Source organism: Astatotilapia calliptera, chromosome 3, assembly GCF_964374335.1.
Source record: "Astatotilapia calliptera chromosome 3, fAstCal68.1, whole genome shotgun sequence".
Lineage (NCBI taxonomy): Eukaryota > Metazoa > Chordata > Actinopteri > Cichliformes > Cichlidae > Astatotilapia > Astatotilapia calliptera.
Genome location: NC_137424.1, coordinates 15,161,195 through 15,233,283, shown reverse-complemented (window position 1 = coordinate 15,233,283; position 72,089 = coordinate 15,161,195). Strand labels below are relative to the sequence as shown.

Here is a 72,089-nt window from a genome sequence, read left to right as displayed (position 1 = left end):
TAGTGGAGAAGTGAAGGTGGTTTATTGAACACAAAAATAAATATGGACAAACAGCAAATGGAGCACAAACTAAACTAGACTGGAAACAACTAAACTACAGAGCACAAACCTGGACAAGAACGAGCAGAGGAGATGGACAGCAGGGAGACCACACGGGTGAGACATGGTGGATACACAGACGGACCAGCAACTACAATGACAGAGGACACGACTTAAATACACAGAGAAACACAGGGGAATTACACACAGGTGGTGGACACAGCTGGGAATAATCACCAAGACGAGACAGAGGTCAAACTGAACACACTCACATGAGACGCAGACCTTCACAATAAAACAGGAACAAGAAACCATCACACTAAGACGCAGACTCGACATAGAGAGAGAGACAGAAAATGACACATGGAACTAAAATAAACCTGCAAAAACATGACAACTCAAAATACTGGGTCAAACTGACCCAGAACCGTGACAGACTTTCTATAATGTTTTGCTTGAGCATGTCCTGCTTTTCTGTAATGTTATTTCTACAGCCTCTTATTTCTAACCTCTTGTGTACCTCTTTTCAACCACTGGGAGGCGCTACAGCTTCATTCCTTTCACACTAAGGCAGCGGTAGGGAACTCCAGGCCTCGAGGGCCGGTGTCCCTGCAGGTTTTAGACGTTCCCTACCCCTGCACTAAGGCCTTTGAAATCTTCATTAACACTGAGCTTGAAATTTCTATCAGTCGAATGCAAAGGAGTCCTGTGGTTGTAGGACAGAGGTAGGGAACGTTAATCTGCCATCATTTAGATTATATGACAACAACCTTCAAATCTGAAGTCTCAGAAATCTGCTTCATGTACAAGTTCCTCCAATAATCAGGGCTAATATCACCAAATTGTACATAAACAGACTTTTACATGTTAAATATTTCTCAAATATGGGGAAAAAAACAATATAAAATACTATATTATTAACAAAATATCTTAAGATACAGCTACAAATTGCTTGAAACATTTGCAATGAAATATATAAAACAGCTTTATTGTCAGTGAGGACAAAGTTATAGTGATGCTGTGCTGGAGTGTTCAAAAGAAGACAGAGACATGAAGTATAAATATTGTATAATATTAAATATAAGAAAGAACAAAGTTATAAAAACATTAATAATTGAAATCTGCAACAATATTCACATAAAGTGTAAAATACAGAGTTAACTGTTTAATAGGTAAAGTTTAGGTCTTGCAGTCGAACAATGATCCCAAACACAGCAGCAAATCTACAGCAGAATAGCTGAAAAGCAAAGTGCAGACCTCAACCTGGGACATTCAGAGAGCTGTGCTTAAATAAATGCCCACAAAGCTCAAAGAACTGAAGCAACGTTGTAATGAAGAGTGGGCCAACATTCCTCCACAACAATATGAGAGACTGATAAAGTCAAGCAGAAAACAATTAGCTCACATTTGTGCTGCTAGAAGTGTTTCTAGTTATTCACAGGACTGTAGTTTGAATTTAAAGAAATGTGAAAGTGCACTGAAATTAACATAAAGTTATTGCAATTTAAAAAAAAAATCAAGAAATCTAAGAGGAAGAAACAAGGTAAACCACACAATTGTTTTCCTTATATTCTCCACACGGCAATGCACATAACAGACATAAAATATTTGCATTTATCAATAGAAAATATACAATTTTTCCATAGTCATAGCCAGGCCCGATTACTGCCAAACCTGTGCTGAATCAATCACTTAAACAGGACCTGTCTGACAAAGTAGAGTAGACCAAAAGATCCTCAAAAACTACACATCATGGCGCAATCCAAGGAAATTCAGAAGCGAATAAGAAACAAAGTAATTGAGATCTCTCAGTCTGGAGATGCAACGTCAAGATGAACAGAATCCAGTTTCTGGGATCCTGAAGGAGAATGTCTGGCCATCTGTTCACGACCACAAGCTGAAGTGCACTTGATCCAAAGCACACCAACAAGTCCACCTCTAAGCAGCTTAAGTAAAACAAAAGAAAGACTTTGGAATGGCTTAGCCAAAGTTCATACGTGAATCTGATTGAGGTGCTGTGACCTTGGAAAGGTGGTTCATACTCAAAAACCCTCCAGTGTGGCTGAATTACAACAATTTTGCAAAGATGAGTGGGCAGAAATTCTTCCAGCACCTCGTAAAGGACTCATTGCCAGTTATCCCAAACGCTTTATTGCAGATGTTTCTACTCAGGGTGGCCCAACCAGTTATTAGGTTTAGGGGGCAATCACTTTTTCCACACAGGGCCATAATAATGGCCGCCTTAATAATAAATGCCTTGATTTAGGAACTACTTTTAATGTTTACTTGTGCTATTTTGCAAAAAATAAAATCTCTGCAAAAACATCAAAACTGCTGACCATCTGACCTCAATATGAAATTATTAATCTTTTGACCAAAAACATTTAGATTTGTAAAAATAAAGAAACCATAGAGGAACAAACAATGTTGTTTGCTACGTTCTAACATGGCAATCTAAATAACAGTAATGCAAACATATATATTTATCAATAAAAACAGATCGCCTTTTCACTGTTACAAAAGTCAAGTACATCAATGTTTGTTCAGCTTTCATAAATGTAAGTTTATAAGTACATAGTACATTTTTTGGTCCAACTTCTTTTAATACATGCAACACATTTCAGAACATTTGGGACAGAGACAACAAAAGACTGGAAATACTTCGTAAAAATCTGGTGAAACACTTTAAAGCCAGTGGGATTAAATGGGAAACATAAAATTTAATACTAGACAAAGACCGATTGAATCATGAAGCAAAGAATTAATAACTAAATCACAAGTAGAAAATGTTATGCAGATATTATTGGATAGATTTTGGTGTAGAAAAAAATGACAAGAAATGAAAAATGAAAGTTATCTGGTCTTTTTCTTTAAAGAGTAGCCTACTGCAGAGCAGCAACACTGACAAAGACCATCATCACCAATACTGCAGCTAATACAATGATCCAGGAGGAAACTTGAAAAAGCAGGAAAAATGTGACACTGATCAAAATGAATACATCAATTATTGATCAAAGAGAAAATGCATACTAGCACAATGCATTGTTATTGCATCTCAGTTTCTCACCATCACTGATAATCTGACGTCTGCTGGACCTCAGGAATCGTCTCCATCACCTCTCTGTGAGGAGCAGAGAGCACTCGTGCTGCACATCCCACCTGTGTGCTGTGTTTACGTGAACCTGAGAGCACAGCTGTAGTGGTGACAGTGAATGTAGCGTTGGTGTTGGACACACTGACAGTGTTGTACTGTGAGAAGCTGAGGTGTTGTTGTGAGAGTGTTACAGTGGGAGCAGGTCGACCAGTGGCTGAACAGGAAACAACCCACTCTTCAGCAGAGTTTGACTCTCTGACATCAACAACAGGTTCATGCAGCTCTGTGAAGGATCAGGAGATATTGCAAGGAATATGTTGTTGAAAGGAAATCAGTTTCTAGCACATTTAAACACATTAATGCAAAAGTTCTTACCATAGACTTGGAAGCAGGTTCTACCAGTGAAGGAGCCTTCAGGATAAGTGTTAAACAGACAGTGATAGCATCCTTCATCCTGCTCCGTCACATTCCTGATGACTATGGAGCAGTTCTGTAGTCCAGTGTATTTAAACTTGACTTTATCGTTAAAGCCATCATTCACTCTCTGACCATAGTACTTGCTGTAGGTGGCAACATTTGTCTCCACATCACGTGAGATTTTCTGCCATGTGACCTGAAGGACGTCTTTAGTGTCCAAGAGCTGACAGCTGAATTCAGCATCTTCTCCCACTGCTGCCAGCACAGTCTGCTGTGTTTGGACCACTGCTGTTAGAGCTGCATGGAGAATAACATGAGTTAGAGATGTGGAACTGAGAGGTATTGATGGGAAGGATTAAACAATCATTCGGGTCATGGAGTAGTCTGTGTTTTAGGCTCAAACAAATTGACATATGGGTACCACTTAAATGTGATGTAGACTATAAATATAAACCTGACACTCATTGTTTCATACTGTATGTTTCAGGGACATTTTCTTTCATCTATAAAAAAAAAGTAAGACAATTCAGTTAGCTACCAACTAAACAAAGAAAGTCAGATAGATGTACAGATCGTGTCTATATTGGTTCTGTTGGTCCATGACCAATTCTGGAGGTCTGTACTGCATTTGAACTTTTCCAACAATTTGGAGGTCCAACCATGATTTAAGCTGGACATCAATATGGCGTTCAACATTAGAACCTTGGACTTGATGTATATTTGTTGGACATCATGTAGATATCTATGACAAGTGCAGGGAATTTAAAGGTTTAATTGAGGTCATATTTTTTATTTACAAAATATCAATATTGGGGTTACAAAACAATCCCTTCAGTGGACCAAAAATAAATTATAAAACCCATCACTTCAACATAACCAATACCAGGACTGGTAACTCGTGCTACTGTAGAAATTCCCATTGATTTTCTACATTTTCCCAGAGGCCTCCCCTTCTGTGGATTACTAGTATGTCATTTATTAATTTGTGCCTCAATTATTTCAGATCAGTTATTTCACTGGGGAAGCCCTATATTGCCCACTTCCTAATTTCAGCACAGTTTGATCTTTCTCTTTAGCATGTATGTAACTTTGGTTTGTTGAGATTTTGGCATTACTTCTGTCATAAACATTCTCTCTCAGACATAACTGACTAAGATTTCTGTGGTTACCCAGAACATTTTAATAGACTTTTTGTAATCAATCAGGTCTTCAACCCCTTCTTTTTAAAATAGTGTATAAACCGTATGTATGTGTGAAAGACTGTTAATGTTTTGATAAATTGTTTATTTTAGAACAATTGGTGAGTGTGTTTAGCCACTTCACACTACTACACTTTGCTCTAAACTACATTCCTTCTCTGAACAGTATATATGTGAATGGACTGATGGATCTTTTCATTTCAAATGTTAAATAATTGTCAGTAAACTACTTATGACCTTAATGTCATAGAAAGACTGAAAGACATCCATTGAAAACAGGGTGCATAAATTTAAGGTGCCAGGCCAATATCCACCACCCTGGAAGTCCTTAACTGAGGGGGACCACATTAGGTCACAGCTGGTGCAGCTCACCACTGGCAGTGTAAGGTTATAACGGCCTTTAGGAAGGATTAGGATAAATCCAGTCATGGCTCAACAAAGACATTCATTTGTTTCATGTTGTTTTCAAAGCGGTCTGGTAAATCCAAATGACCTTTGACAGGTGCCCACATATACTGCGGGCCGAGGGTAATTCAAAACAATGTAGCAATGTACAATTTGCACTAAAACACATATATTGTGTATGTAGTGTGTGACAAAAGAGCAGCTTACCATTTATGGTTACTGAAAGAAATCTCCGTCTGTGGATCGGGTTTCCTTCGAGGCGTGAGCACCTATCAGCAGAGATTGTCCATAACCTATAGAACTCAAAGAAATATTCTCAAGTAACAGTCAAATATGCCATTCAGCGTGTTAGTTACGACGTCGGGAGCAGCTGGGAGAACAAAACGACACAGAGACTGTACAGGTTGCTTTCCCAAAACCAACTCAAAGGTTTATTCATCAGACAACAGTATATATAGAGGAAAAAGGTTCGTCTGTCAACAGATTCTCAGTTCAAACCGGTACAGACCAAATAAGGGAACGTCTTCCTGCCTTGTGAGCAAAGAAGTATCCTTTGTATAGTTTATCAGTTCAGCTACAATTTATGATCATCCCAGCAAAATACACTCCTAGACACAGAATACAGAGTTCTTTCATTAGTGAATTCTGAAACGAACCACCTGGCCTTTAACAAGCTCCTTTCTAAGAGATAAGGAAGGGAGGATGGGAGTAAGGAAGTGATCTCTGTGGTGTTTTCAACCTTGAGGTACCAGCCTGTGATTCTTACACATTAATTCTTAGGTTACAGAGAAAGAGAAAAACAACTAGTAAATGGGCCTTATTGAGTAACAGTTTTCCTGTATAATATCACTATAAAACAATATCCTGTAAATGCTACCATGGTATCAAAATATCACAACAGTTACAAGAGCCATAATTGCACCGGGTGAAACCTCAACGTTACAGAGGTTTCACTCTGGGGCCTTGAAAGCTGGAGGTTGAACCCATACCCCCTCACCCTTGAAGAACGTTTATCATGGTTTAACCCTTTACAGCCGATCGGAGCGGGCACGCTCTGTTTTGCATAACTATTTTTAAATCCCGGTAGCTCTGCAACCACTTAAGCTAGCACAATAATTTTTTTTGCATATGAAACTGGAGGAGTTGTACTTACATCTTATGCCATCAGCTTGTCCTAGGTCACGGTTTCCTTCCACATATAGCTTTGCAAAAACTGCATAAAAATCACTTGCAGCAACAAAAACATGATATTCCAGAAACACGCTTCGCCGATCCATCAGCTGTTTGTAACACTTCCTACGTCCATCAGCGCGAACTATCACATGACCGCATGACCTGCCCGAAACCGGAAGTGACGTCATTTTGCGGAAATGTAGTTTTTTACGATCGGGCCCTTATGAGCTTGTGTTTTACTTGTTATGTGTTTTAAAAAGTTATGTTTGAGTTTATGACTTTCTGTGTCGTTTCTGGGATGCTTAGGACTCATATTGCACTGCTGGAAATAGTTTATTTTGATGCATATGCTGTTATTTTGCAAATTTGCACTATAATATTTATTTTCGTTTTTCCTGCAGTATATAAAAATTGGTGTATTTCAAAAATAAAACTATGAAGACACTCAAAATAAATTTCCTGTGGTGGGAAACTAGTTTGTGTAACTTTTTTGTATTTACAGTTTTGAGGGATAAGCCTCTTAAATTTCTCTAACTAGAAATATATGTTAAAAAAACAAAAACGATTTTCAATTTTTTTGTAGTTTATTGCACTTTTTTGCAATTTATGTAATTACTATGCACCTAATGCAGACATATTATTAAAGTTTGGGCTATAATGGTTGTATTGATGTATAGCAACTTGAAATGCTCCCAAAAATGGCTCCACAGCATGTAAAAATATAATATAAGCTCTGGCGAACTTGGTTCTATGGTAGGTCTTAAAGGGTTAAGGATTTGTTTTTTATTCAGTGGTCAGACTGGAGAGCACTGCAGCGGGTGTTTAATGAGGTCGATAAGACTATCAAGAGAGACAAGGTCAACTCTTCTTATGAGAATATTAGGAAGCGTCTTGTATATGATCAGCTCGCACATGGCCCGAAGATTGGTTTACCTTCTGCCATGTTCAGGCCAAAAATCATCAAAAACCTTGAGGACAGAAAAAAAAAACAAAAAACAAAAGGTAGGTTGTCTCTGTGTGAGAGACGTTGGCATTAAACCCGATATTTAAAAAAAAAATGCAATGCGTGGATTTCTTTTACAGACAACATCTGCCATATTGTGGACCGCTCAGAGTCTCCCCCTCCAGCACTGCTAATCCAGACCCCACCGACTCCGCCCCCCTCTCCAGGATGCTCACAGGACTCTGCAGGATCACACCCGTCTGAGGAAACGGAACTCAACATTAAACTCGCAACCTTCCACCTGCTGCCGATGGCACTGAATGAGTATGTGCAGGAGATATGTTATGGATGCCAATCCGGTCACCCCAGCCAGTTACAACACAGTTGCCTGTTTGAGCTGCCTGTGTTTTTCTTCGAGACCTGCTATGATGAGGTGATGGAAAAGCTCCGGATGCCCCGATTCATCCCGGCCATCCGTCTGTTTGTTTGCTCATACAGTGTCAGTGAGGCTGAAGCACAAATCATCAGCACTGCAGAGCGTCTTCTGTGTGAACTGAGATCAGTGCCGCACATTGTTTGCACCACTGATGAGAATGTCGGATACCTGCTAAATACCAATCATCACACCCGCGGAGTTAAATCAGCGCTGCTCCACATGATTGGAAACTACTGGTCTGGGAGACACAAGATTTAATGCACATCTGTTATAAAAACCTTACTGTGCACTACACAGAAAATGAAATAAAAACGTATGCTAACACTTTTTTCTGGTCATTTGTATTTGTGTTTGGTCAAAGTGATTATGGAAAACACGCTGAGAAAAATATATCCCAACCCTGCACACCCAGGGGGTTTAGGAAGTGTAAAGAAGCTCCGTATCGCTGTCAGTGAGGCAACAGGCTTAAAGCCGTCATTACCTGACGTGGAGCGTTTTTAAAAGGAGATGACACATATACTCTTCATAAACCTGCAAGGATAGAGGACACAGAAATGCAAGGATACAGAAATGCAAGGATACAGAAATAGAGTTTTGGTTAACGGGACTGACAAACAGTTTCAAGCTGATTTGGTTGACATGCGTGAATATTCTGCGGATGATGATAATGTTAGGTACTTATTGACATGCATAGATGTGTTTTCTAAGTATGCATGGGTTAGGTGCCTTGAAACCAAGACAGGACAGGCTGTTGCTGAGGCTTTTGGTGATATTCTGAGAGAGGGCCGTGTGCCTGAAAAACTCCAAACAGATTTAGGGAAGGAATTTTATAATAAACATTTAAAAAACTAATGGAGCAGCATAACATCACACATTTTTCAACCTTTAGTGAAATGAAATCATGTGTGGTAGAGCGTTTTAACCGCACCTTAAAGGGGAAAATGTGGAAATACTTAACATCAGTTAACTGGCCAAGATATGTTAATGTGATCCAAGATCTTGTACAGTCCTATAACCTGTCTTATCACAGCTCTATCAAAATGACCCCACCGAGGTGTGCAAAGATAATGAGAAAGCAGTCTTTAACACCCTGTACAAAATGAAACCCCAAAAACCGGTGACTTTTAAATTTAATGTGGGCGATACAGAGAGAATATCTAAACTACGAGGCATATTCTGAAAGGGTTACCATCAGACCTACACAGACGAGTACTTTACCATAAAGGAGCGTTTAGGAAGAGACCCTCCCGTATACAAACTGGAGGATCTCACAGGAGCTGCAGTGAAAGGTGTAATTTATGAATACACAGCAGGTGACTATTGACAAAAACAAAAGGTTTCAAATAGAGAAAATACTTGGCAGAAAAAAAGAGGCACTTGGCACTTGAGTTTCCGAGCATTTTTATCCTGAGGTTATAACACCTATTGTTTTAAATGAACCGTATGAGGTCGGTGTTATAGAATTTCAATACCCAAGACTATGGTTGTCTTTTCCACAATCAGATTCGCGAGTGGAAATTTATGATCCAGTCACAAATGGAGCATTGTCCATAACCGTGATTGAGCTGTCTGTGGGGCATTATGCATCTGTGGCGCAGATAATAAAACATTAAAACATAACACCGACATTAAAACACAATACAGTGAAGTTAGTAACCATGTTAGTGTTATGGGCCCTATAGGGGCACAGTTCTCACATTTAGAGGGAGACTGGCAGGAATCTTAGGATTCAAATCAGAAGACCCGTTTGTACTTCATTATAAAAACACATACGCATCACATCCTGCAGACGTATACGGCGGAAAATAGAACATTTTTATTTATGCAGATATCGTTGATTACCAGCTTGTGGGTGACGCCCATGCGCGGCTATTAAGAGCAATAAATATAACAGACGATGACCGTCGGGGAGCCATTCTTCAATTTGACAGCCCACACTGCACACAGGTCTCGAAATCCTTAATCCATGACATAGAAATTGATTTGATAGACGACCAAAATCAACACATACCGTTTTTCAGGCTGGTGGTGAATTGAATGGTTATATTGGGACCAGCACGCAATGTGGCGCAGGTCTGGGAGGTTTGTTCAGCAGCCTGTTTAGAATTGCTGTACCGTTGTTTAAAAAAGGAGTCAGCATAGTCAAACCCCACCTAAAAACAGCAGCATCAGGCATAGTGTCTGATGTGATATCCAACATAACCAAGCCAACATCTACTAAGCAGGATGGCAACGGCTTGTATGTGTATAAACCCAATCCTTCTAAGACCCCTCCCACTGCACTTCTTTTTTAGCTGTCTGTACTGTTGATCAGTCATTTTGATCAGTCAGTCTTTACTGAAGAAGTGTTTTAGAATATTTTCCCTAACAGTACTGTTGATCAGCCAGCGGGATAACACCTTTCAAAACATTGAGCGATATCTCACACAGAGCATTAATAAAATCCATGCTTGCATTACAAATAATATTCCTCCGTACGCTGGGTGGGGATTTATACAACAACTCCAACAGTGCAATGTTTCTCTGCATCCGTGAATACGACATCCTTTTTACCGCTTTAGCCGTTTTTTGGGGATATAAACAACTTGACGATCTGACAACAAATTGGTTCTGAGTCTTAAATAGTCAGGCGTCTTAGATTTATAATCGATTAGAAGATACCCGTATGGGGTGGATGTGGCATCATTAAAAGCTTCTAAGAAGTATTTTGTATTACCTGGAAACATCTGTCTACCTAAAACTGAAATTTGATATTTATCTCTGGGGTTGTTAAACAGAGTTAAATAATTAGTGTTCAACGAAATTGTTGCATAAACAAATTCTGAACTAAATACATGCAGCTCAAGTTCCTATGATGAACGTATTGTGTGAACACATTTTGAACTTCTATGCTGTCAGACGCAGTATTCATCACATCGTTCTTATCCGGAGGTAAAAGGACATCGTCACTCAGAGACTCCGGTATACCATTCACAAAGGTGATTTTTCTTATATATATATATATATATATATATATATATATATATATATATATATTTATATATATATGTATATGTGCGCAGGACCCTCAAGCTCCCAGGCCTCTGGTAGAGGACCCGAGCTTGAAGGATAAACCGCCCGCAGGGGCGTGCTGGGTTTTTTATATATATATATATATATATATATATATATATATATATATATGTATATATATATATATATATATGTATATATATATATATATATATATATATATATATATATATATATATAACTGATTGTATCTGCAGTTTACAGTGAGCACTGAGGGAAGTCAGAAGTGGGTTTAAATTGGGATTCTGGGTAAAAAAGGGGGTGTAGGAAGTAGATTTAGGACATTTCACATTTCACAGGTGCTGTCTTAGAGCTTTATTTATTTGTTGTGGATAGAAGTAATTATGACAAAATAATAATGAAACATTGAAAACATAAAACCCGTTGAGGGGACAGATAGGGTTGGGCAATTGAAAGGTTTCATTTTGTTTAGCATAATCTCTTTTGTTATATTTTAGCCTTTTAACATGCAGGTAAACTTAATGGGATAAATTAGGAATTATGTCGTGTTTCTTAGGAAACACGAAAAGGGAAGAACTGTCATGTAATTAATATATTCTTAGTGCTTATTTTCTGATTATATAGTTTTATGTACTTTAATAATGAAGGTTTGTAAAGCAAGGCCACTTTTGACTCACAAACTAAGTGCTCAGCCAGACTGAAAAACAGGAAGTTAGTGTAGAAATACACAAGCATATTAATAAATACAGGAAGCCAGATAGAAAAAACAAACTTGTACCATATAAGGAGTTGTTGAAACTGTGTGACGTGTAAAGTACCAAAATAACACCTATATGAGACACATTTTTAGCTTCTAATGTTAGAGATCCTACAACTGCCATTGGGCCCATCTGATCTCTTCCGGAAGATGATTGAATAAAGAATTATAAATGTTTTGACCACTATGAGTCGGGTTTTCTCTGTTCTATCATGGGGATCAAAGAATCGGGTTTTAATACCAGTCCACTGCTGCCACCTGTGGCCAAGTGCCATAGCCTACTACTAGATGAACTTGTGACACACATCTGCAGTAGAGGCTGAGTGGCTGCTCTCACACCTGGAGCATCCAAATTGACCCACAAACACGCTGAAAGATGCAATGCCATCAATGTGGATTGTCCAGACTGAGAGACCTCTTCCCTCTGACCCCTCCCCAAACCCTCCTACCCACCTCGACATACAAACTCTGTGTGGCTTCACGTGTTTTGTTGATGTTTACATGATCGAAATAACTTGAACACAAACACAAACAAACAAAGAGGAAGACCACACCGGAAGGAAACAACTACAAGTCCCAGCATCCTCTGTGTTTAGGGAGCAGCAGTGAAAGTGAAAGTATTGAGCCTCCGTTCAGAGCAGCAGGAGGAGGAAGGTGGAGCTGAGGCAGGTGAGTGTTAACATGAATATGTTTCTTCTTATGACATAAAATAATTCCACGCTGTACACTGACTTCATTTACTGAGGTTATATTTATCGAGTTTTTATTTCCTGATGTTCGTATGTGTCATACGTATTCCAGTCGCCAATTCTGAATTATAACTAACATTAAAAACACATTTAAGGAGGAGAGAGAGCAAAAAATTTCGATTAAGATCTGATGTTTGGGTTGTAGTTATTACAAATATGGTCGCAGCTGTGGTTCAGGTTAGAGTGAGTGTCCATGGAATAAATGCAAGTCAGTGAACTGGAAACATGACTGTGTTCAAACTTTGTTTCCTTTTTATAATGAGTCTAATCAAAGGTGGACAGAAGTATCTCCACTGTGACTTTTCTGTGTCACCATCAGAGCTTCTGCACAGTGTTTCTGGGGCAGATAACATTGCAGCATTATGGAGACATTATGGAGACAAAAAGAAAAGCGTCTGGATTTCTTTAAGTTAAACTTAAAGAAATCCAGACGCTTTTCTTGGACTGTTGGTTTCAGTGTTTAGTCTCATTCACACACTCCCTCAGACTCTTCACATACACTGATTTGCTGACATAAACACACTCCTGTGTGCTTCACACACACACTGAGGACCATCTACAGACTGTGAGCTCCGTCTTCTTTGTCTTTGGAGCTGAACTCTGACAAAGTTAGGAACAAAACTTTCTCCAGCGTGTGAACTTTCCTCCTAGACTCAGTCTGAGCAGTCAGACCACATATTTCTAAAGCAGCACATGAAGGTGTGGCTCACACACACACAGGTGAAGGAAACAGCTGCAGTATTAAAAGCTGCTTCACTGTCTACAAATATATGAACTGAATGTTTCTTTCAGGCTGTAAAAACCTTATTTATCCTCCATTACAGTCCTGCATTCAGAGCATTACTTCTGTTATATTAGTACATGTATTTTATTCTGATGAACACATGAAACTCTGAGCTGGATTGAATCCATTGAATCAGAGTCCAGGACTCAGACTAAACACACTGAATGTGTCCTGAGCTCGGCCGCTGTTCCACAGTAACTGCTGTCAGAGTCACTGTTACTGAGTTAGCTTAGCTAGCAGAGCAGCTAGCAGTTAGAGTATGAACTCTGTAAGCAGTCAGCTCGGTCCTGGACGTTGTTACTGACATAAAGCTGCTCTCTGCAGCCATGTTTGACCTTTGTAGGACTACAGTAATGGAGGATTTGGAGGCTGAACTCGGCTCTTTGACACTTTTTGTAGTGAACTGATGAAAGCTGCGTCTCAGATGGATGTTAGTCCAACACATCAGACACGACCTCTGCAGCTCTCAGTTGATGTGCACATGAATGATTTGTGTTTCCTCTGCAGGTGAAGGTAGAAAGTGTGTGTGAGCTGATGTGAATTGAGCAGCATGGATCAGTGTGAGGACAGAGAGGAGGGAGTCCCTCCCTCTAAAAGCACTCGGTGTGGGGAACATGAGAGCCAGACCAAAGCTCAGAGGTGAGATGACCATCTCTAACTGTCCATGACTCTTCTCCATGTCACAGCTCAGCACTCACATCACTGCTGCATCATTATTCACAGGAACCCGCCTGGACCTCCACCCAGCTCTGTGTCCTCTAAGAGCAAACGGGTGAAGCATTTCTTTCGTAATTTAGGGCAAAAAAAGTCATCTGACAAAAAGTAAGTTCATGTCAGTATTAAAATGTTTGAAATTTTAATCAGCTTTTTACTATTTAACGATTTAAATAATATACTATTTACATAGTTTATACTTTTTATGTAATGTATTGGTCACATTGGATGTGACACATGTTCACATATTTTTAGCGTCAATGAGAAACCATCCAGCTCTGTGTCCTTAAAGAGTGACCGGTCCAATCATCGATTCATTGGTTTTAAATCCCAGCCTGTGTCTGCTGCAGAGAGGTGAGCTGTTAGTAACAAGAACTCTCTGATTTAAATGATTCTGATGTTTCCTGGTTTCTAAAATGCATCTCTGTAGCAGAGCAGTGTCTCCAAGGACACACAGGCTCAGCTGTAACTGTCAGTTTATCTGGTTTAAGACACATTTGGACTCAATTGGCTGTTTTTAACTATGTATTTTAATCAGAGGTGTAAATCTAGACCTCACACATCTGGATCCTAAACTATGATAGAAACAGCTGCTAGCAGTGGGTAGTTTGACTTTGATACGCTGCTCTAGAAAGCAAACAAAGGTTTGTGCAGCTCCTCTTCAGAAAAGTGTTCAGAGAGCAGCTGCTGTATTAGACAAAGGCTCGTCGTGTGAGCCCAGATGTGTGTAACAGCTGGATGAAGGAGAACCATCACAGTCGCGTCTCCATCCCGCCTTTATTAATGAACTTCCTGTTGCTTGCAGATGACAGGAACACAAAGTGTTTGTGCCACGTGATGCTGCAGGATTTGTTAACGTGTCCATGATGGTAACATCTCCTCGTCTAACTGCAAACACATGAGCGCTCCTAACGGCAGCTATCACAGCCACACAGGCAGACTGTGTCTCACTGTTGCATTCAGGGACATTTGTTTTCCTGTAAAAAGCTGAACTCTAATCTAAGAGGACTGTTACTGACAGGAAACAGCTGCATTATCTGCAGTCTGTGTGATCACAGCTGCTTCAATCACTTTATCAGAGAATTGATCATTGAATAAAACATGTTTGTGTCTGCAGAGGTCAGAGGTCACAGTCTGCAGGATCCAGCTGTCCGTCTGTGAGGAGTGATGGGTCCAAAGGTCACCCTCCAAACTTCAGTGCTGAACCTGGACCAATGAGGTCAGAGACCTGTGATGACTCCTTTACATGTTTGTGTTTTCCTGGATAAATATGACCAAAGATTCATTAAAAAGATAAAAATATTAGACTTTGTCCTGTAGTGCTGTGTGACAGGCAGGATTGGACCCAAACACAACAGGATGAAGTCAAAGAGGCAGCTTTATTTCAGCTGTGAACATGCAAACAGCAGAAATAAGAAAACATAACTGTAGGTTTGCAGTGAATGAAGCCTCAGCTCGACGCTCCACTTTGTCCCTCTTTTCCTTCTCCAAACAGCCACATCAGGAGTCTCTGATGGAGTTTTAAAATATTTAATTACAAATGTCCAAAGATGGGTTCAGGATACCTGAATCCACAGTTATTAAAGCTAAAATAGTTCACAGGGTTTGGACTTTGTTAGGTGACGAGAGAACATCAAAGTGTTTTTTATCTTCAAACAGTATTTTTATCACTTCAGTTGCTCTCACAGCCCTGTTTGTTATTTTAGTAAGTAAGTAAGTAAAGTTTATTTATTAAGCGCTTTTCATAGACAGGTAGTCACAAAGTGCTGCACACAGAGATTAAAATAAACAGTACGATAAATAGCAAAATGCACAATATACACAATATAGAGTTTAAATGTGAATTAAAAATATAACAATGTAAACAGCATTGGTCAACAGAAAGCTTGTTTAAACAGTAAAGTTTTTAACTGTTTTTTAAAGGATCCCACAGAGTCAACCAAACGTAGTTGTAGAGGTCGACTGTTCCACAGTCTTGGTGCCACAGACTGAAAGGCTCCGCCCCCTTTCGTCTTCAGACGTGTTCTGGGAGCAACCAACAAACTCTGAGTCTGTGAGCAGAGACAGCGAGCAGCAGTGTATTTAGTGAGAAGCTTGGATAAATAATCTGGGGCCATTTAGTGCTCTGTACGTTAAAACAATCATTTAAGACGAATTCTAAAATCTATTGGGAGCCAATGTAAAGAACATAAAATAGGAGTGATGTGAGCTCGCTGGGTAGAGCGAGTTAGTAGTCTGGCTGCTGCGTTTTGTACAGCTTGGAGGCGAGAAAGAGATGATTTATCCAAGCTGGTAAACAGGGAATTACAATAATCTAAACGCAATGACACAAATCCATGGACAATTTTTTCCAGTTCAGCTAAGGAGACCATATGTCGCAGTTTAGAAATATCCCTTAAATGAAAGAAACAGGAACGAGACAGAGACTTTACATGTGAGTCAAGGCCCAAAGAAGAGTCAAATATTATTCCAAGATTTCGAATATTTGGCTCAGCAGAAGAACAACTTGACTGATTTTAGAATATAGATCAGGAGGAGCTATGATCATGGTCTCTGTCTTGTTCTAACAAGGTAATTGTTAGAAAGCCAGTCAGAGATTTGAGTTAAAGCCTGGACTAGGGTGGACAGCCTATCCAGCTGATGAGGCTTAACCAGAGCTCTTATGTTTCACTCAGTGCTCCCACCAAACACCTTGGAGGACACATTAGTGTGATTTAGATTTCATTGGTGTAAACACCAGTCACACAAGCTAACCCATGGAGGCAGCAGCAGGCTTTGTGTTTGGTAAAGTCTGTTGGCTTAAACTAAGAGAGTTTAGTTTGTTAGCACAAAGAGCTGTCAGCTAAAGCCCCAAATGCACTTTGAATACAGACGAACTGAGAAAAACACTTTAAATACAGCAAACAGTCAAACTGACAACATGTTTTTCTGCTGATCATCCACAGCAGTACGTTTAGCATTCATGCTAGCAGCAGGCTATGACTGTTAGGGTTGCCAACCGTCCCTTAAAAAACTGAATCGTTTTTTTGTAGAAACAAAAGCACACGTCCCGTATTGAGCTAATAAGGGACGTACTTTGTCCCGTAATACAGTGAGAATCAAAAGTGGTCTATAAATGTTTATGGAATTAACGCTTTGTTTGAAAACATAATTCCCAGCCCCTCTCCTGCTTTGTGACCAATGAGCTGACAGCACACTTATGACAATTCAGATTACCGCTCATCTCATTGGTCGAGGAAAGGTCGCTTGCGGAGAAAATACCGGAAGACAACAGATGACCACAACAAGAAGCATGGCCAACAGGGAAACAAACGCCGACACTGCGGTGCAAGTCTCGGACGACAGTACACCTAAAGCTGGGCAGACACTGTGCGATTTTTTTCAGTCACGTTATTCAGCTCCTGCTCAAACTGCACGATTGACTCGCAGTTGGTAGGTCACGATGCAGGTCTCACACTATACCGCCCGATGCTCTGATGCGACCTGAGTGCTCACACTGTGCCTCCATAACATGAAGGTTATAACAGAAAATCTTTCGCTCTCTCTGTCTTTCACTCACACAGACACACAAACCACCACCATCAACTTTGCTAAATTGCTAATGAAAAACATTGATCAGGCAGCTGTGATTGAGCAGCATGTAAATCCAACTATTTTCACGGTTGTTGTGGTCGTGATAATTTTGTGGGGCCACATCGAAAAGGCTCTGATGAGCTTTCCAAAGTTCTACAGTTGTGCCTCCATCGCTTGTGTCCAGATCACACGCTGCACAGCCGAGCTGCGCCGTCTTTTTCACCGACGTTTACGTGTTTGCGCGTGAGCAGTGTGAACGGCTGTGGTGACACGCTCACGAGCGATTGATGATCGGGAGCTGGTCGTGAGGTGTTAATCGCTTCTCGTTACCCCACGTATACTACACGACGCACGATGAAGGCCAAAATTGGGCCGATCGCCAAATCGGTCGCACGACTCAAAAATCATCTCAAAATGGGCCAAAAATCGCACAGTGTGAGCCCAGCATCAGAGCAGCAATGTTTGTTCGCTCAGAGAAAGAAAAAAAGGCTGCAAAAGTACAGGGAGGAATGGGAAAAGGAAAACACCTGGCTGGAAAAGTGCACGATAACACATATAAAGCGCACTGCACTGTGTGCCGGCGCACTTTTTCCATAGGCATGCTTCTAATGGTGGGCACATGAAGAACATGAGGGGCGTGAAAGCTCGGGGAACCCTTAACCAATTTGTTGTCCACCAGGCCACGGCAGAAGCAGATATGGTATGTAGACACTGGTTTGTTTTTTAAACCCTCTGGTTAAGGTTAATATGGGCATGTGCAGTGAATATCAGCGCTATGTGGCCAGAAGTGTGATAATATAATTTATTTTGTGTAATAAACAACTGCAAGGATAGATGATTACAACAAATAGATGACTAATACATAAAAGTAATACATAGATGAATAATGATGATGAGTTAAGATGCGTAATCATGGGAACAAGATGGTTTACAAACAGGAGCAGCTGATTAGCATTAGAAAAGCTGAAATAATACCTCAGCTGAAGCCAATTGCACTAAATGCACTATATGTGCACTGTTACAAGAATATTTTTCGTTCTATTGCTTTCTATTAATTTATATAATTTTAAGTTAAGCAGGACAGAGTTCTTTTAAAGAAAGATTTACTTTTATTCTCAAAAGTTAAGCATGACAGGCTTCTGTTTAAGAAAGAGACCTGTTTTACTGTGTTAATGTTGTCATTTTGAGCTAAAAATAAATGGCTAAAGGATCATTTGTTTCCCATATGGTCATATCACAAAGAATAGAATATGCATCTGCTTAAATCAAATTCAAGTCAAATGGTTAAAAAATAATTTCACACAAAAAAGAGCTACCACACTGGGAAGGGTGAAGACAACTAGGTTGCCCGGCCCTGGCCACGAGGTGTCCCTTATTTATTTTTCAGGGAGTTGGCAACCCTAATGACTGTCCACTGAGCACCAACACAGGTAGGAGTGAACAGTGATGAAGCAGGACTGTGGGCAAGTTTGAGCTACAATCCTATTGGCTTCTCAGTTTCTCCAAAGAAAAGGGGAAAAATTCTTGGTGTTGTGAAGATGTGAGTTGGTCTTGTTGTCGTGGGGCTGGAAGGATGCTGGCAGTGAGAGGCTTTTCATACAGTGTTCAGTAACAGAATGAGAAGAAAGCCACTGCACATGAAACAAGGTGCTCGTAGTGTTTGTTTACTGTGTTTGTGCCACAATGTCAGATCAGTTGTAGATTCACATGCAGACTTGTCCAGTGAAACCAGTGCAAGTACTGCAGTACAGAGCAAAGACTAAGCAAGCCAGGAGAGCTCTCCAACTTTCTGAAAGTATCAGGATATTTGAGTGATAAGAAAAAGTGGATCATGCAACAATGTCCCTCAGCACACAAAACAATCAAAGCAGAATAAATATAATGTTTTAGATCAAACACTTACAGGGACCTGAAGAGAGAGAACCAACAAAATGTCATGGCTAACAGAGGAACTCAAGCACAGACTGAGTTCTGACAAACAAAAAGGTGACAGTTTATTTACCAAAGGGGTGAACCACAGTGCTCTATATATGTACAGTGAGTTGGGGAGGGGGTCCAGGGCTCCAGGGAAAAGAGGGAAGGGAGTCCACACTCACTCCTCTTCAGTCACTCTTGTCCTGCTCTCCACTCACACAGCCACACACAGGAATCACAGGTAAGCGTCTGTAACCAGGTCCGGGGAAATATTTACTCAAAGTATACACAAAGTTAACCCAACTGGTGAATTAAAAGAGAGATTTCTCTTTTAATTTCAGCCAGAGAGACACAGAGTTTATACTAGAAGAGAAACCTGCTCATCTTCATCATGTTTGTTTAAATAGAGAAAATCAGAAGTCTCTGTGTGTCAGACCACGGCTCTACACAGACACTTCTAAGCTGCTTCAGAGTGAACTGACCCAGATAATCTGCACACAGCGGCTGTAAAACAGTGAAAGTCATAACTGTCTCTCTGATGGAAAGCTTTTATTGTGAAGTCAGGAAGTCTGCAGGAAGTGTTGAGTTTGTATTCATCACTCAGTGTTTAATGAGACAGGCAGACAGGAAGAGCAGCTCATTAGTGTTGATGAAATCAAAGGAACTGTGAGGAACTGCAGTTTGGTCACATCTGGATGTTTTTCACTGACAGTAAATGTTTTAGTGATAAAGAAATGTGTTCACAGAGAGAGGAAGAGGAGTGGTGTTTGTGATGAGGAGCAGCTGTCCTGCTGTGCTTTGTGTCAGGACGTCCTGAAGGATCCAGTCTCTACCAGCTGTGGACACTGGTTCTGCAGACAGTGCATCTCCTCATACTGGGACCAGTCTGCTTCATCGGGAGACTCCTCCTGTCCCCAGTGTGGAGAAAGATCCAGAAGCAGAGCTGGACTGCAGACAGCCAGTCAGAGCAGCTGTGTACAAAGTAAGACTGAACATCTGTCTGCTGATGGACTCATTTCTGAAAACTGGACTTCTTGTGTTGTTCAGACATTGAAGAGTTTTCTTTCTCTTTAGTCTCATTGTTTTTCTTTCTTTCAGCAGATGTTGGTCTGCAGGAGGTTTTAGATGAACATAAGATCAGTCTGAGGAGGAGATGTGAACGTGTGACTGAAGGAAGTGATGAAACAGGAAGTAGAACCCTCCTCAACAGGATCTACACTGAGCTCTACATCACAGAGGGACAGAGTGAAGAAGTTCATACCCAACATGAGGTGAGGCAGCTGGAGACAGCTTCCAAGATGGACGCCCTCCATGACGCTCCAATCAGGTGCCAGGACATCTTTAAAGCCTTACCTGACCAACAGAGACCCATCAGAGTGGTTCTGACCAACGGCGTGGCTGGTGTTGGAAAAACCTTCTCAGTGCAGAAGTTCACTCTGGACTGGGCAGAGGGCTTGGAGAACCAACATGTCAGTGTGGTGGTTCTGCTTTCATTCAGGGAGCTGAACCTGATCAGAGATGAGCAGTACAGTCTTCTGGAGCTGCTCCATGTTTTCCATCCAACATTACAGAAGGTCACAGCAGAGAAGCTGGCTGTCTCTCAGCTTTTGTTCATCTTTGACGGCCTGGATGAAAGCAGACTTTCATTGGATTTCACCAACAGGAAGCTGCTGTCTGATGTCACACAGAAGTCATCAGTCAGCCAGCTGCTGACAAACCTCATCCAGGGGAATCTGCTTCCCTCGGCTCTCGTCTGGATAACTTCCCGACCCGCAGCAGCCAATCAGATCCCTCCTACATGTGTTGACAGGCTAACAGAAGTACGAGGCTTCACTGACGCCCAGAAGGAGGAGTACTTCAGGAGGAGATTCAGTGATGAAGAGGTGTCCAGCAGAATCATCTCCCACATGAAGACATCCAGGAGCCTCCACATCATGTGTAGTATCCCAGTCTTCTGCTGGATCACTGCTACAGTTCTGGAGCACATGTTGACTACAGAGCAGAGAGGAGAGCTGCCCAAGACCCTGACTGACATGTACTCACACTTCCTGCTGGTTCAGACAAAGAGGAAGAAGAACAAGTACCATGAGGGACGTGAGACGAGTCCACAGGAGCTGACGAAGGCTGATAGGAAAGTTCTTCTGAAGCTGGGGAGGCTGGCGTTTGAACATCTGGAGAAAGGAAACATCATGTTCTACCAAGAAGACCTGGAGCAGTGTGGTCTGGATGTGACAGAGGCCTCGGTGTACTCAGGAGTTTGTACAGAGATCTTCAAAAGAGAGTGTGTGATCTTCCAGAAACCAGTCTACTGCTTTGTTCACCTGAGCATTCAGGAGTTTCTGGCTGCTGTCTACAAGTTCCACTGTCACACCAACAGGAAGACAAAGGTGCTGAAGAACTTTTTGGGAAAAAAATACAACAAGTCCTCTCTGGATGATTTCCTGAGCAGAGCCATGTATAAATCCCTCCAGAGTGAAAATGGCCACCTGGACCTGTTTGTTCGCTTCCTTCATGGCCTCTGTCTGGAGTCCAACCAGAGACTCTTAGTAGGTCTGCTGGGTCAGACAGAGATCAGTCCAGGAACCATCCAGAGAGTCATCAACAACCTGAAGGAGATGAACAGTGATGAAATCTCTCCTGACAGAAGCATCAACATCTTCCACTGTCTGATGGAGATGAACGACCTCTCAGTACATCAGGAGATCCAAGAGTTCCTGAAGTCAGAGAACAGATCAAAGAAGGAACTCTCTGAGATCCAGTGCTCAGCTCTGGCCTTCATGCTGCAGATGTCAGAGGAGGTTCTGGATGAGTTGGACCTGCAGAAGTACAACACATCAGAGCAGGGACGACAGAGACTGATTCCAGCTGTGAGGAACTGCAGAAAGGCTGGGTGAGTCCAGATGTGATCATTAACATCATTGATCAGTGTAGGTTAGTAGTTTAATGTTGAAAATAAAATCAGATTGTAACCACAAAGTGTTTGTGTCCGTACGCTGCAACCTTCCACACCATTCCTTTATTGTACAGACTCAGCAGCAGCTCCATGGATCCCAAATCCAAGAGTGGAGAACAGATTTGAAGTGTGTCACATCCATGCAGTCACAGCTGTTTCCACCATGTTTCCACTGATATTAATCCTGTTCAATGACACGTTTCATATCAGTGAATATGTTCTTTAGGACGTCCACTGACATGTTTAAGTGTCCTGCTGGAAATCACTCAAATCATCCATGAAATCCATGAAAAAGCCAAAAGCAGATTAAAGCCAAGCAAAGATTCTCATTAAAAGTCTGCAGGTCTGAGAGAGACTCAATCGTTGTGTCATGTCAAACACAGTAAGAGGAGCTGAAGCACAGATGTGAAGAGCAGATTCATCAGATTATGACCTCACTCTGTTTTGTCTTCATATACATTCAGTCTGTGTTTATAATGCAGATTTTCTGCTTTTATAATAACACATTTTATATTTTCTATTATCACAGACTGACTCGGTGTGGACTCTCAGAGTCTCACTGTGAAGTTGTGGCCTCAGCTCTGAAGTCCAACCCCTCCCATCTGACAGAGCTGGACATGAGTGGAAATAAAGACCTCCAGGATTCAGCAGTGAAGCTTCTGTGTGCTGGACTGGAGAGTCCAAACTGTCGACTGGAGACTCTGAGGTGAGTTCACTGACTGCGGCTGTTGTAGTTGTTTTTCTATATTTCAGGTCTTTGATGGATGTTTGAAACTTTCTTCAGTTCCTAAATGTTCAGGATGTGTCTGAAGACAAATGTGAAGAAGTTTGAGTGCTTTCAGAAATGTTGTCTTTCCAAACGACTGAACAAGAGTTTTTCCTTTTGGCTCCAAACAGAAGTGACAGACTTGAGCAGGGTTCATTTAAAGGCTGACAGAAGTGGAGTGGTGACGGGGAGATGTTTGACAGGACAGTGTTTCAGCCTCCACAGGTTCATGTTGTGCTCCATCAGTCAGTGAAGATGAAGTCAGTGCTGATGAGGCTGTAGAGTGTGTGAGGGATGTGAATGAGGATGATGAAGATCTGATGATAGCAGATAAAAACAGGCTGCAGAGACTTTGAGCCATACAGGGCACACAGTGTGTGTACAGAACAGCTGAAATCATTATGGAGGCCTCACTGGGATATGGAAGCATCACAGTACAGCTTCAGTGAAGCTTTAAAGTCTCTGATATGAGATGAGAAATGAAGCAGCCAGAGCTTTTTCATGAGTGGAAACCCACTGTGACTGTGAGCTGCTGCTACAGCCTCCAGATTAGCCAGCAGCTCATCCTGCTCAACATTTCCTCACCAACTTTAATGGAAGTGTGATGTTTTCAGCTGGAGTGATGGTCAGGGTGGCCTCCCTCTCCTCTTCTTCTCCTCTTCCTCTTTCATTTGTAAAGCCACTTCTCCTGCTTTCATTCATTTGGAAGTCCTGTAGCTGAGTTTGGGAGAGACTAACAGCCTCGGCAGCAGAGGGGAGAAAGGCTGTAACACCACCACTTTACTCTGTTCTACCTGTCACATCATTTTATCAGGAAACAAATGTGCTCATGTTTTTACTATGTTTGTCTTGAAGATGTAAGAAGATCACATGGTGCTTTTTATTATTGTGTTGGTTTGTTTCCTGTCTCTTGGATGGAGCCCAGCTGTGCGTGGCCCCTGGGCCTGTGGTCAGAGTGTGTGCTGGATAATCCGGCCCAGGATGAGGCCAAACTGACATGGGATGAAATGTCTGTCACATAATTGAGCTTTGTGAGAAATGTACGACTTTAATGTGAAACATTCAGAGTTTTTTCTCTTGTTGTGTTTGTTTGAAGCTGCTTCCTGTTGGCTTCAGCTGTTTGGAGTTTCCATTTTCTAAACTTCTACATTCTGAACCTTCTTCAGCTCTGAACAGATGATGAAACACTGAATGATTTCAAGCTCACACTTTGTCTAATAAACTTACATCTTTCATTCTTTATACAGATTGAGGGACTGTGGTTTGTCAGAGATCAGCTGTGATTATCTGGCAGCAGCACTGAAGTCCAACCCCTCCCATCTGAGAGAGCTGAACCTGTGGGGAAACAACCTGAAGGATTCAGGAGTGAAGCATCTGTGTGGTTTCCTGGAGAGTCCAGGATGTGGACTTGAAACTCTGAGGTCAGTCAGCATGTTTTAGTTGTGCTGAGATGAATATGATGTGAAAGTTGTGCTGACACTAAACTGCAGACATCAGGCTGATATTATACTGATCCACACTGAGGATCTTCATGGTAAAGTCTGTTTTCTTCTTCTCTGGTTTAGTCCATTGACTGCAGCAGAACAATGTTCACATTTCAAACAGTGAGACTCAACGTATGGCCCGCGGCCCACACGTGGCCTGCCCACCTTTCCTGATTCAGAGAGAGGGGACCCTGATTAACTGTGTAGTGTTCTTCCTCACAGTTCTAAGTATCAGACACAACAATGAATAATCCACAGCTGACTGTCTTTAGCAGGTCAAAGGTCACGGCACACAGCAGACAGTGGGAAATATTATAACTCTGATCATTTATCAGCACATATCCATATGTATAAAAACAAAGCTGACACTGTGAGACTTGATCAGAGGTGTGATCATCACAGCAGAGGCCTTTGTGTCAAAGTCACTGAGGATCAAACAGAAACACATGAAGCAGATTTTCCTGTTCTGGCTTTTTATAGCAGATAACCTTCAAAATATTCTGCAGTCCATCAAAAACTGAAGCAAACCATGAATCAACATGTGAACATGAGCTGATGCTGCTGAAGGGAAGCAAAGTTACAGAGGTTTGATTACAGACACAGCTGAGAGTTTGTAATCTGTCATCATTTTAAAAGGTTTACATTTCTTCAGTATTGAACAGCAGAAATGAGGCTTTGTTTTGGGAGGCCGACAGCAGTGAACACAACAGCAGACTGGTGCGTAATAAGCAGTGAATAATGCAGGAAACAGATTTTTGAAGGTAAACTGTTCTTGAAGTACACTGAGAGAGAGAGAGCTGTGCAGGAAGTAAACGTCAAAGTCAGAGAGAATTCATGACGATGTTCATCAAACGTAAAGCGTAGTTTAGATCTTCTTCTGCTGCTGGTTCACTCAGTTTTGGTTGGAGACAGATTGTTATGGCCCGTCTAGGCGAGGCCAAACCACAACATAAAGGGTGATCCATCCCCGTCCAACCCCAAGCAGCACGTCACACACTTAATACTTTGTAACAGTGATTCATTTACAATGAGTGCAGTTAAACAAAGGAAGGGAGCACATTGTAACTTCAGGGTGAACCTAAGGCCAAAACAACAGACATAAGGTAGCCTATCTCAGGAATAAATACAACTTACCTACGCAAAAGAACTAACTCAAACGACAATCACTTTCCTCCCTGCCTAACAAAAACAGGAGAAAACTGATCAAACAAAAAGGCGGTCCACCCCTACATGCTCTTACATTAACCAACATAGTGACACAGTTAACGGTCTGCCGGTTGGGTTGGGCCAAGGATGAATGACATGGCAGTCCCTGGCGGTATCTTCTTATCTGCTGCCAGCCATCCACCCTGGATGCACCAATCATGGAGGAGCACCTGCACACTCAAATTTACATATAATTACGACAACAGTCGTAACACTGATGAAACCTGAAGCTTCAGGATCTGTGAACTGTCCACTTTCAGCCCCGACGGCGTGTCCGTGTCCGTGTCGTCGAGTGAACGATCCACGCTCTGTGTTTCCATCTTTGTGTGTTTAGCTGCTCTCATTTACTGTTTTATCCTCTAATGCTGGGTAATGTCAGCTGGTCCATGTGCAGCTGGCTGTGAGGCTCAGGGAGCGTCTACAAAGTGCAACACTGAAAGAACATCATCCATAAATATTGAGTAATAACTGGACTCTCATACAGCGAGACTCAAATGCCTTTAAACATCAGCTTATCCTGCTGATCCAAGTCCAACACTGAGTTTGTAAAAACATCTTTGTCAATCATTTTGTTTGGTTTCTGAGGAAAATGATTCAATAACTTGCTGCTAATACACAACATTTCATCATATTTCCTCATAACCCTCTTTTGTCTGACCATTTGATCCCATTTGAATTTGCAATAAAGGATCCACAGAGTTTGGTGACAATAATGACAGTAGATGTTTGTGTGAAAGTGCTGGAAGCAAATGAGTGTGTGATGTTCTTTCAGTGTTGCACTTTGTAGACGCTCCCTGAGCACTGGTCTCACAGCCAGCTGCACATAGAGACCAGTGTTGTTAGTCCAGGTCAGAAGATGACTTGTTGGAATGAAAATGAGCTTGTAGTTTGTCTGCTTTAATAATGTGACTGGAAAAAGGTGTTGGACTTCAAATATGTCCATTTCTTTCACACTTCACCTTTAAAAGTGAAGCCTTGTGGTTCCTGGAAGGAAAAACATGACTTTTTCAAGTCTTTGTCCTGTTTTTATGATAAATGTACGACTTTAATGTGAAACATTCAGAGTTTTTTCTCTTGTTGTGTTTGTTTGAAGCTGCTTCCTGTTGGCTTCAGCTGTTTGGAGTTTCCATTTTCTAAACTTCTACATTCTGAACCTTCTTCAGCTCTGAACAGATGATGAAACACTGAATGATTTCAAGCTCACACTTTGTCTAATAAACTTACATCTTTCATTCTTTATACAGATTGAGGGGCTGTGGTTTGTCAGAGATCAGCTGTGATTATCTGGCAGCAGCACTGAAGTCCAACCCCTCCCATCTGAGAGAGCTGGACCTGAGCTCCAACAACAAGCTGCAGGATTCAGGAGTGAAGCATCTGTGTGGTTTCCTGGAGAGTCCAGGATGTGGACTTGAAACTCTGAGGTCAGTCAGCATGTTTTAGTTGTGCTGAGATGAATATGATGTGAAAGTTGTGCTGACACTAAACTGCAGACATCAGGCTGATATTATACTGATCCACACTGAGGATCTTCATGGTAAAGTCTGTTTTCTTCTTCTCTGGTTTAGTCCATTGACTGCAGCAGAACAATGTTCACATTTCAAACCTTCAAAGAAGAAGAAAAATCCTCCACTGGATAATTCACTGTGAAACTCTCCAACTCTTCATTCCACCTTAAAGTCTGTCTGACACTGAAATCCAAAGCAAAATGTGCGTTTGCTTTACAGACAGCAGTCCAACACAAACATACACACATCATCCAAAACACAGTCCAACATCCAAATCTCCTCCACTGCCAGCATGAATGATGGGAAAGAGAAGGAGGAACACTCTGACATTCAGGGTTAGAATGAGTTTCATGAAGCAGACTGTGAAGATCAAAGCTGCATTAGAAAGCTTACATGAATGAATGAGTGGACAGAAGTGGACAGAGATCATCTGAAGCACTTCAAAGGCTTTAAATCAGCACATTTCTCTTTATTCTTTATCAACTCTGTTAGTTTCTCTCAGTTTTCTGTGGAATGAAGCTAACAGCAGGCTAATAAGATGCTGACCAATAGGTTTCTATTAAAGGTTGTAATTTGTATATGAAAAAGTGCTTTGGCTCAGCAGGGATCAGCTTACAGGTAGAATACAGCTGCTGGATGGGATTAGCATGTCATAGCTATCTACCGAACTGCTAACTGGGGGATTTCAGGCCATCTATGGATCATTTTTGCTAACTGTTTATTCAGCTTAGGCTCACAGGGCTGCAGCCTGTGCCCTAGCTGTCATAGGGAAAGAGGCGTGGTCCACCTGCACAGGTGAGCAGTCCATCACAGGGCCAACAGAGAGAGACAGAGAAGCACTCTCTCACATCCACACCTACAGCCAATTTAGAAGCACCAATGAACCTAAGCAGCATTTCATTGGACTGTGGGAGAACATCCAACCTCCACAGAAAGGCCAACAAGCTTCAACCTACAACCTTCTTGCTTTAAGGCACTAGTGCGAACCACTTTTCCCCATTTCAGCCCAAATCCTGCATCTTCCTGTTTCTGACTCCAGGCCAGCTCCACTAACACTTTCTCATCAGACACTGCCACCTAGTGGAGGAAGTCTTAGTTCCATTTGAAGCTTCAGATGACAGTTAGTTCCTTTACAAAGAGGTGGAGGTGGTGGGGCCACAGCACCATCATCACTGAGTGCCATAGGACACTTAACCTTTGTTTCCATATGCTGGGAACTTCCTGTTGTTCCAAGGAGGACTGGAAAATGTGTGAAAATCTCCCAGTCAGTTCCTCACAGCACACTTCAATCATTTCCCTCCCACAGCATCAGGACCAGGGCTTTTTCTCTCTTTGGTCCCACTAAGAGATTTCCACACAAACACCTCATCAGTGGGACTCTCAGAGCTACCAGCCCTTTGCTACAATCACAAAGCTCTTCATTGAAATCAATGATATCAAAGCTGGAATCAAATGAGTCCAAGTCTTCTGCTGATTCAGCATCACATTCATCTTTGCTCCTTGTTCTGCATCCCCACCATGGACTTCATTCCTTTCCAAGCCAGCCTTGAGTGTCCTTTATTCAGCTCATCCTCTGCTTTACTTTTACACCTGATTTTAGCTGCTTTATCTCTCTTTCAACAAGTTTCTGTGCCTCAATCTTTTTCTTCTCTCCCTCATAACAAGACAGCTTCTTCTGCCTGAGAACATGTTGGAGTGATTTACTAATCCAGGGCTGCTTACTGGGGAAAATACTTCCTGTTTTCAAAGTAATCCCCATTTTTCCCAGAAAGAAATGTAAGTAGAAATCGATGATCTAAGTGAGAACATGAGCCTTTAAAAAGTCCCAGTGGGAGCAGTCAAAGCAGTCCCTCAGTCCCAGTATAGAGTCTTTGGTCCAGACTGGAACAACTGTGTGCCCAGTTTGAGCTCTCTTCAGTCCTGTGACCTGACAGACCCAGAGGGGCCATCACATCACATTTAGAAGCTCCCCTAATGGAGCCACAACACATGTCCAATACTTAGTCTGTCTTGTTGGACCAACTGGAAGAAATGATTCAAGGACTTAGTCACAGAACAGAGATTCAAATCTCCAAAATCCAACTGGCTGCATCAGGACATATAGTCTGAAACTCTGCACAGTTTCCTGTTTGAAGCTGCTTCCTGTTGGCTTCAGCTGTTTGGAGTTTCCATTTTCTAAACTTCTACATTCTGAACCTTCTTCAGCTCTGAACAGATGATGAAACACTGAATGATTTCAAGCTCACACTTTGTCTAATAAACTTACATCTTTCATTCTTTATACAGATTGAGGGACTGTGGTTTGTCAAAGATCAGCTGTGATTATCTGGCAGCAGCACTGAAGTCCAACCCCTCCCATCTGAGAGAGCTGGACCTGTGGGGAAACAACCTGAAGCATCCAGATGTGAAGCAGCTGTCTGATCTTCAGCAGAGTCCAGACTACAGACTGGAGACTCTGAGGTCAGTAGAGTGATGGAGTGATTGGGTGGTGCTGTCAGCAGTATTGTACTAAACACAGTCAGTATGAAACAAAGATCCAGTGTTTCCTGTAAAGCTGCAGCTTCTCAGTGAAGCTGTGAGAGGAGAATGGTGACAGGCTTCAGGATTGGACACAAACACTTCCTGTTTCTGACCTTTATGGTCACCATGGTAACGGCTGACACGCTCTGATCAAACACTGTCAACAGCCAATCAGCTCTCTGAACAAAGCAGCACGCAGACCAATGACTGCATTCATTTCCAAGTTTAAAGCAGTGAAGAACACAGTCTGTAGGTGAGGAAGAATTTAGTGAGAGCAGATGTTTGGATGGAATTCCTCCAGTTAACAGCTGGAACCGTCCATCTGGATTGTTGGGCTTGTTGTTGGGGTTCCTACAGAGCTCAGAGTGGACACACCAAGGTTCTTCTAATGAATGAAAGTCCAAACTCAAACTAGGAGGGAAAAACATTTTCATCAACTTCAATAAAAATCCAAAGATTAGAAAAAGTGAAGCAACAATGAGTCCTAGTACAGTCCCAGCACTGAAGTCCCTGCTGCTCTTTATACTGGATGTGCTGCATCACTGACTGACAGCTGATGAAGAGTCTCTGGAAACACTCGTTTATCTCCTCTGCTCTTCCTTCTTCTCTCTGCAGGTGGAGGTGGTGATGGTAAACAGGACGGTGTGTGTGCTGAGAGAGGAGGAGCTGTGTCCTGATGATCCAGAGAGGTTGAAGCAGCAGCAGCTTGTGTGTAGAGACGCTCTGACTGGGCCATGTTACTGGGAGGTGGAGAGGAGAGCTTCATCCAGCAGTGACTGACAGAGGAATGAGAAGAAGTGCAGATGACTGTCAGTGCTGCAGAGTGAACTGCTCTGAGAACAGCTCCACTGTCAGACACAATGTAGAGTCCAGCATCATCCCTGTGTGTCCCTCTGGATCTGACAGAGGATCATCAGTGTATCTGGACTGCTCTGCTGCTGCTCTGTCCTTCTACAGTCTCTGCACAGTCTCTGTCTGACTCTGGCTTCAGACCCTCCTGGATCAAACTCACCTGGAAAGACTTTCAAACATCACTCAATAGATTTGGATACAGAATATATTTGATATATACTGTACATGTACTGTAGAGTTGCAGTTTGTCACTTGTAAATACAGTCTGTGAGCAGCTGTGAGCTGAAAGATCTTTCTAGAAACACGAAATGTTTTCACTCTTCTGTTGCTTTTTCATATATTTCCACAACATTAATATTGATCCCACCTGTCTCACCTGTTTCATGCTTTTATACATAATAACAGGACACGTGTGATCTGAGCGCTGCTGTGGTTGCTGTGCTGCACGTCTTCATTTAGATAACAGAGACATCTAGTGGTTCAGAGGGAGAACTGCAGGAGGTGGAGCTGTGTTTCAGCATGGAAAACTTTTTATCTTTTAGGCGCAGATACAAATATGACAAGTATTAGTGTGAGATACAAAAGGTCACATCAGTCAGCAGAGGGAACAGTGATCACACAGCAATGTAAGAATAGAAACATAACAGTGAATCTGGACATGTATACAGATGGAAGCAAACAAACAGGATATAACACTACATTAAAGCCACAAATGGGAAGAAAACAAAGCCAAAGGAAAATAAATTTGATCTCAGGGCCCTATTTCAGGAAGCCGGTTTAGTGCAAACTCTGAGTAAGTATACCCTGAGTTAACGAAAACTCTGGGTTTTCGGTTTCACAAAGCGAGTTCAGATGAAGCCTCAGTGAGTCACTATGACGACACACTCCGTGAAGCTAACCTGCCCCCTAGCAGGTTTACTACAACTAACCCTGACTGTCTCCGCCCCTTTGTCGGAAACCTGACAGTAGGAAGTGTCGGACATGGCGTGCCCCGTCCTTGAAGAGCCAGTAGATCGTGAAGCCCAAATTCTCCGCAGAGCTCTCCGCCGGGAGAGAGTGATCAGATCGCGTTTGGACATTTTATCATTTCCTGATGATTTTCTGTGTGAACGTTACCGTTTCTCAGCACAATCTATAATTTATTTGAATAACATCCTCAGGCCATATATTGCTCATGTGACACATCGCGGACATCCTCTCAGTTCTGTACATATTATTTGTATCGCACTTCGGTTTTTTGCAAACGGGAGCTTTCTGTATAATATTGGTGACGCTGAGCACGTTTCCAAGGCTACCATCTGTCGGGCAGTCAGGAATGTTACAGTTGCACTGAAACGTCTCCTGTACACGTTTGTGGTGTTCCCCGGTCATAGACCCACAAGATTCATCAAAGAGGGATTCCACAAAATTGCAGGTATCAGGATGACCAAAACTTAATTTATGATGTGGTGATACTTGGACTACTACTTAAATTTCACATTTATTTTCAGGGTTCCCAGGCGTGTATAGATGGCACTCACATTCCAATCATTGCTCCTTCAGTAAATGAAGGAGACTATGTGAACAGGAAGTCTTTCCACAGCATTAATGTACAGGTACATAGTTCCCTGTAGCATTTCAAACTAACAAATTATTTCATTATAGTAATGGATGCTAATTTGTGTTCTCTGCACTGTGAAGATCATATATGATGCTGCCAACATTATCACAAATGTGGAAGCCAAGCGGCCAGGCTCTGTTCATGACTCACAAATATTCCGTGAATGAGCACAAAATTTGGACATGGTGAGTTGAGAATACTTTAAAATATATAAAGACCAATTGCTTCAGGGACATTTGAACTGAAGTGTATCCTTCTGTCTTAGGAGAGTTCACTGGCTACTTGCTTGGTGATAGGGGGTATCCATGTTTACCCTATTTGCTTACCCCTTACCCTGACCCTGAACCGGGCCCACAGCAGCGATATAATCTGGCTAATTGCAGGACAAGAGCCAGAGTTGAAATGACTATCGGAATGCTTAAGGCCCGGTTCCAGTGCCTGCAAAGACTCAGGGTCACCCCAGAAAGGGCATGTGACATTATTGTGGCATGTGTGATTCTTCACAACATTGCCACAATTAGAGGAGAACACTGTCCTTCTGAACCAAACATCAGCAGTGATCCAAACCATGAACATCCTGACCCTCCCACGGACATACAAGATGGAAGAGCAGTCAGAGACACCATATGTCACAATCATTTCTTTTGACCCATCACCTCAACATGTTGAAAGAAGGATAAACAGATTTTTTGTTCAACTGGCTTTATTGGTCGCCTGTATTTCCTGTACACAAAGTATTAAAAGATGTAAACCTCATAAAGTGTCTCTGTTGCTTCCTCCTCTGTAACAGCTGTCAATGTTTCTTCATTATTTTCCTGTAGTAAAGAAATAAACAACATTGCTGTTCTACTGTAAACTCATATAATCTGTGGAGTATTACTCACAACTGCATGTTGGTCTGGCTCAACAGGAGGCTGCACCAGATGCAGTACACCACCACCATCAACTGATAGAATATGAGGTTTATACAGGTCACTTATAACTTACAAGGGACCAAATGGCAATTAACAAACATATAGCACTCAGCTTACACTTCATTGTCATTATGCTCTCAAAGACAACCAAGACTGAGGGAAGGCAAAATCAGTAGGAAAATAACTTCACTACAAAATAATCCATTATGGTAAAGAGTTTATCAGATGAATGAGTAGCACTGCAAAGGTGACTGTGAAGAAAGGATGTATGCACATCATGTATTATTTTGAATTTACCCCCTATGTAGGCACTTGTGTCTTGCGGGGTTATTGACTCAGAGGATGTCCCCGCAGAGATGCCTTCGGCCACAGGGCGCCCACTGTTTTGGCTGAGGGCCAACTGCTCAGCCTCTGTGAGTGGTGGTGGTGGAGGACCCCCACCTGTTTTTCGGGCCTCCGCTTTTTTTCTGTTGGCTATAACGGGTCACATTTGAGCATACAGAGTAAGCAAATATGTACTTGTAATGTGCTCAGATAATTTCAATAAGTGCTTACAGACAGAAAATTAATGTAGCCTCTAACTGCAATTGATTTACATCAGACAAACAGACCAAGCACTATGGCTCATAATACAATTACACCTTACCTGTTTGGACTATATTTTTATATTTCATTTTTACTTGCTGCCAGGAACGTTTGGGGCCTGTTGGGTTGCACCTGCGCTCACATCACATCACAACATAAAATGTATAAAATAACAAATAAAATAACATATGATAAAATAACGTGTTAAATTCAACATTATGCACTCCACACTGTATATAAATGCCACTTGTTTTGCACATATTCAACTCTGTATATTTTATATATTTTATTATTATTATTATTATTATTCTTTTTTTTTTTTTTTTTTCTATTTAATTTGTAAAAATGTGTATACACACACACACACACACACACACACACACACACGTAGGAAAATATTTAGTATACACATCCAGAAATGCATACACTATTATATATTGTACATATATTTATTAGTTTCAGGTTGGCCATTCTTGTATTTTGCTCGTTTGTGTTGTTGTGTTTGCACATCTCTGTTGCTTGTGGGGCTCGCACACAAGAATTTCACTCGCATGTGCTGTGCCAGTGTGCCTGCACATGTGATGTGACAATAAAAGTGATTTGATTTGATTTGATTTGATTTGATTTAAATGGGTGGAAATCCCTAGATCAATGTTTAAATTAACACTCACGCATTGACTCTGTCGGCTATGTTTTGCCATGCATGCTCCCTTTATTTTGCAGCTGAGGCTGTGTTACTTTTTTTCTGCAAAATTTGCATGTTATCGGCATATGCTGCCATCAGAATTTCGGCCTCAAGCGCTGTAAAATACATTGACCGCGCCTTCTTTCCCTCCGTCTCCATGGTGACTCGCTTAATCTGTGCTCCACTAATCAGGGCTTTATGTATCCTCGTGCGCGCGCTTAACTTGGGGTTAAAGCAACTCCGCGTTGATTGAATTACTTGTTATCAGCCTTTCTGAAACCGAATATTCCGAGTTGGACAGTTCGGGGTTACTCAACCCTGAGTATCGTTTTTCACTCTGAGTTTTCTAAACCGGCTTCCTGAAACAGGGCCCTGCAGTCTATCTGGGTCAGATAGGCCGTCGCATATAGGTGGACGTTCAGATAGCCAAATCACTTCAAAACTTTGTGTTATGTTGCTAGGACATTAATAACATGCTTCCTGCTTGGATTTATATAGGTAACATGTTCAGATGGCCAAATCACACTATTAAAACATGCTTCCTCCATACAATCATCTAATGTTGACAAAGAATACAAACACACATGGAGGGGAAAAGACAGCTGTTTTTATTTGAAGTTGTTATGTGTTTTCCGTACATTTTTGGCATTTATATTCTTGGTTGCTCTCTTTATATTTTTCACATTCAAAATGTGCCCATCTTTGGCAAGATTCACACTGCACCTGGAAAGGAAAAATAAATGGCTCATATTCTGTTTGGTGAATACTATTACTCAACATTTTAATCATGATTGGCAAGTAATGATACTAAGACTTATGTGTTTCTTTTGTTTTGTTTTACCATTTCAATCATGCTGCGGTCAGCGTTAGCATCTAACATGGAGCAAACAATGCAGTAGTCCTCAGCGTTCCCTGAAACACAATCATAGTTAGGTTTTAATCAAACATTATTTATTGAATAATTAAAAAATAATAGTACATTTTCTCCAAATATACTTCCTGGAAAATTAGTCTCCTGAACTTTTTAAATTAGACTTTGAGAAGGGTCTTATCTGAAAGTGTTTAAAGAGCACTATTTGTACTGTGCTGTTTGAAAAGCACTATTTAAACTGGAAGTACGCACTAACGTGATAAGGACTTTACTGGACTTACCTCGATTTCAAGTAGGGTGCAAGCTATCTGCATTCGCTCCAGCACAACTGGCTCTGTAGTGGTTGACACCTCACTGACCTCTCCAAAATCAAGGTAGTGTTCTGCAAACTGTGAGATTGATCATAATTAGAATGTAAAGTCTTAATTAGGTAAAGGATAGGATAATTATAAGCCACAAGGCTTCAGCCTATTCCTTTTTCACTTACTGTATGATTAAGTACTTCTATGTAAAATGATCATCTTTGTTGTTGTTGACCGAAATAACTCCCTGAGTCCTTCTGATCCTCAGCACTTTCTATCAGGAGACAACGCACTCAGGTCCCATCTGACGTTGTTCACTTGATGTTCTGAAGCCCAGTACGGACCTTAACACGGGCTCCATGTGGACATATTAGATTAAATGTTTTTTAAGACCAGTTTCTTGAATTACATGACGGTGTGATTTTTATTTTGTGCTTTTAGTGCAGAGAGAGTCTCTGTGGAGGTTGGATGTTCTCCCCGTGTTTGTGTGGGTCCTCTCAGGGGACTCTGGCTTCCTCCCACAGTTCACAGACATTCAGGTAGTGGGGTTAGGTTAACTGGTGAATAAGTGTGAGCGTGAACGGTCGTCTGTCTCCTCACCCTGTGTTAGCTGGGATCCACTCCAGCTCGTACATGCCCGTCAGGCACCGTCCTCATACCTGTTCTGGTAAATCCAGTCCTGGAAGACACAGCTCACCTGGAATCTGTGTTCATGTTATAAAATGTTACATTTCATTAGATGTTGGTCAGGTTAATCAAAATGGAAACTGTTGAGTTTACACATTAACCAACATGGTCCAGCACTAAACATCGTAAAGCCTTTAGTTTATGGAGAGAGGATGCTGCCATCAAATTCAAAATGGGCTAATATTTTTCTTTAAATGTTTCATTTTCTCACTTTGTTTAAAATACTGGTTTATAGGATTTGCAAATGATTGAATTCTGTTCTTAATCATATTTAACACAGCGGATCAAACGTGGGGAAGTGGGTGTTATATTCAGATTGTGGGATACATTTAGGAAATGTAAAACTTTTGATGTTAATGTTGTTTATTTGCAGGGTTTAAAAATAAATGTGTTTATTGTTTGAAACTCATACTTGGCCTTCTACTCTTCATGGCTGCTTAACGAAGCTAACAGGGTGGACAGTCTGAGGAGCTGGGAAAGAAAAGCGTCTGAACTGCTTTAAATTTCTTGAAGACATTTTATCCAAGAAGTTTCTTCAGTTCTGAGAGAACGGCGCGGCGGTGGGTGTGGATAATGTTGCCGAAAGAAAACGGCGGAAGAGGGGCGGCTGAAGAGTAAACTTTCAGAAGTAAGTACTGAATATTATGTCACTTATTTATGTGCAAATGTTTAATAATGAAGAACATTAAAACATTCCTGTTGGCCACATGTTGGCAAAGTTATGTGACATTAGTGATGTTTGTACTTTCAGCGTTTACTTGGTTTTAAAGCCTTTACTTTAAAATATACGCTGTTCAATAGTCGACCTTAATCCTACAGAGAATGTGATGATTTTGTGGATAATTAAAGTCAGTCATTTATCCACAAACACAACAAGCTGAAAGTCAGTGATGCTGCTCGGTTTGCAGTCCTGAATATCACGGCACAAGCAGGATTCACTGCACCGTTAATGTTAGCTATGTTATATTGCTGCCTCTGTTCGGTGGTGTCGAGCCAAACGGACTTTAACGTGTGTTTGAACGAGCTGACGGTTCACTCGTTAAGCTGAAAGAAAGATGCTTTAATCACAGCAGTCACACATGTGTCCACTGCACCATCTGGGAACTCTTCTTGTTTAGCACTCGTAATAACACAAACACTAAATCCTCCTTCTCTGGTGCTGTTGTGTAGCAGTGTGTACACCTGAGACTGTCACCTGTCTGTCTGTCCTGCACAGGGCTGAACTGGGACAAAAAATCGGCCTGGGCATTTTGACTAGAGACCGGCCCACCAAAAATGTGACGTCATTCAGGGGTAAAAACCGCAAAGGATTCTGGGAACTTGTGGCAAGAGGTACTAGCGCATGCAGGCTTTCAATTGAACTCAGCTACAGAGCGATAAAAAGAAACACAAAAAATAGCCGGTGTTGTGCCAAAAAGTGATTGTCTGCCAAAAAGTGATTGCTCGTATTTAAATTGCTATAAGTAACTTGTTGGGCTATAATATGTGAAACATATGTCAAATGCATCCCTCATGGATGACATAAAGTCATCTCTCCATCTCCATCTCCTGCTCTTTTATTTCTCTCTCTTGCTCCATCTCTCTCTGCTGCTCTTCTGTCTCCTCTGTCACAGACTTCTCCACTTTTGATGATAAATCAGCCTGGTGCAACATGTAAGGATTGGCACAATTTGTTAAGATTTTGAGGAGTTTGAGAAACTAACCTTAAGCATAAAATAAAATTTACTATCAGTAACTTCATAGCACCCGCCCAGCAGTATATAAACTCCGTCATGCTAGCTAGTACCAGTTATTCTAAGCGACTGTAAAAAGTCAGCACAACGAAAACAAACTACAACTAAACTTGGTTTATATCTGACACAGATAGACAGCAGGTCATAACTTCTTACCTGAAGTTCAGTTCCTCTGCCACTATGACCGGTGGCCACCTCGGGTCTCTCCTCCTCTTGCCTCCCCTTTCCCTTATCCACCTGCTGGCCTCCACCACTTGCTGATGTTGCTAAATCTGTGGAAGCTATGCCACAGCTACCGCCAAACAATTCAGTTATTTTTACACATTTGGCAGCGTCTGCCTGAAGGGCTTGTTTCTTTTTGGCCCTAATTTTTTCTGCACCTTCTTTCCTTTTTTTGTTCTCCATTTTCTTTAGTTCATTTATAAGATTGCTAAACAAGGGGGAGGGTGCATCCGACCTCCTCGGCTGTAATTGGTCCAGCCCAGAGTCGATCATGACCAATTGGCCAATCCAACACCTTTCATTATTTATACCCTTCCAAAAAAAAAAAAAATCGATCGGCCCATAAAAGCAAAAAATCGCCAGCGGCCCACCGGGCAAATGCCCGGTATGCCCGATGGCGAGTCCAGCTATGGTCCTGCACTCTCTCTCTGTTTCTTTCTCTCTGATTGTGGAATAAAAGTATGAACATGTGTTTATAAGTCACACTTGTGTTTGAATCCTGCACCTTATCACACATTTGATTTCCATGTGTGACGACTGCAAGTGTCCAGAGTGAGGACAGACTGAGGGAGCCACTGCTGCACATCATCTGTGAGGCTTTGCAGCCCTGATGATCCACCAGGACAAACTCAGCAGTGTGTGAGGAAGAGGAGGAGGAAGAGCCAGCAGCAGCTGACAGATGGAGAGAATAGACAGACTGTTCCCTGTTTGTGAAGGACTGCTAGGAAAGTTTAACATAACTGTCTGTGCTGAATCAGTCTTATTAGGTAATGTTCAAATAATGTTATCCTCCCAGTGTTTCCAGTGTGGGAGAAAGTACTCAGGGCCTTCAAGTTACACACTATGAAAGGCAGCAACAAGTTTAATGTTCAGAAACCTAAAGTCTGTATCAGCAGCAGAATGGAGCTAAAAATAAATGTTTGTTTCAGTTCTATGAAGCTTTGAGTGTTGTTACAGGAAAAAATGATTCTATGTTTCTTTACCTTCTTTTAAATGTACAAAGATGCCTTTTTGTCTGCCCTCTGCCTTTGTTAGATTAGTTTAGAATTATCTTTTTAGACTTTCCCAGAAAACACATCTTGTTTCTGGGACATATTGTTTTAGATTGTTTTATCTTCCCTAGCTCTCTGCTGACGAGACTAGCACCATATATGGAGTTGTTTTATTTTATCTGTTTATTATTTGTTATCCTGTTCTCACTGTCTCTGTGCTCTGTGCCTATAAAAATTACCAAGCCACTGTGCATGGCGTGAGTTGTTCTTAGCAGCTCACCCGTGTACACGTTTGATAAAGAAAGTAACTTTGTCTCATTGTGTCTTTATTTCTCCTGGGTTTTTTACAGAGTTTTCCCCCAACATTTCTTGGTCCTTCGGAGCCGGAGCGCCTCCATCGTGTCCCATCTCCGTGACCAGTCCACGTTGTTCGTCTGTCGACAGCCCACACACTAGGTGTGTGGTCAAAGACCAAGGGCGTTAAATTCGAGTCTTGGCCAACGTTCTTAGAAAGCGACCCACGGTGGTGGGGCCCGATCGAGGTGGACCAGACCCGGCGACACTGACCAGGTAGATACAGACACACTGACACAATCTTGCGTAAAATCGTATTTTAAATTCAGGGAATTTAAAATAGCGAAAGTAGCTCGTCGCGACTGGAAGCTCCCCACTTCTGTGGGTTTAAAGTAGCTCGTCGGCTGGTAGCTTGGAGCTCGTCGACTGGAAGCTCCCCACTCTTGTGGGTTAGGTTTGGAGCTCTGGGTAGCTCCCCCAGCTGGGTCAAGGGAATAAGTAGCTCGTCTACAGAAAGACTGGCAGCTCCCCTTATGATAAGGGTTCCGATCGCGCGAATAAGTGTGAATGTGAATGTATGTGTGTGTATTGTTTTAATTAACGGAGCAAGCTGAATTTTCACGGTCCAATAAGAGACTGAGCTGCTCCTACTGTGTTTTTCTTTTACTGCTGTTCACTGACGTGCTGGTGAGTTGAGAGAACGGTCGAGTTCCGTCTCGTAAAGTTCACACCGCTTTTGGAAATAGTCCGAAAGTAGAAGGGCGTGTGAGCAACCACTCTCGTCTCTAATACCAGCGAAGGTGATAGCAGCTGTATTGTGTATATATTACTTAAACAAAAATAAGTAAATACATAAATAAGATGGGTAATCAAGCAAGTGAAATTAAAACTCACTCCTGCTGACGAGCAGTGGTGAGAAAAGAAAAGTCCAGACGCCGGACAAAAACAGTGTCTGTAAACTGAGAGATTTAAGAAAACAAAATATAAACAGTCAGAAGAACAGAACTCAACTGCCAGTTTAGTAAAACCAGAAGACGAGACACTGTGCAGTTCCCACAACCCTTTTAGAAAGCCATCACTCATTCCTGCAGCCGCATCTGCAGCAACACCCATATCAGGAAGAACTTAATAATCCCTTATTAAGTGAAAACTAGAGATCAAAGTAGTTTGAAGTAGTTTAAAAGGGTTGAAAACAGACCCCACTGAGTAGATATAAATATAAAAAGTACGAAATAAAGATGAACAAAGGGAAAGTTACAGTAGAAATTATCTTTAGAATATTTGAAATTAATAATAGCAAGGATAACAACCTGTAAAGTGATATTATCAATGAAACACAGTTGGCATGATGACCATGCCCACAATGTATAAAATGAATATAAAGCAAATAATTCACACGAAAATATTTTAATAACATAAATAAAGTATATTAAGGCTGTGTCACTGTTCAGCCAAGGACAGTGTGTGAAAAGGTAACTGTCTCCACCTTGGGAAAAGGATGATTCTGCAGGTCATCTGAAGCCCTTGATGGATACAAAATAAAATATAAATAATATAATAGAACTGCCTGGTCCGCCATGCAACAGAGAGAACAAATGTGACCGCAGATTGGATGAATTCAAAATTATCTGTTTACTGAATAAGATGATCCTAACTATCAAATTGGCTCAGGAGTAGTATAGTGGTACACACTGATAAAATATTATAATATGATATTGCTGTCATATAAGACAAAGAGGATAATATTAACAATGACATAATATTAATATGAAGAGGCACCTTAATCGGTTATGATGTGAGGTGGATAATTGTTAAGCAGTAGTCTGCATCAAGCTTAAGGTTTGCTGAAACTCAGTGTAATGACATGTGAGATGAAGACAATACAGAGAATAACTAAACTAATGAAGTGCATAGAGGCACTTGACCAGCTTGAAACCTATCATCCTAGAATGACACATTGCTGAGATATAGAGCACACCTATAATAACAATCAATAAGCAAAACCCTGTAGACAACAGCTAAAACTACAGGATTGAGAAGCTGAATTAAATATGTAGACACTGCTAAGCTGATGAGCATGTTCCACATTTTCTTTTCTTTTTCTTTTTTGTTTCTTTTAGAGCAGAAGCTGCTGTAACACACCCAAAGAAAGACTCTAGGTCTGACCAACCGTCTCAGTCGTGGGCAAAAAGATGACAGTCAATAAAATTCTAAAAGATAATTTATTGACGAAAAATATATCAAGAGATAAAAGATAAAACACTCCAGTGTCCCACTTATGAACTGTATAAAAACACACAGTCCCAAGGCCAGAGCCAGCTATGCCACACGGCCAAGTTGCACCCCACATGTTGCCTTTAACAGGGTTAGAAGTTGTCCTTGGAGACCCACCACCCTGCAAGCATATAGTCAGTGGTCACTCAAGCCTCTGGAACTCTGCTGCCTTTAGGCTGTGGCATATAATAGGCCCTGGACTGCACAGAGAGACAAAACAACACAGCAGTGTTTGTAGTGTGGGCTATATGTAGACCAGTGTATCAGTGCAATCAAGTACACCTGCCTCTAATTAGTCCAACCCCATTCCAGCCATTGGCTCACCAAAAATGTGACAACCACAAAACCACTCCCAACCCAGTGCAACTTCACACAATAATATGGAGCTGAATTAACACAGGCACATTAGTCTACCATGTTACAAGCTGCATGCTATTAAAAGCCAACATATGTAGACTTCTGCCTTGTTCGGGTGGCAGCATTTTTCTTTTTCTTTTGTGTCCTGACACGTTTATGTTTTTGTTTTTCTTTGATTATTTTGTTGGTTTTGGAAACGAATTTAAACGAACTTGTGACCATACTTGAGAATCACAGTGACACATAGTGATTAGGCATATGATTGAAAAATGCCTAGGTTTAGAGCTGTGAGCTATGAGCTGTGAGCAATGCAAAGTTAAATATATATATTTGTATAAATGGGAAACAACCCTAACTTGAAAGTTTGAAATGTGTGAGATCCATGCATTGTTTGAAGAACTAGAAATTATCTAAAACTGCCTTAAGTGAAAATGTAGAGTTGCATCTATTCTCCCAAACAAAACAAAAAAAGGAGAAGCATTCTGTAACTTAAAAATAAGGCTGACTGTTGACAACAGACTAAAACACTAATTCGCAGGTGGCTATCAGGAAGAGAGAGGCGAGCAAAGTCACAAACACCAAGGCTGCAGACAGCCACGCAGAAACAGCAGATAACATAGAGACAACGCCTGCTAGAACCGTGGAGAGGAAGGTCACTTCACACGAGATTGTTGCGCATGTGAAATACACAAAGATAAACAAATAACCATTTATATAGACAGCCAGTATGTTTTCTCTGCTGTGCATCATTTTGCAAAAATTTGGCATAACAGAGGAATGATTACACCAACTGGCAAACCAGCATGCCAACCTCTTACAAAGCCTACTGACTCTTTCATTACTACAGGCAACAATTTTGCTGACAGAGCAGCAAAATAGGCGGCACAAAAGACAAACATCACATTGATGGCAGTGAACACACATCAGATTCCACTGGATGTGTTGAAAAATGAACAAAAGCAGCAAGCACAGCAGAGCAGGCAAAATGGCTAAAACACGGTGCAGTTCTGACAAACGACTTAATGATGTGTTATGGCAAGCCAGTGTTGCCAAAATTCCTCCACAAAATGGCGGCATTAGTGACTCATGGCTGTACGCATTTGTCAACGGGGGGACTGACCAGTATTGTCAACTCTCATTTCTACACTGTAAATTCTACACTGTAAATTTTGAAACCTCAGCAAAACAATTTGTCAGAACGTGCATGACGTGTCAAAAATGTAATGCTCAGGGAAACCTGAGACCACACAATCCATATGGACTTTATTGAGCTAAATGAATGCCAAGGGTAAAAATACACCCTAGTGGTTATAGATGTATTCTCAAAGTGGCCAGAAATCTACCCAGTGAAAAAGGCAGATACAATTTCAGTAGCAAAATGTATGTCTAAGTTGTAGGAAAATAAAGAGATGATTGTAAATGACGAAGAATGTAATGATGTCTATCAAGTGTCTTGCAGACTAAAGCCCGGTGACTGGGTTCTGATCAAGGTGCTCCAAAGGAAAAACTGGAGCACACCCAGGTGGGAGGGGCCATACCAAGTCCTCCTCACTACACCGACCGCTTGCAAAATTGCGGGACGACCATCCTGGATCCATCAGAGTCACTGCAGGCGAGTCAGTGAAGCCATCTAAACACAGCTGACGGCAGGCTTGCCCGCTTGTTGTGATCTCGCCCGGTGGAGGGGTCAGCTTTCCTGGCCGGGGGGTCTACTCGCGACAGGAGGGTGTGTTCCGTCGTCATGAGGTGGTGGCTCTTAACAACTGCAGCGGCCCTGACCATGGCCGGGCTCCTCATCTTTGCTTCTGTGAGGGACAATAAGTCACGCTATATGAAGAAAAGGCAGACACTGTATGACAAAGGAAAGTACACCAAGTTTCCCCATGGCTATGCCACTAATTTCTGGTGGCAGTTTATGAACACTACAGCTTACTGGAATAATAAAACTGACTGCTATGCAAATACATATACACTTTCTGCCCACCGAGGAACGAGAGGAAGTGTATGGACTGTTCACTCAACGAAACCTGTGCCAGTAACGCGACACTGATGAGCCTCAACTGTCGCTCCAACTACAGCTACCGAATGCCACTACAAACAAAGACTCAGTACCAGACAGGATGTGCACGGACGGCACCCAGCAGCAGAGGAACCAGAGTTTTGGCTGACTGGTACTTCCTATGTGGCAACAAGGCTTATCTGTCACTCCCTGAAGGTTGGGGAGGTCTGTGCGCCCTGGTGGAATTATCAGATCACGTTTTCTTCATGCAACGTGTTGCACATCACCCAAGCCGCCGACAGAGACGTGAAGTGGACTTCACCTCACCCAATTCTTTCGGCATTACTGTGGACACTGGAGTGCCGGGAGAGTTTCGCATCTGGGGAGGTGGAGTGAAATTCTTACAGAGCTTGATCCCCGGCATTGGAGTTGCCGAGGTGCGGGATCATGTGGAAATCAACCGATATGCTCTGCTACGACACATCAACTTGACTAAGACCCTGGGAACCGCCTTAGCAGGAGAACAGCAGGCCATCAGAACGATGGTGCTGCAGAACAGACTGACACTAGACCTGCTAACAGCATCACAAGGAGGAGTTTGCAAGCTGATCGGGGAAACATGTTGCACTTTTATCCCTGATGGATACAAAGCTGGAGGAGACATTTATGAAGCTTTGCAGAATTTGACCGCTCTGCAAAAATATGTCACTGACCACACATCTGGAGCAGCTACACCGCCATGTCTAAGAGTAATGATTTCAAAGATGATAACAACTACAATGACTGCTTATGTTGCCGTGCCTCAAGAAGAACAGCATCCCGTTGCAATTCTGTTAGAGGAGAACTTGTAATAACTGCTAATGAATGACGTGGTGATTAAAAATGATTTCTGCCTTTTTCAAGTGATCATGCACTGATTAAAACATTAGTAGGTTATGCAAGTTTTCATGCTTTTATTTTTTTTGAAGTCTTGAGTTTTAAACATAAGTTTTTCATTTTAAATATAACGTTTTCATGCTTTTATTTTTTGAAGTTCTCATCCTTTTATTTTTTGAAGTTTTCATTTTAAATATAAAGTTTTCAATTTAAGGTTTGCATCATTTTAAGTATAAGGTTTCATGCTTGTATTTTTTGAAGTTTTCATTTTATAAGGTTTTCATCCTTGTATTTTTTGAAGTTTTCATTTTACATATTAGGTTTTCATCATTTTTAAATATAAAGTTTTCATTTTACTTTTCATCCTTTTATTTTTTGTAAGTTTTCGTTTTAAAATATAAGGTTTTTATCCTTTATTTTTTTTGTAGTTTTAGTTTTATTATTTTTTCTTGTTTATTCCACTTGTTATTTCATTTACTATGATTTTCATTTACTATGTTTTTCTTTTTATTATTTTCTTTTGTTTTATTCTTTAGACCAAATGACTGCCATTTCTGCTATGCTGACATTTTGAAGATTTTGGAAATTAAAAAATTGCCTAAGATACTTAATAAATAACCTTCATAGACAATTGTTGTATACATTTAAAATAAGTTAAACAGGAGGGAATGTTACAGGAAAAAATGATTCTATGTTTCTTTACCTTCTTTTAAATGTACAAAGATGCCTTTTTGTCTGCCCTCTGCCTTTGTTAGATTAGTTTAGAATTATCTTTTTAGACTTTCCCAGAAAACACATCTTGTTTCTGGGACATATTGTTTTAGATTGTTTTATCTTCCCTAGCTCTCTGCTGACGAGACTAGCACCATATATGGAGTTGTTTTATTTTATCTGTTTATTATTTGTTATCCTGTTCTCACTGTCTCTGTGCTCTGTGCCTATAAAAATTACCAAGCCACTGTGCATGGCGTGAGTTGTTCTTAGCAGCTCACCCGTGTACACGTTTGATAAAGAAAGTAACTTTGTCTCATTGTGTCTTTATTTCTCCTGGGTTTTTTACAGAGTTTTCCCCCAACAAGTGTTTTGGATCAGTAGCACTGCTGTGTTTGTTGCATCATATTGCTGTGATTGTTTATTTGCTTTATATATTCTGAGCTAAGTTGATCTATAGTGTTACATCATATTCTATAAGGATGTTATGTGTTTGTAGACTTTCTGCCCAGTTTGACCCATTTAGCAGAAGTCAGCCTGTTTAAGGCTCTGATGTCTATTCTGTATGACTTAAAGCAGTTATGACATGGTCTGATTTTCTCACCCAATAAAGGAATATTTCATTTATCAGTCTACTCTTCATTCTATCAGACACAGTTATCACAGCTCGTACATTTGCTTTTTACACATATATGTAATGTTAAGATTCAAAGTTGAGGAAGGAGAGTACACACCACCCATGGTCCAGTAGGTCTTTGGTCAAACAATGATTTTAATGAACACACGTGTGGGAAGACACTCTGTACGCAGACAGCCAGTAGTCCTCGACTTAATCAAAGCATGAACAGATATTTTATAGCATCAGGGTTTGTTTACTGACGCCCCTTCATGCGTCACCGGTACATTTTATACATAGATCAGATCAACATCATCATGACTTTTCACCCAGAAAATCATCTTCTATTTTCATGGCTTGGTACTTTCCGTTCTTATCTTAAAATGAATTGTTCCTCTTTCTTGCCGAGACACCAAGAAACGGTTCCTCTTTTACCAAGACAATTTTGCAGTTACAGCCAAACATCCTCTAAATAAATCTAATTTAAAGTGTGTGTGTCACGACCTCACTCAGCCTCGATGTCACCTCTCGCACTTCTGACCTTTTACCAGACCAGAGGCTCACTGAGACTATGTGTATGTCTTCTACTAAATAAATGTTTTAATCAAGAACCTCTAATAAAACCTTAATATAAAATGATCTGATATATAAGTGTTTTGTAAGCATGTATTGCAATTCCTTCTATGGCTCCAAGTCACTTGCACAATAGATTGTCCGAACACCGCGCCGAACAAAGCTTCCGACCCCCAATTAATTGACCGAGCTCCAACTCTTTAATAAGCACAGATATGCATTGTGTATAAAATAGTCATAACTGCTTAAGGCCTTCTTAAAGCTATCTGTTACATTGTTAAAGCCTCGTCTTAGCCTGCGGCTCAAAATAACTATCTGCTTTCACTTCTGCATACAACTTCCTGTCAGCCTGCAACTCAGTCTTTCTGAAAGAGACACTGTTTAACCCCTGAATGCAATATAAACTCCAGATTTTATTATTAATGCAATGGTAATGATGACAATTATTTAACAATAGCAGTAAAATAATTTCCCTGCTCCACAGTAAGCATTGAGCCAAATTTAGTAATGCCAACATATTAAAAGAACAATATTTCTCTCTTATATATGATACATCTATATACACACTGTCACAGATACTTGAGTGTCTTTGAGTGAAGATTTAAGGTGATAGGAAATATAAATAACTGCAACTTGAATCTTTGACACAGAGTTCATGCTTCAGAGTTCAGATGTTCAGAGTTCATGGACCGTTGAGGCTGCGAACTTTAAGGCTGCAGACCCTGAATTGAGATACAGCCATCGACTGTGGAAACCTTGCAAGTGGATCGTAAAGGTTGTTACAGAGTCTTTCATGTCTAAATTTGCCGTTAATAATTATATAATTGTAGGAATCATCTAGTTTGCTTACACTGATTACGTTGGCACTTTGTTAGCGCTACAACAACGGTCAGACCCCCGAGGCATCTAAACTTTAGTAAGAATGTGCACTTTTGACACCTCTGGTTAGCATTTAGTGGTCAGTTTCAAACGTATTTGATTTTTGCTTGTTATGAACTAATTCACTTCACTACTTTTCACGATCTGTAACATCAATGCACATTGTTCCATTTACTGCATATTGCACTTTATTCATATCTCTCATTCCACCTGCAAAAACATTGTAAAGGTCGTCACAGAGAGTTTTATATATGTATAAATACTAATATTCTCTATTTATTCTGTTTTATTGCCCAGATGTTAGTTAGCCTTTGTTCAGTTGTCTTTTATATGTCAATAGATACGTATGTCACAAATAAAAGTTTCTTGTAAATTATGTTTTTGTAAAGAATTTTCTCCCAAATCTCTTACATGCTAACTGTAACGTGTTATTTCTGCTAAAACCTGAACTTAAATGTGTATATGGTGTTTATCTGTTTTTCTCTCTGTTTTAGATGCAAATATCAAATTGGAGTTCTGCCTCCAGGCCAGAATTGCAGGAATGCACCACGTGTTGGCTGTTTCACTGCCCTCTGTGCCCCACTCTCAGCCCTGCTGTCAGGGCAAAGATTGAGCAGCATATAAATGGACACATTCAAAGTGCTTTGCCTTTCAAAGGTATGTTGGTATTAAATATACCTCATAGTTAAAGTCATAAATATGCACTTCTTTTCAGCACCTCTGCAGGTCTTTGTTGACTTAAAAGTTATTTTTCACATTGTACAGTTCAGTTCATTCATCAGCGAGAGAAAAAAGTGTTTTCATTAAATATTTTTCCTGTTCACCACATTTCCTGACAGCTCTTGTGATCCACACCATTTTGCTTTCATTATTGAGGACGGCTTGGATATTTTTGTTAATATGTACAATCTGATTGTTAGATAAACTGACTGCATTCTATACAACTACATTTAAATTACATGTTTTTTCTTTTTTTCTCTCTTACAGACAAAATGATGTGCCGGTGCACTTTCACTGCCCTTCTGTAACATGACAGTCATACAGCGTGGGGATATGGCAAGGCAATTATTGTCATGTCAGCATTCAGGACTGCTCCCCACTGAACTCTCCGTGGAGCCTCGTCTCCCTCTCCATGTCTCGTCTCCAGCATCTAAACCATTTCCTGAATCTTGGGTAGAACATTCATGTGCTCCACCCTCTGTGCTAAATGAAACTGGGGCTTGTGGAAAGTCCATGAAAATGAAACGTCCTCACTGTGGTCTTAGTCTTCTTACAAAAAAACTTCAAGGCTCACATGATGAGGAGGCATTCAAACAGGTCAATAGATGTTTGCCTGGCCTGTCATCCACAGTGTTTTTGTGTAGAGGGACTTCTTCCTCTTTGTTTTTCAGTTTGCAGAGGACATGGAGCTCTTTTTAAAAGCATGTGCTGACGAGCAGAGACTACAGGTCAAAGCGATGTTTGACATTTAATGGACAGATGAAGGCACTGGCTGTTTGTTTGTGTTTTTTATCTGTTGTTTGTTTTTCAGTGTACAGAATTCCAGTTAAACTTATTATAAAATGCTGTTCACTTGTTTCCATACTTATAGTAAAAAATGTAAGTGTAAATGTAACAGCATTGTTTATACTTGTAACTTCAGAGTAAAAAGCTTATTGTTGATATTAACATTAATGTATTATCCTGTAATCAATAATATTTTTATGCATTTTACGCATTAACCCTCTGATCTCTATCCTGGCCATTTGGGGCCACTTCACTTCTCCTTGTTTGACTGCTACACTGCAGTGGACCAAAAGAATGACGCAGGTTTGATCTTAAGGCTCTAATAGTTGTGTGTGTTGTGCATGACATTGCAACGCAAACATGTATTTGCAAGATAGACTGGAATAAATTATGATGCATCAAATATTACACAGGCTGCAGTGAATTGTTGTTGATACAGGTTATTGAGCTTTGAGTTTCCCAGTCAAACGTAGCTTTGACACACATGCTAACACTCTTACTCTTGTACATTTCATAACAAGACACCATAGCCAAAATATTAGCTCTCAAAAAAAATTCAAAGCTGCAGCTGCAGCACACACAGCAACAAACACTGTTAGTAAATGTGTCCTGGAGTTTCTGCAGGTGCAGAAAGTGCTGCTGCTGTAAGTCAGCCTAACAGCTTCCAGATCACTATTATTTCTGGAAAGATGGCAAGAAGGGCATCACAGCTCATTTCTACAATCTCCCAGATCTTGGAATACAAGCCCCTGTCCCATGAAAACCACTTCACAGTAGTAGGAGTCCACTAAAACCTACAAATGAAGAGTGATCCTGGAAGAAATAGGGCGCACACAAGTGACCTCAACAGTTGCAAGACAGCCTTGTCCCCGATGCTTATATGAAAAAAAATATGAAGATTTATGAAACCATTAGGACTTTATTACTGTTTTATCTGAAAAGCTACTGGTAATATTTAACCTAACTGGGATTTAAAGTGTAAAAAACAGAATGTAGATAAAATTTTGGTTTTGATGAAAAGGAGTGGAGCTTGTGAGCCACAATGTAAGCAGTGTTGCTTTGCTGACATGCACTCGATGCTGGCAGTACAAGCATTGTAGTGGTTCTTATATTTTTGTAAACTAACTGTATAATATATTGAGCCATTCAACAGTACACAAATGTTTATAAGCTCCTTTTTGTATGCAACCTGCATGTCTTTCTGAATTAATTGTTTGTTTATATCATGTTTTTCAGGAAAAAGAAGAAGTTAAAGTCAAGTGGAAGCCCTGCTCAACATGGTATGTAGTAACAACTTTGTTGGACAGGAACAGACATTCATACTGTTGATAAATAGTTATCACCTCAATTTGAATTCATGTATTTGGACTAAACTAAATTGGGAGCTGTTAGCTGTCAAGCTGCTCCTCTGTGAGGAGCTTGATAGCTGTCCACCTCCAAAGTCCATTATGAGTTTTGGAGGTGGACATGGTCAAGACTTTTAAGAGTTGGCATAAGACTTCACTTCTTTATAGAGCTTATAGTTGGGGCTGGTTCAGGTCAGCCCTTAGTTATGCTGTCATAGCACCAGACTGCTGGGGGTTAGTGTCTACTCGTGTCATTGTATATATCCAGGAATATGTGCCTGAGGATAGTTGTCATGAAATCAATATTAAATCAAAGGATTCCTTAATGACCACAGCTGGCATGAGTTCTCCAAAGCTGCCTGCTGTCTCACACTGTAAAAAAAATAACCCTATTCAAATTTAAAAAAATGATGTCCAGTTGTCACATCCAAAATATTTGGCTTTATAGAATCCAAATTGAGTCACTTGATATGACCTGATACTTTTATGTTGATATAAACAATATTACTAGACTTGACTGAAACTTTAAATTTTGCATTGATCCAAATTGATTTTTTTACATAGAACCATATTTTAATTATTGAACCAAGCTAATATATTGAAATTTAACCAACCTAATGTATTCACATCGAACCAAATTAACATGAACTAATATGTTTGTGTTGAAGCCAGGTAATTGATTTACATATATTCAAACTATATTTTTTACATTTCATTTCAGTTCAAAAATGCTCTGCATTTCCTATAAAAAACAAGACAGTTGGCCAACCAATTATTTCAAAATTATTTATTGTTCCAAACCATTTTAACTATAATCAATAGAGAGGATTAGTAATATACAGATTTAGTGCTACGGCAGAAATGATTAGAGAAATGTTTGTTTTATAAAACCTGCAATCTTTTGAAAACCAGTATAAAACCTGCAACCTGTCTAAAACTGGCATAAAACCATTATAAAAACTCTTTTTAAACCAATTTGCAAGTACTCAAAAATGTTTATATGTGCACTGTGCCTGTACAATGTAAAAAAAAAAAAATCTACACATGTATCAATGAAATCAACTTAAATCTCCCTTTCAAATGGGTGTTCTTATAAATTTTGAATGTAGAATACCACTGCAGGCCAACCAAGCAAAATAACCAAGCACACATGCATGTGCACATACACATGCACACATGCATGCAAACACACTACTGTGCAGTGTTAAGTTCACAATTAAGTTTGCGAATCTTAGAGGTCATCTTGTTAAAGTCAAGCTCCATCATAATCTTTTGAAGAGCCTCAAAGGTGAACCTGAATCCTCGTGGATATTCCATATTAAGAGCATAACAGAGTCCAAAGACCATTGCCACTCCAGCTGCCACAGAAGGCAACTCATTCAGGACTTCCACACCATCAATGATTATCCCGATGTCTCGAGGCTGATGTAGGAGGCTTGAGTTGTCCCTGAAGATGAAGAGTGCCATGGTGGTACTCTGCAGCTCTTCCTCAGCTTCATCTTTCTGGGATATCTTGAGGTAAAATATGGAACAAAATGTACAAGTGAAGAACTGAAGTCTGGCACACCTGATAAATCTTTGACCATAATAAACTACTATTTTGATAGTTGTTTGGTCACAGACTATTAGAACAATTATTTGACTAATCAGATTGTGAATTGCATAATCATTAAATTAAATCAATGGTGGAACATTTTCATAAATGTTCCACAAAGCCCAAGAAAAAAAAAAGAAAACAATACAGAACCCTAAGATATTAACTTGATGAGTTGATTAATCGTTGCTGTCCTACATTAATCACTGCATTTAATAGCAGAGTTGTCAAATTTACATCAAGAGACTGCATCTCATGTAGAGACAGAACAGATATGGACATACCATGTATTCTTTTATCAAGTCCTCAACACATCAGCAAGGTGAATGAGAGGATAATGATGGAGGGTCTAGATTATTATGAAATGTTTAAAAAGGATGTGCAGTGTAAATGCAAAATGATACCTGTTCAGATTAAATGAAAATGTATGCTTCAGCCATGGAATGGATGGAGCGATCTGTGGTTCTGAAAGCATACAGAAAAAAAGAATAATGTTACTTCTCTATAAAACACATAACATAGAAAAACCAAGAAATACGTAACATGACATACCAAACAGTCTACAGACCAGCCATTAGCGACTAAGTTTGGCATAGGGTCAATTTTTTGCTGTTAAAATTAAAATTTCTTCAGAAAATGCACATTTTTCCGAGCCGCGCCTGAAAGTCAATTGAAGGAATTAGTCTTATGTCATTGATCTTATATGCTGGCTTGTTATTTCTGTCTCTAAATCATGCACATTAATAATTATCTTTTGCGCTCGGTGTACACACACATAACACACAGATATTTATATGAAGAGAGACAAACGTGCGCGCACAAACACAAGCTTGTGTCTAGAAACCGCGAGCTCACCAGAAAAATTCAAACGAAGCGGAGCACGGAGTTATACTATGAATGTTATGAACTATGAACTTATGCTAGCTAGCTTTATCCACCACCGATGCATCGTGGTAACGCTAGCTAGTTAGGCAAAAAGCCGTTTTTTACCAGTATACTAACTTGTATTCCCGACTGTGATGGTCGGTTTCTGGTAACCAGTTCTAACGTTGCGCAGGATAGCTAGCTAGCTTATAGCTAGCAGCTACAATCATGCAAAAATTAGGGGTGGCTGTCGACCCAGCTTAAATGGGGTTATTTTCTGCAATTTTGGCAATACAAATTATAAAAGCTTTTGTAACACACTTGGCTTTACTTACGTTTATTTTCAGATGAAATTAATCAAAGATGTGACATGATGTTTCCAGCAGCCATGCAGAATAAAAATGGGTCCCGGTCTATTTCTGGTGGGCGTGTTCAAGTGCAAATCACTTTGGCTACGTTCACACTGCAGGTCTTAATGCTCAATTCCGATTTTTTGATCAAATCCGATTTTTTTGTCTGCTCGTTCACACTACAAATAAAATGCGACAGCAAACGCGCTCTAGTGTGAACGCTCAAAGCGGCCCGCATGCGCAAAAGAAGATGTCACACACAACGCGCTCTGTTTAGACCAAGAACAAACAGTATTGTTTGACTGATGGCCGTTAATATAAAGACTTCGGACTTTACGTTTCCCAATTTTTGCTTTAAGTTATTTTGTTATTTACATAATAATGTAAATAATCTAATAATGATCCTTATTGCTGTTTAAGAGAGGAGCGGTGCTTCAAAGGATAGCTGCAGATTTCTGTCAGAATCTGCAGATTATACAGTACAAATAAAATGTTTACGTTGTCTTCCCAACAGTTTCACTGACATCTACACTGGATGGCTAGGAAGCGTTCGCGATGTCTTCTCGGGCGCTGATAATTGGCTTCAGTCTTGTGTCGGTGACGTAAAAGGCGGATTTAATGCGACTTGACCGTTCAAACAGCAGTCGCTTTCTAAAACATCGGATATGTATCGGATTCAGTACCACATACGAAAGTGACCCAGATCGGATTTGAAAATATCGGATTTGCGCCGTTCACACTGTCATAGCATGATCGGATATGGGTCGCATAGGGTCAAAAAAATCGGATTTGATGCGCTTTCGCCTGCAGTGTGAACGTAGCCTTAGACTCAAATTAAAGATATTATCTGTTCAACATGAAAAGAAATATATGTTTTGAGAGAAATCAAAAACTTTGCGTTGTGTCCTTTGTACAGATATTTAGTTTCATCCAAATCAAAAGTGGTATTTTAAAATGCAAAAAGAAAGGGTTTCACAATCAAATCAATGATTTTATTCTGTTTTGAATGGCACTTATTAGATTGAATGAATGACTGCATGTTAGACTTTTTTCAGTGCAGGATCTGTCTCCAAAAAGAACCAGGGAGCGCTAACATGTTATGTTCTAGACTGATGAAGAAAATGCACATTAAACATAGTATAAACTCACTATGTTAAGTAATGTGAAGAGGATGCCTTTAGCTCCTATTGGGTTGGTTCCTTGATCAGTGCAATACAGAATCATTCATCTGGTTTGATGTAATGTCCTTCAAACACGTCAAAATGAGGCTCTGTAGTCTGTGTGGCCTCCACATGCCTGTATGACCTCACTACAACACCTGGGCATGCTCCTGATGAAGTGGCAGATGGTCTCCTGATGGATCTCCTCCCAGACTCCAGGACTAGAGCATCTGCCAACTCCTGGACAGTCTGTGGTGCAGTTGGTGGATGGAGCGAGACATGATGTCCCAGATGTCCTCAAATGGATTCAGGTCTGGGGAATGGGCGGGCCAGTCCACAGCATCAATGCCTTCGTCTTGCAGGAACTGCTGACACGCTCCAGCCACATGAGGTCTAGCGCTGTCTTGCATTAGGAGGAACCCGGGGCCACCCGCACCAGCATTTAGTCTCACAAGGGGTCTGAGGATCTAATTTCAGCACCTAATGGCAGTCAGGCTACCTCTGCCGAGCACATGGAGGGCTGTGCGGTCCCCCAAAGAAATGCCACCCACACCATTAGTGACCCACTGCCCAACCATCATGCTGGAGGATGTTTCAGGCAGCAGAAGGTTCTCCAATATGTCTCCAGACTCTGTCACAAGTGCTCAGTGTGAACCTGCTTTCATCTGTGAAGAGCACAGGGCGCCAGTGGCAAAGTTGCCAAGCTTGGTGTTCTCTGGCAAATGCCAAACATCCTGCATGATGTTGGGCTGTAAGCACAACCCCCACCTGTGGACGTCGAGCCCTCATACCACCCTCATGGAGTCAGTATCTGACCGTTTGAACAGACGTGCATATTTGTGGCCTGCTGGAGGTCATTTTGCACAGCTCTGGCCTTTCTTTCCTACCCCACAGTACCTTTCCTTATCTTTTGTTTCCTACTTAGTCTTTGATCACGGTTGTCTTTCTAGATAATTAATGTCATTTGTTCTGGGGCGAGTCACTGGCTCGGGTGCATTCTGGGACTGTCAGTTCACCAGTGTGCTGGCATGCTTCTTAACAAACACACCACTACAGCAAACATCTCAGTTGTACTTGTTGATTTCTTCAACAAAACACTGAACAAAACATGTCCTTGTGAGTGTGCTGCCTGGTGCTTTTACATTTTGTGGTAATTTGAGCAGCCCAGAAAGCATCCCATGAATTAAATGATGTTATTGTATCTGAACATGTACACGAGTCATTAAATTAGATGGGAAAGAATGATTCAGGGTAAACAACTGCACCAAGGGAATTACATTTTTCTTCTCAACATGTAAAATGTCTGTTGATAAGCAATTTCTGAAACAGACATTATAAAAATCACATTAAACAGATGTGATTAACTTTTTATTCTAGCAAACATAACATCAATGATGACACAATCAGTCTTCATCAGAAGTGCTCAAATCACTCTCATCGTCTGGAATGTCCTCCTCCTCCTCCGAGTCCATTTCCAGGAGTGGTTGGTGGCTGAGGATTCTCTTGTACACGTCCTTTACTTTGAGCGTTTCAGCTTTCAGTTCACTTTGTTTTTAAACCAGGCTATGGAGTCCTTTCTGTGCATCCTCCGACATGCCAACAAGGGAGGCTGTAAAAACAACAAAACTATTAAATATAAGTAAAACAAACAAACAGACAAAAAAAACTCACCTCATAAACACAAGGAGTTAGGATCATGTAATTAAACTTTTTTTAAGGGAGAAGGCAGTGTTAGCTAGCAACCCAAATATAGGTAAAAGATCCAGTAAGACTTTAGCATCTGCTATTATTTTCAATCAATTCATCACCAAATGTATAAATAAATAAAAGATGTGCTTACAGTCTGAGGAGATTGTCCCCAACACCACAGATCGCATTTGCAACACTGTCCAGTGATGCTGCATCTCCCTGCAAAGGATCATCTCCTCCTCTCTCAGGCGCCTCACAGCCATCACCTTCTCAAAGACCTTTCTCTTTGTCCGGAGGTCAGCAGCAGCTGCAGTTTAACAACATCAGATGGGAAAACATAGCAGCATATTATGATTCAAGAACAAAACATTCAACTGCTGCTCAGATACTGGGAGTTTGTTTAAAAAGGATATTTAGAAATCAAGAGCTTACGTTCACTTGTGCTCTGCCAGGGCCAAACGTCGCTCTGCATGAGGGCATCACTGGATACGATTTGCTTTGTTGCTTGTTTCCTTGTTGTAGTCGTCAACAGCAGCCGCCAAGCGTTTCTTCTCATCTAAGATGACCTTGTGAATTCTGTGTCGCCTCTTGTTGCTATCTGTAAATAATCATAAAAAGGAACACCTTCACATAATGCATATATTTACATTTTAATCTACACTCATCAATTCGTTTGCTAGAACAAATCACATCCAGCTTAAACAAACCTGGATCTGATTTTATTCTGTTTACAAAGTAGCTGTACAAACTGTACAAACTGAGCATCAAACGGTCCGTTTCAAAGAAACTGTGACACCATTTTGTCTGTAAAGACTTTGTGTTCGCACTCTGATGATGACGACAAGCTCCTCTACTCGTGCCTGCAACGCTCCAAGGCTGCCATCAGTTTGATCCGTTTCTAAGTGAGAGGAATATTAATCAGAACACAGGATGAGTAACAGTCACCAAACTACAGTGGACTCTGTAATCACTGACTTGATGATATTCATTATAAGACATCTGGAGCCTTCATGTGCTGCATTATCATGAGATAACAAGTATGTTGGTGTTCAGCTTTATAAAACCAACTAGTACGACATCACTTCAACCCAGGTCCAATCCAATTTGATCAAACGCAACAACTCTGCCATCAATTCTGCTTTTACAAGCTTATTTTTCATTGTTTGTTGACACTGTCAGAAAGATCTTAACTCTAAGTTCTTTAATGAGGCCATGGTGGGTCCTGTTGTTATACACGAGTGCATTATATTGAGACTCACCTTCAGCCCATTGCTGCAGTGTGTCGTCATCCACACCCAGCTCATTTCTGCTCGCATTCAGGCTCTCCACTTGTTCTCTAAGGATCCTTATGATCTAAGAATACATTAATAAATGTCATTCATATGGACATTTTTAGAGTACTGGTGTTTTTCCCCCATTACCACACACATTAAAATGGGTGTTGAAAAAATGACCTTTAGATATCTCTGGCTCAAAGTGCGGCCCAGTTGTTCCACTTTCCTTTTGTTCCAGCCCAAAGCCAGGAGGCTCAGCATGTCTGTTCGCCCTGCATTTCAGTTAGTATACAAATAAGAATGAATGAGCAGGAGACTGAGTGGAATCTCACACACAGACACACACCTGCTTTAGACATGTACTTCGTTGTGATGGCCGCCCTAGACAGGAAACTGTTTACTTGTTCCACCTCTTCTCCAACTGTAGAACCGGCCCCATCCTGAAACGCACCTCCCCATTTGATCTATAGAAAGGAGGTCACAATACATGACTGCTGAATTCATTCAACCTTATAACAAAATGTCTTAAACGTATCCAAGACTACAAGCTGCAGTATACCTCGCACATCCAAGTGTGAGCTACTCAAAATGAAGTACACATTAAGATAAAGTCAAGTAAATAGTATTACGACAACACCAAGAGAAAAACAAAATAAATATCCACCCATCCAAATATGTATCCACACACACACACGTATGAGTATATGGTTATGGCGTTAACGTCATTTTAACAAGATTAACGCTGACAGCACTGATATATATGTGTATCTTACATCATTTGTGTGTCTCTGGATGTATTTCACAAACTCAGCAACTTCCTCATCTTTCTCAATGAAGACACCTTCAAAGTTCCCCTGCTCTGAAGTGCTGAACGAACACGGTGACAGTTGTTTGAAAAGAAACATCAAAATACAATTTTTGTACAAATCCATATTTGATTTATGTACACAATGCATAACGTACCTTGCATTTGATTGAAAGCGATAAAGCTTGCAGTTTCCATCAACTGAGACGGCGAGCATGTCTGGAGTGCAGGCAGGGCAGCTAAAGCATGGCTCCTTGCACATCCTGTCCACCTCACACTTTACAGCACTCCACTCCAAGAAACTTTTACTGAAGGCATCAGCTGATATTCGGCCAGTCTTTTAAGTAGAGGACAAACAACAGAATATTCACGGACAGTCATCATAAACATTGATTTGCACAATTTCCTTAAACTTGACAAATTTAGAAACTCACCCTTCCAAAAAGGGGCTGTTCGTTCATCCAGCACTTTGACAAAGGCCTTAAGTGACATCCCTGCTGCAGCTTCTTAATGTCATAGAAAGACTGAAAGACATCCATTGAAAACAGGGTGCAGAAATTTAAGGTGCCAGGCCAATATCCACCACCCTGGAAGTCCTTAACTGAGGGGGACCACATTAGGCCACAGCTGGTGCAGCTCACCACTGGCAGTGCAAGGTTATAACGGCCTTTAGGAAGGATAAGGAGAAATCCAGTCATGGCTCAACAAAGACATTCATTTTTTCCCATGTTGTTTTCAAAGCGGTCTGGTAAATCCAAATGACCTTTGACAGGTGCCCACATATACTGCGGGCCGAGGGTAATTCAAAACAATGTAGCAATGTACAATTTGCAATAAAACCTGCAAACACATCTATTGTGTATGTACTGTGTGACAAAAGAGCAACTTACCATTTATGGTTACAAGAGCCACAATTGCACCGGGTGAAACCTCAACGTTACCTGCTGGGCAGTCACACACAGTCTGGTCTTTGCACAGGCAACAGCCGAACTAACATTAAAAACACACAATATATATAAAAAGAATTGGAAATTAAATGATACACAATAAATATACAATAACAGCACACACTCATAGTACATAGCAATAAATGCATAAGACTTAAAAACCGTACCTATTGGATTGTGAAACTCTGATGAAGGCTGCAAAAACCCTCCTGTTACTGCCTCTCTGCTGTGCAGGACAAAGCGTGTGTGAACTGCAATATCACAGTCAGCACAAAGGAATGGAAGAGGCAGGCAGTCCAGACACCTCACAACTACTTGTTTGCCACACTGACACACACGGTGTGACTGTGGATCCAGAGTAGCTAACATATTGTCTATAAGACAAGGCCTGGCCTCTTTCCACTTTAGCAAGGACACCATGTTTCTGATCGCCCAGTGAGTAGCAGCTGACTCAGACAACGTCTCACAAGTCATGGCTGCGTCCTCTTCTCCATCCTCCAACAACTGAAGGAGCTCCTGACGAAGCACCTCAGTTCCACACACTAACAGAAAAAAAATAAAGAAACTCTTCCACAAAGTGAAAAACACTCTAGGCAGTATGTTTCTTAGGACTGCACAAAAGCCCTGCCTAACTCAACTATAACAACAAATATAAAAGTAAAGGAATCACAATATATACAAGAAGGTAAAGTACCTTTTGTTGGGTTGACACTGGCAACATAACTAGGTTCTTCACGTGGACACTGATGCTGATCTGCAGACACTGGGGGGGAAAAGAGATTGAAGAATATTTACTTACTGAAATTCTTTGGTGAAAACAAGTTGTGAGATAAAATCAATGGTTGTGAGAACACTGACCACGTGGCAACTAGTACTTCGACTGGATGATGGTCTTTGAGGAATAAAATCTCCCTGTCTGTCAAGGGCGGCATCACTTACATTTTGATTAGATACCTTGAGTTTGTAAATGATCAGATTACATAATTGGAATACAATGTATCCAATTCAGGGTTGCAGGAGGATGAAGCCTATCCCAGCTGATACAGGACAAAGACAGGCTGCCAGTTTATTGCAGGGCTAACACGATATGTGTAACAGAAAATCCACTTAAATGTTTGATATTTCTTATAATAATCATAATTATGACTATTATTTAAAGGTTTCTTTAAATAATACATTTTGATTTTTTATAACCTCTAAAATATAAACCTGAGCTGTTTCAGATTCTGACCTCTGACCTCACTGCAGCTCCCTCTTGGAAGTACGTCTGCTTCTTGTCTACCCCCAGTGATGACCGCCTGCCCTTGATATCACGTACTGTACCTGAGGAACAAAAAAGGACAAACACTTGCCTTCATTTAAGAAGTACATTCATACAGAGGTAATCTATGGAAACACACTAGTTCACCCTTTGGGAGAAATCAGTTCCTGTGAAACATTTCTGTAAATGAACATCATGTGGAGAATGAATGAAATGAGTTCTTCAGGTGACTCAGCAGTCCCACACTGACAAATGAAATCTAGTTAAACTATTAAGCATATTTGCTCTTCTGAAATCTGTGTTAAACAACAACAAACATAAATTAGTAACAAAAATACAGCTGAGTAGAGGCTTTACAAACCACCAGCAGCCATAATGCTAAATTTTAATCTTCAAATGTTTCTGAGCCGTCTTCAACCTGCTTTTAACACATTAAAGTCCCACAGTCAATGCAGCCTGACTCAATCCTAGATGTTCAGCACACAGAGACACAGAGGTGCCGTTTAAAGTTTAGTGATAACCTGAGTCACTGATCATTTGCAGTATTACAGAGTCTGGCAGTCTTTGCATGATGTCCACGTCACTGTGAGTTTCTAGCTGACTCTCAGGTGTGACAGGTGTGCCAGCAGGAAAGAGTAATAATAACCTGCATCCTGAGGTTTGTCATGCAGGATTAAAGCAGCCAGGCTTTGTTCACACAGCTAGGATTGTATTTTACACTGACCCTGGGTCAGTATAAGTATCATACAGTTTAAACGAAGCACTGAAACTTGCACATATTTATTACAGATGCACTGAAGCTAATCGAGATATTTGCTGTCAGTCTGTGGCTGCGATTAAACACTTTACTGGAAACTTTATTAACTAGTAACTTCATCAGTCATGACAGAAGCTAATATTTCTGTGCTAACATCGTTTAAACAGTAACAGCTTTCCTCCAATATAAGCTAACGTTTACACCGTAACTTTAAGCTAGCACCATAAAGACGGTAAAACACGTAATAACATCTACAAATGCATCTTAAAGCTGTTATATTAGCACTCGGTGTATTACTAACATAACCACATTAACATTACTGACACTCGCTGACTTTTAATAGTCATTCTATAAATGCTGTCCGTTTAAATGGTCTTACCTGGTGGTCCATATGGTCCATAAGTGAAGCAGAGGGAGCCTGACCATGCGTCACACGTTTGACGAGTTGGGAGTGAGAACGTGTTGGGCTATAAGGAACACACTCACTTCCTGAGCCCTGGGCAATAAGAGACGTTTTGTGTTTTATGATTTATTGATATGTTTGATCCTTTCTGACCTGCGTTAATGAAGCAGTCATTAGAGCACCATGTCCGCTAGAATAGTTCTGTAGTTTGATGCTTGAGTCGTTGCAGACTTGTTGAAACTCCCTCACCCGTCAAAGCAGCGTCTTTGTTATTCGCGTCCAGCAGATGGCAGTGTTTCACTGTCTGACGGCTGTCTGAAGCTTCAGCTGGATTATTCGTTTGCTATGTTTGCCATGTTACAGTGGGGAGGAAAAACTCCTTTTTAACAGGAATATCTAGACATGAGTGATTACTGCAGTGGGGCACTATCTGTGCTATCTATAAGAAATGTTAGCAACAATAAAACTCTGAGGATCAGGGCTCCATTTCACTCCAGTGTTCAGTGGCATTTTAAAAGAGTGAATACCGACGCTGAATGTCTTTGTAAAGCAAAAGCACTTTGTTAGCCTTTACAGAGCAAAGCTATGGATCAATGTGCAGTGAAGAAAAATCGAGGTGGCCAGTCTGTCCTTTCCTAACCAATCACAGAGCTCCTTACATTGCACCATGTGGCTAATTTGCGTTTTACTGATATTGCTGGGCTGCTGTCAATCATTTTGTCTTTATATTACAACAGAGCATTGACCTTTAACCTGTTTAATTCATACTGAGTATTTAAAAAAATGTATTGTCATAATAAATTGTGCCTCACTGAAACACCATTTTGCATTAGCCTCTATCACCTGACTTGTCACTGATGATATCACTGCATGAGCAGGCGAGCGGTAGCGGCGGGGGGGTGTAGGTGAAGCTCGTGAAGAACAAAATTCTGTACGAGCGGACGCAGTGAGTCCAATAACCAGGGGTAACTGGAAATAAGGTGTTGTAGGTTGGCTTCCACAGTGTAAAGAGACACTTCTCCCTCATGCTCTAACAGCTGGTAAATCAATTTAGAAGCAGAGTCGATAACGGCCTCCTGAAGCTCCCTAGGTGGGGTGACTGCCGCTGGATCCATATCTGGCTGGTCCGTACTGTCACGGCGGGTGAGGAGAGCCGTGTGAAAATAATAAATGAGGATCCAATCGCAGGCAGTAGTGGAGAAGTGAAGGTGGTTTATTGAACACAAAAATAAATATGGACAAACAGCAAATGGAGCACGAAGTAAACTAGACTGGAAACAACTAAACTACAGAGCACAAACACACGGGTGAGACATGGTGGACACACAGACGGACCAGCAACTACAATGACAGAGGACACGACTTAAATACACAGAGAAACACAGGGGAATTACACACAGGTGGTGGACACAGCTGGGAATAATCACCAAGACGAGACAGAGGTCAAACTGAACACACTCACATGAGACGCAGACCTTCACAATAAAACAGGAACAAGAAACCATCACACTAAGACGCAGACTCGACATAGAGAGAGAGACAGAAAATGACACATGGAACTAAACTAAACCTGCAAAAACATGACAACTCAAAATACTGGGTCAAACTGACCCAGAACCGTGACAGACTTTCTATAATGTTTTGCTTGAGCATGTCCTGCTTTTCTGTAATGTTATTTCAACAGTTTTAGCAGTTCTTCTCGAGGGAAAGAGAAAGATGTAAAAATCTTATACGTTATATATGTTAAATAACATGTGTAGTGCTCACATGTAATGCAGATGTTAGCTTTGATCTAACCAATAAATCCTGATTGGATGTTGTTAGCGTTAGCAATTGTGTTTGCTTCCCTGCTGTACAACAGCATTACCAAAATACAACTGAAGAAACAAACTCAGTTATGAAAAGTTTGTGTTCAGTTTGCAGTCGCTGAAAATAATTACACCTTTGGGAATGACATGGAAATGCTCCCACACTAAAGATTGGGTTTTGTTTTGGGGATTTTCCATCTTAATTTATCTGTCTTATTTGGCTACATCTACGACACTGCTATGCTCTCTCTTGCCTATGTTTTCGTGGCTGCTGCTATCTGTATTTTAATATATATATATATATATATATGCAATGAAAATTCCCGTCTCGCCCCTCCCGGCAGTCTGTATACTTTAAGCTCGGGTAGTTTTTACACAGGATACGGGAGGATTACTGAGAAGAACCTAAGCAAACACGTGACAAGTTTTCAACAGGAATGAATGACAGTAAAAATGTTACCTCACAGATTGTTTTCATGCCATCAGTAATGAGCTGGTTTCAGCTGGACTGGACACACTCAAATGGCAAAGAAGGTTGTGTAGCCTTTGCAGAGAAGATGAAATGCATTCATGTAAATCAAAATGCATCTTTTAATTGAGGTAGAGGTTTGTCAGAGATATTATTCTCATAATGTACCTTTGTCCCAGCTGATTACCTTCATTAAACAGCAGGTTGCAAAAACCTCTTGTGTACCTCTTTTCAACCACTGGGAGGCGCTACAGCTTCATTCCTTTCACACTAAGGCAGCGGTAGGGAACTCCAGGCTTCGAGGGCCGGTGTCCCTGCAGGTTTTAGACGTTCCCTACCCCTGCACTAAGGCCTTTGAAATCTTCATTAACACTGAGCTTGAAATTTCTATCAGTCGAATGCAAAGGAGTCCTGTGGTTGTAGGACAGAGGTAGGGAACGTTAATCTGCCATCATTTAGATTATATGACAACAACCTTCAAATCTGAAGTCTCAGAAATCTGCTTCATGTACAAGTTCCTCCAATAATCAGGGCTAATATCACCAAATTGTACATAAACAGACTTTTACATGTTAAATATTTCTCAAATATGGGGAAAAAAACAATATAAAATACTATATTATTAACAAAATATCTTAAGATACAACTACAAATTGCTTGAAACATTTGCAATGAAATATATAAAACAGCTTTATTGTCAGTGAGGACAAAGTTATAGTGATGCTGTGCTGGAGTGTTCAAAAGAAGACAGAGACATGAAGTATAAATATTGTATAATATTAAATATAAGAAAGAACAAAGTTATAAAAACATTAATAATTGAAATCTGCAACAATATTCACATAAAGTGTAAAATACAGAGTTAACTGTTTAATAGGTAAAGTTTAGGTCTTGCAGTCGAACAATGATCCCAAACACAGCAGCAAATCTACAGCAGAATAGCTGAAAAGCAAAGTGCAGACCTCAACCTGGGACATTCAGAGAGCTGTGCTTAAATAAATGCCCACAAAGCTCAAAGAACTGAAGCAACGCTGTAATGAAGAGTGGGCCAACATTCCTCCACAACAATATGAGAGACTGATAAAGTCAAGCAGAAAACAATTACCTCACATTTGTGCTGCTAGAAGTGTTTCTAGTTATTCACAGGACTGTAGTTTGAATTTAAAGAAATGTGAAAGTGCACTGAAATTAACATAAAGTTATTGCAATTTTAAAAAAAAATCAAGAAATCTAAGAGGAAGAAACAATGTAAACCACACAATTGTTTTCCTTATATTCTCCACACGGCAATGCACATAACAGACATAAAATATTTGCATTTATCAATAGAAAATATACAATTTTTCCATAGTCATAGCCAGGCCCGATTACTGCCAAACCTGTGCTGAATCAATCACTTAAACAGGACCTGTCTGACAAAGTAGAGTAGACCAAAAGATCCTCAAAAACTACACATCATGGCGCAATCCAAGGAAATTCAGAAGCGAATAAGAAACAAAGTAATTGAGATCTCTCAGTCTGGAGATGCAACGTCAAGATGAACAGAATCCAGTTTCCTGGATCCTGAAGGAGAATGTCTGGCCATCTGTTCACGACCACAAGCTGAAGTGCACTTGATCCAAAGCACACCAACAAGTCCACCTCTAAGCAGCTTAAGTAAAACAAAAGAAAGACTTTGGAATGGCTTAGCCAAAGTTCATACGTGAATCTGATTGAGGTGCTGTGACCTTGGAAAGGTGGTTCATACTCAAAAACCCTCCAGTGTGGCTGAATTACAACAATTTTGCAAAGATGAGTGGGCAGAAATTCTTCCACCACCTCGTAAAGGACTCATTGCCAGTTATCCCAAACACTTTATTGCAGATGTTTCTACTCAGGGTGGCCCAACCAGTTATTAGGTTTAGGGGGCAATCACTTTTTCCACACAGGGCCATAATAATGGCCGCCTTAATAATAAATGCCTTGATTTAGGAACTACTTTTAATGTTTACTTGTGCTATTTTGCAAAAAATAAAATCTCTGCAAAAACATCAAAACTGCTGACCATCTGACCGCAATATGAAATTATTAATCTTTTGACCAAAAACATTTAGATTTGTAAAAATAAAGAAACCATAGAGGAACAAACAATGTAGTTTGCTACGTTCTAACATGGCAATCTAAATAACAGTAATGCAAACATATATATTTATCAATAAAAACAGATCGCCTTTTCACTGTTACAAAAGTCAAGTACATCAGTGTTTGTTCAGCTTTCATAAATGTAAGTTTATAAGTACATAGTACATTTTTTGGTCCAACTTCTTTTAATACATGCAACACATTTCAGAACATTTGGGACAGAGACAACAAAAGACTGGAAATACTTCGTAAAAATCTGGTGAAACACTTTAAAGCCAGTGGGATTAAATGGGAAACATAAAATTTAATACTAGACAAAGACCGATTGAATCATGAAGCAAAGAATTAATAACTAAATCACAAGTAGAAAATGTTATACAGATATTATTGGATAGATTTTGGTGTAGAAAAAATGACAAGAAATGAAAAATGAAAGTTATCTGGTCTTTTTCTTTAAAGAGTAGCCTACTGCAGAGCAGCAACACTGACAAAGACCATCATCACCAATACTGCAGCTAATACAATGATCCAGGAGGAAACTTGAAAAAGCAGGAAAAATGTGACACTGATCAAAATGAATACATCAATTATTGATCAAAGAGAAAATGCATACTAGCACAATGCATTGTTATTGCATCTCAGTTTCTCACCATCACTGATAATCTGACGTCTGCTGGACCTCAGGAATCGTCTCCATCACCTCTCTGTGAGGAGCAGAGAGCACTCGTGCTGCACATCCCACCTGTGTGCTGTGTTTACGTGAACCTGAGAGCACAGCTGTAGTGGTGACAGTGAATGTAGCGTTGGTGTTGGACACACTGACAGTGTTGTACTGTGAGAAGCTGAGGTCTTGTTGTGAGAGTGTTACAGTGGGAGCAGGTCGACCAGTGGCTGAACAGGAAATGTGCTGCCCCTTTAAGGCAGGCATGATCATTTGGGTGTGTGTTTTTTGTACCAGCAGACTTGCCGTAGTACCTCACCAGTGAAAAACAGTCCTTTAGACAAACTGTCGTCTATTCCACTTTTTGTTCACTTTTTCTTGCTCAGCCTGAGAGAGCACATGCCTGTAAGTAGTTGCTATCTGTTTTGTAAGCTTTCCCGCGATAGTTATGTGTAGCAGTTTAGAGATTTGTGTGGAAAACTTTCTTTTGTGAGGAAAAACGGCCGCGATGCTAACACGTTAGCCCGTCTATGGGATTTCCCATGTAATGTTAGCATTAAGCTAATCGCTAAATGCGTGAGCCTGATAACCAGTGAAAGGGTTTGGATAAGTTTGTGTTTATGTGTTATATACATTGTAGTTAGTGATGGGCAGATGAAGCCCCATGAAGCACTGAAGCTTTTCATCCAATTGGTTCACCCCAACGCGAAGCTTCATGAAGCTTCATTTGCTCTAGCAGGACACCTACTGGACGTAAAAATAATAGCTGGCATGAATTTGAAGAGTGTGGCATTTTGCACACAGCCTGTAAATGTCAACAACAAAAGGAGTGTGTAAAACATGTATATTGTAGTGATGGCAGTATACTGTGTATATTTATAGTGGCAGTATGGGAAATGACTGGGACACAATGAAGGCTGCTTCTAACAGCTTGGACGAGTTTACGGACACTGTCACCTCCTATATCCACTTCTGTGAGGACAGCATTGTGCCATCACGCACCAGGGTGAGTTATAACAATGACAAACCCTGGTTTACCCCTAAACTCAAAAAGCTGTGGCTGGAAAAGAGTAAGGCGTTCAGAAGCGGAGACAGGGACTGCTACAGAGAGGCCAAGTACAGGTTCACTAAGGAAGTGGACATTGCCAAACATCAGCACTCTGAGAAGATGCAGCAGCAGATCTCAGAGAATGACTCGGCCTCTGTGTGGAAAGGTTTTAGGAATATTACAAACTACAAGCCTAAAACCCCCCACTCCACTGACGACTTGCTCTTGGCCAACACCCTCAACGACTTCTACTGTCGTTTTGACGAGCCATCAGGCAGCCTTCACACCTCCAACGACCCCAACAATAGAGGCACTTTGGACACTCATTCCCCCACCACAACAACCTGGTGCTGAATGCCCAGAAGACAGTGGAGATTATTGTGGACTTCAGGAAGCACACAGCCCCACTCCCCCCCATCATCCTGACTGACACCCCCATCACCTCTGTGGACTCATTCCGCTTCCTGGGTACCACCATCACCCAGGACCTGAAGTGGGAGCCCACCATCACCTCCGTCATCAAGAAAGCCCAGCAGAGGATGTACTTCCTGAGGCAGCTGAAGAAATTCAACCTGCCAACACGGACGATGATGCAATTCTACACTGCAATCATCGAGTCCATCCTCACCTCCTCCATCACCGTGTGGTACGCTGGAGCCACCATCAGGGACAAACAGAGACTGCAGCGGGTTGTGCGCTCTGCTGAGAAGGTGATTGGCTGCAGACTCCCATCTCTGCAGGACCTGTACACCTCCAGGACACTGCGGCGTGCAGCCCGGATCTCAGCTGACCCTTCTCACCCTGGACACAGTCTGTTTGACCTGCTCCCCTCAGGCAGGAGGCTCCGGTCCATTCGCACCAGAACCTCTCGCCACAAGAACAGTTTCTTCCCCTCTGCTGTTGGACACATGAACAATAACCACATGATTGTCCCCGCCACTAACTCATGACCCTACGCTGTGTCACTGCATCATTTCATGTCTGGCACTGATCACCACCTGCACTCATGTATATATCTTTCTACGTAGCACTCATAACTCTAATTCTCATGTATATATCTCATGTATATCTCATGCACATATCTTTCTTTCTACATAGCACTTTAATTCTTATTGTTTGCACTGAAGCACCGCAGCAATTTCCTAATGTTGTAAACCTCAACATCTGGCAATAAACCCATTCTGATTCTGATTCTGATTCTGATTCTGATTCTGATTATTTGGAAATGCTTGAAATGGAAATGATCATTTACTGTGCGGTGAGGTGTGGTTGGGGTGTGGACAGTGGTTGTGCTTTTGTAACGTTGAGGTATGGACAGCTATACACTGCCTGTTCACATTTTATTCTGTAAAAACTAAATTTTCACTGCTTTTATGACCTTTTTAGTGTGGAGAACATAGCTAGGATTTAATGATTTAACAAATCTTTTGAATCCTTTGTCCTCCACAATGCTAAATGGCTGGGAGTCCTCAATCACCATGCTGACCAGGTCTTCATCTATTTGAGATTGTTCTCCTGAGGAAAGACAATAAAGATAAAGCACAAATATAAATATCACATACGTAACTTATAACAGTTGTATAATATTGTTATATCATTTAGTAACATTACTGCATCCTATATTATCATTGCATTTGATGGCTCACCTGGTCTTGCTCCACAATCGGTGTCCCCCTTATTCTCATGCAAAGCTCTGTAGTGCCTAAGCATGGATAAGGTGTTGTTGTTGTTATATCCCAGCTCCCTGGCACATAGCAAACACTTCACCTTGTACAAAAGTCAAGACAGCTCAACATAAATTGTATTGCACCATCAGTATCATGAAAATACATCTTCTGTAGAAATTTACATACCTTGTTGGGAGGAATAAGATCAAAATGTTCCCACACAGGGGAGGACATCCTCCTCTTCTTAGCTGGCTCCATTCTCTCCTGACTTTCCTCACTCTCATAAACCTCCAAACGGTCTCCAAACTCTCACTAACCGCAACTCTCCATCAAACACCCACATTTTTGAATGAAGTCTGAGGGGTTTATATCGCTGCCATATCTCGCGGCAAAGTTCGAACCACTTCATGAACCAGTCACGTGGTACAGCCGGGCAGCGAGGCTTCGGACGTCATCATTTTCAGCTCCTCCCATAAATGAAGCAAGCCTCGATACGCGCTTCGCGGAAACGCCCCCTCCATTACTCGACACACGCTCCGAAGCCTCGATACAGAACGTCCCATCACTAATTGTAGTGCATGGCTTAATGTTTGATGTTGTAAAGAAAATTCAATTACAGCAGAAATGTAATATTTTATTTTTGTTTCTGTACCAGTTTTACAGTGCTTCAACAGTAAACATCTAAAACGTATCCGCTGACTCCTGGATGTTTATTGTGGACCTGTTAGCTATCTGCCAAGCTAGAAACCAGCTTTACACCCTAGTGAGGGCAGAATAGTAAAAAGGCATCGTCCCAACACGGCTACCTACAGAAAAGTGGATCTGCGTGGAACACAGTTTCTTCTGTTTCTTCTAAGCTACAATGGATAGTAACGACGACACGCTTGAGACGCGGTCAATATGCTCCAACACCTCACGTGCCAGTCAGCGCTCTTCAGCCAGTGCCATTGCAGCCAGAGCACGGGCAAAAGCAGAGGCTGCACGTGCTCAAGCACTATTTGCACAAAAAGAGGCAGATATGTTAAAAGCACAAGCATATATTGAGGAAGAACAACAAAAAGCAGCAGCTGAGGCTGCTAGGAAGAGAGCAGAGCTGCAAGCCAGTTTGCATACCTTGAGGCTTGAGAGCGCGGCTGCAGCTGCCATTGCTGAAGCGAATGTTCTTGAAGCAGCTGTTGAAAACGAATTTGGGGAGTTAGATCGGGTTAGCCTTAAAAGTGAATACGTTGAGCGTAATCCAAGTCCTGAACCTCACCAAAACACACAGTTACCAGAACTCATGCCAACTCTGATGCACCAACTACCAGTCGACAGTGATGAGATCAGCGAATACGACTTGCCTGTTCAGAGAACATCCAAATTGAGTCAAGATGCCACTCCCTATTACCCTCGTACTCAAAGCCCCTGCAGGACAGCCCCGTTCAAGCAAGAACATTCACACAGCTTAAATCCATCCAGGGATACCTACAGACACCAGACACAGTCACATGATATGAGACAATACAGCAGTAGCTACCAACCGCCTCAGTCTCATACAGGTGCTGCCAGGACTGACGAGCCCACTTCATCATCGACCACAGACTTGGCCAAGTATCTAATACGGCGAGAGATGATAAGCTCTGGGCTGTTAAGGTTCGACGATCAGCCAGAAAATTATTGGGCCTGGAAGCAATCTTTCCACAGTTCTACAGAGGACTTAAAACTGACGTCAAGAGAGGAGCTTGATCTGCTATGTAAATGGCTGGGACCAAAGTCATCAGAGCATGCTAAGAGGATACGAGCAGTCCACATACACGATGCAGCTGCAGGTGTAAGAATGGTATGGCAAAGGTTGGAAGACTGCTATGGATCGCCAGAAGCAATTGAAGAAGCTCTCCTAAAGAAACTGGATGATTTTCCAAGAATCTCAAATCGAGAAAATCAAAAGCTGAGAGAGCTGGGAGACATTCTCTTGGAGCTTGAAGCCGCCAGAGCCAATGGGTTCCTACCAGGCCTCAGTAACCTGGACACATCTCGGGGCATCACTCCAATCATCCAAAAGTTGCCATACTCCCTGCATGACAAGTGGGTCTCTTTAGCATCTCGTTACAAAGAAAATCATCAAGCGTCTTACCCACCGTTCTCCTTCTTCGCAAAGTTTGTTTGTGATCAAGCCAAAATGCTCAATGATCCAAGCTTTGCCCTTCTTACAAGTGGTTGGAGGACGGGGAAGCCAGAAAACCCCTTCAAATCAAACATGAAAATACCCATTTCTGTCAAAAAGACAGAAGTCTCCTCAAACTCTAAAAGCATGCAAGCCAGCCCCTCAGGGAAGAGGAGGGCCGAACCAGATGAACAATGCCCACTCCATAACAAACCACACCCCCTCAGAAACTGTCGTGGGTTTAGGAGTAAATCTTTGGATGAAAGGAAAGCTTATCTTAGAGAAAATAATATTTGCTTTAAGTGTTGTGCTTCGTTCACTCATCTAGCAAAAGACTGCCACAAAAACGTTCAGTGCAGAGAGTGCAAGAGTGAGAACCACCCTACTGCGCTACACCCAGGGCCGGCCCCCCGGATATCAGAGACTCCTGTAACCGCAAGAGAGCAAGGCGGGGAGCAAGGAGAAGAAGCTCCTCAAGCTGTCACAGCAAAATGCACAGACATTTGTGGGACTACCGTCAGAGCAAAGTC

At 41.1% G+C, this 72,089-nt stretch overlaps 3 protein-coding genes and 3 long non-coding RNA genes across 6 annotated transcripts; 3 read left to right on the top strand and 3 right to left on the bottom strand.

The window, feature by feature from the left end:
* Window positions 1-1,011: 1,011 nt before the first annotated feature.
* On the bottom strand, window positions 1,012-7,270 carry LOC113035152 (OX-2 membrane glycoprotein-like). The gene is made up of 3 exons (XM_080294942.1): window positions 7,261-7,270; window positions 3,509-3,847; window positions 1,012-3,416 (listed from the first exon to the last, which is right to left on the bottom strand). The coding sequence occupies exons 1-3, from the start codon at window positions 7,268-7,270 to the stop codon at window positions 3,109-3,111; spliced, it is 657 nt and encodes a 218-aa protein (XP_080151068.1). The 3' UTR covers window positions 1,012-3,108.
* An 11,619-nt stretch (window positions 7,271-18,889) lies between these two features.
* Window positions 18,890-22,893, top strand: LOC145422932 (protein NLRC3-like). The gene is made up of 4 exons (XM_080294929.1): window positions 18,890-18,898; window positions 20,038-20,212; window positions 20,332-22,120; window positions 22,713-22,893. Exons 1-4 carry the CDS (start codon window positions 18,890-18,892, stop codon window positions 22,891-22,893), a joined length of 2,154 nt encoding a protein of 717 aa, XP_080151055.1.
* Window positions 22,894-26,860: 3,967 nt separating this feature from the next.
* On the top strand, window positions 26,861-30,887 carry LOC145422925 (ribonuclease inhibitor-like; the record flags this gene model as incomplete). Its single annotated transcript, XM_080294916.1, has 3 exons — window positions 26,861-27,060; window positions 29,431-29,604; window positions 30,280-30,887. Coding segments are annotated over 3 exons (387 nt in total), but the record flags the coding sequence as incomplete, so codon positions are not given.
* An 8,193-nt stretch (window positions 30,888-39,080) lies between these two features.
* On the top strand, window positions 39,081-45,870 carry LOC145425279 (uncharacterized). The gene is made up of 2 exons (XR_013905937.1): window positions 39,081-39,677; window positions 43,482-45,870. It is a non-coding gene; the product is annotated as an uncharacterized LOC145425279 (long non-coding RNA).
* Window positions 45,871-51,310: 5,440 nt separating this feature from the next.
* On the bottom strand, window positions 51,311-53,444 carry LOC113020379 (uncharacterized). The gene is made up of 3 exons (XR_003272192.2): window positions 53,332-53,444; window positions 52,537-52,597; window positions 51,311-52,050 (listed from the first exon to the last, which is right to left on the bottom strand). It is a non-coding gene; the product is annotated as an uncharacterized LOC113020379 (long non-coding RNA).
* Window positions 53,445-69,075: 15,631 nt separating this feature from the next.
* LOC145425260 (uncharacterized) lies at window positions 69,076-69,784 on the bottom strand. The gene is made up of 3 exons (XR_013905915.1): window positions 69,603-69,784; window positions 69,396-69,493; window positions 69,076-69,264 (listed from the first exon to the last, which is right to left on the bottom strand). It is a non-coding gene; the product is annotated as an uncharacterized LOC145425260 (long non-coding RNA).
* Between the last annotated feature and the right edge of the window lie 2,305 nt (window positions 69,785-72,089).

Excerpts from the sequence above, each read along its gene's own strand:
- LOC113035152 (XM_080294942.1), bottom strand. Across the intron at positions 3,417-3,508 it reads AACCTGCTTCCAAGTCTATG|AGCTGCATGAACCTGTTGTT; the intron begins GTAAGAACTTTT and ends GATCCTTCACAG.
- LOC145422932 (XM_080294929.1), top strand. Across the intron at positions 20,213-20,331 it reads TCAGAGCAGCTGTGTACAAA|ATGTTGGTCTGCAGGAGGTT; the intron begins GTAAGACTGAAC and ends TTCTTTCAGCAG. Across the intron at positions 22,121-22,712 it reads AGGAACTGCAGAAAGGCTGG|ACTGACTCGGTGTGGACTCT; the intron begins GTGAGTCCAGAT and ends CTATTATCACAG.